At 38.1% G+C, this 72,089-nt stretch overlaps 2 protein-coding genes across 2 annotated transcripts in view; both read left to right on the top strand.

Moving 5' to 3' along the window:
* MYT1L (myelin transcription factor 1 like) overlaps nt 1-25,027 on the top strand; it is a 309,828-nt gene extending 284,801 nt beyond the window's left edge. The window contains exons 19-22 of the mRNA XM_044660933.1: nt 1,172-1,263; nt 14,900-15,003; nt 24,383-24,526; nt 24,865-25,027. Coding sequence (XP_044516868.1) covers nt 1,172-1,263; nt 14,900-15,003; nt 24,383-24,526; nt 24,865-25,005 — 481 coding nt within the window. The 3' untranslated portion in view covers nt 25,006-25,027. The remainder of the gene's footprint in view (nt 1-1,171; nt 1,264-14,899; nt 15,004-24,382; nt 24,527-24,864) is intronic.
* An 18,587-nt stretch (nt 25,028-43,614) lies between these two features.
* LOC123233465 (ribonuclease H1-like) lies at nt 43,615-54,380 on the top strand. The gene is made up of 6 exons (XM_044659562.1): nt 43,615-43,714; nt 46,510-46,600; nt 47,378-47,432; nt 49,773-49,857; nt 53,108-53,232; nt 54,128-54,380. The coding sequence occupies exons 1-6, from the start codon at nt 43,615-43,617 to the stop codon at nt 54,200-54,202; spliced, it is 531 nt and encodes a 176-aa protein (XP_044515497.1). The 3' UTR covers nt 54,203-54,380.
* Nucleotides 54,381-72,089: the final 17,709 nt, after the last annotated feature.

Raw genomic sequence — 72,089 nt, 5'->3', positions numbered from 1 at the left:
GGAATATTAATATCTAATGGTTGAGGAAATACATATTACCAAAAAACTGCTCCAAATTCATAAAAAGTCTCCCCAAAATTGTTTTCAGGAGCAGCATTTGCATACAAGGACTTCCATGAGGATCATAAAGAGAAAGAGGAGCTAGAGGCAAGAACTAAGAACCCTCCAAATAGGTCAACATATATTTTGTATTTCATTTATAAATAATATTTGAGCTGTTATTTGGAGGTCCTCCAAATTATGTCAATAGATACACAAGAGGAAGGAGAGGTTTGCCAGGGTCCTCTTAGGAGCTAGAATATAAAATTAGAAGGTTAAAAAGTTAAAGAAATTTTAAAAAGTTTATGTTTAGAAAGTTAAAGAAAAAATACTCCAGGAAAATTGAAAGAGAGAACATTTTTTATTTGGGAGAATCAGAGTCACTTATAGATACAATCCTGTTTGTTTTTTGTTTTTTTTAAAACCTTTACATTCTTTCTTAGAATCAACTAAGGCAGAAGAACAGTGTCTGAGGTCAGATTTGAACCTAGAACCTCCCGTCTCTAGGCCTGGCTCTCAATCCACTGAGCCACCTCCTTCCCCACTATACAATCCTGTTTTGAAGAATTAATTGATGCATCTGAAGAGCTGTGTTATTTCTGAGCCTACTTAAAATAGAAAAGTGATCGCTGATAAAGGAGGGAGAAAAACTAACACAGACACAGAACTAGAAAATCATGAAAATCTAAATCTAAGAGCATTTACTGTCAGAACAGAGAATCCACTTCAATTCTAATGGGATTATATTATATATCCAGAGTTAGAAGAGATTTCAGGCCATCTAGTCCAATGCCTTCATTTGATAGATGAGGGAAATGAGACAGAGAGCCTTGCCTAAGTAGTAACAGAATTAGGATTTGCTGCTGTCATAGAGCCCAGAGCCTTTGCTCTTCCCACTGTACCATTAAACGCAGGCTAGCCTGAGTGCAAAGGCTTGGGGATCATCTAGCTCACGGCCCTCACTGTTACCTGTAAGCCGTAGACACCGAAATGAGTAAGAAATTGGTCACGGAGGATTTCACAACACAACACGGGACCCAAGGAATAGCTCTCGTTGGTGTATGACATTGTGCTTTGATGGATATCCTAGTACCTGTGATTAATAGGCTCTCTCTGTTCTTGTTGCCTACAGTCTATCAGGATGCCCACGAGCCACATCAGCCATGAAGAAAGCAAAGTTGTCAGGAGAACAAATGCTAACGATAAAGCAGCGGGCCAGTAATGGTAAATGCTCAGGCGTTATGTTTTTCATTGCATCCATGAGTCAAGGGAGGGGGATGTAGTGGGGGAAGCAAAACCTGAACAGTTATACGGAATGGGCTTGGGTTTGGGGATAAGAAATTTACATACACTAATTGCACACCAGGTGCTATTCTAAGCACTTTATAGATATAATGTCTTTTTTTTTTTTTTTAAACCCTTGGACTTCGGTGTATTGTCTCATAGGTGGAAGATTGGTAAGGGTAGATATAATGTCTTGATCTTCACAACAGGTAACCATTATTGTCCCCATTTTGCAGATGACAACGACTGAGGCAAACAGAGGTTAAATCATTGGCCTGGGGCACACAGTTAGTTAAGTGTCTGAGATTGGATCTAGTCTTGGTTTTGCTCTTTGCTTTGAAATGATATGATGGCTAAGAATCCTTTGCAAGCTGGCTTCTATTCTGAAAAACCCTATAGTACCAAAACAAAAAAAAAAAAAACAAAAATCTGTGGTCCCAAGAACTTTGCCCATCCACCAACCTGATATTGTTGAAGGGAGAAAGCAATAAATATTACCTTTCCAGTAATAAGAATACAGTGTGGGAAATGTGTTGGATTTGGAGCTAGAAGATCCAGATGAAAATTTCATTTCTTCCACTTAAGAGAGATCCTGGACAAGTCTCTTTACTTCCTTGAGTTTTGTGGCAAAAAATTATTGATCAGAAATACCAATAAAGAAAACAAAGGGGGTCAGCTAGGTGGCTCAATGGATTGAGAGCCAGACCTAGAGACAGGAGGTCCTAGGTTCAAATCTGGCCTCAGACACTTCCTAGCTGTGTGACCCTGGGCAAGTCATTTAACCCCCATTGCCTAGCCCTTAACACTCTTCTGCCTTAGAACCAATACACAGTATTGATTCTAAAACAGAAGGTAAGGGTTTAAAAAAATAAAAACAAACCAAAAAAAAAAAAAAAAGGAAAAAGTCTCCAGGCCAAAAAGAAATAGGTTTATTGAGAGGACCGGTCTCACAACAATGCTGGACTCTGGTCAAGACCAAAGATCCCAAGCCTTAGGAGATGGTCTGTTTTATACCCAGAAGGCTGGTGACAGTTTATATTCTCAGAACCAAGCATCATCCCTGGTGCTCGTGTCTAAGCACCAAGAACTCCTTTGAATCAGCAAAATACTAAGCAAAAATAATAAAAAGCAGAAGTGATGTTTGATGTATTTGATACAGAATAGGGTTGAGGTCATCTTAAGGCTATGGTTTCAGGCTTAAGGTCAAGATGCTTAAATATGGCAAGCCAGGTAAATACATAATAATAAAGGCTAAAGAGAAAGAATGATTCATGCTCAGAGAACAAGGTTATAAGTTTAAGGCTGTATTCACTGGATAAAATACTACTAAAATTATAAGGGGTTGAATAATATTAATTGACTTATGCTAACATTGTTTAACTAAGCTAAAAAATAGTCATTATGAAGCTAATCATAGAGGCGGGTTGGGGATTTTTCATTCACTGTTTCAGGAGAAATGATATTTAACAAGGTTAGATACTGAGGACACCTTGAGTTGATTCTGTTGAACAAAGTTCATTAGATTAAATTACCTTTCCTGATCCACCAGCTAAGCATCAAAAGTACTCATCCACCTTCTGGTCACTGTTTTGCATTCAAGCAATGAGGGGGTGACACCAACAGTCCCAGGAGCCTACGTGTCAAGGAAGCTCCCAGTATCTTTTAAGGAGAAAAAAATAGCGTAGCTTTCATGAGGGGAAAGTTTAGGAGTCTATTCAAACTATACTGTCCGGTCTAACCCTCTCATTTTGCAGAAGAGAAAACTGAGACCCAAGAAAGATTAGGACTTGCCCAAGGTTAGACAGGTAACAGAAGTCAGATTTCAAAGCGGGTCCTCTAACTTCAAGTTGTTGACTTTCCTTTCCAAGAGTAGATTATATCATCTCACCCAGCCTTCCCCTTCTCAAAAATCCCCAATGGTCCATAATTGCCTCTAGGCTGCTGAGCATTTAAAGCTCTCTACCATCTGGCTGCCAGGTATCTTTCTAAGCTTGATTCTTCTCCCTTTCCTTCATGTGCTTTAACCCTGGAGTACAAGTGCTTCTTTACATACCACATGCCATCCCCTGCAGCTGCAAAATCTTCCTCACTTCTGCCTCTTAGGATGCCTCTTTTCCTTTCAGGCACAGCTACAGTGCCACTTCCTGCTACATAAGGTTTTTCAGATCTGTCTGGGTGCCTTTTCTCCTGAAATCACTTGTCATGTAGTTTGTATATGGCTTTGTGTTTTCTTCTATGTGTACATGTGTGGGAAACACACAGGCGCGCACGCACACACACACACACACACACACACACACACACACACACACACCGGGTACAATATCTAGGCTCTATAAGGATAGGAAGCATTTCATTTTTATGCCAACAGACACTTAGCTCATCACAGTGCCTTGTACTTAGCAAGTACTTAATGTATTATTTGTTGAATTTCATTATTTTTGGAATGACAATGACAATGTTCAAAGGAGAGCAACCTGGAAAGTGAGGGACTTGAGACTGTAGGAGAATAGCTAAAGGAATTGGAATGTGTAGGTTTGTTTCCTGGAAATGGAATTAAATTAGCCACATTATGGAGAGTAAAACTGGAACCAGTAGATGGAAGGTTTCATCATTATCTGTGGCTGCAGATTTAATTTTAGTGTAACAAAAAACAAAAACTTTGGGACAGTGTTGTAGAGGAGATTCATGGAGGGAATATGGGCCCAAGAGAGAAGGGAATAAAGCAACCAGAAGGTCTGTGAACCACAGCAAAGGTGATGTTGGTGAAGTTCATCATGCATCCCCAGATATAGAGCTATACCTACACATGTATGCACACACACTTATGCAGAGATCCACACACTCTCTGAAAAAACAACAGATACAGCTCTACAGGTATGCTCATGAGGAAGCAGCCCCCTTTCCCTCAAATCCCCCACCCATGGCACACATCCCTAACTGCCTCTGCTTGAAACTTTGAGTGATGTAGTTCTAGCAGAGTCAGCAGATAATGACAGGAAGAGCCCTAGGCTGAGAGTCAAGAGACTTGGTTCAAATTTCTTTCCCTTCTCACTTGAAGGCTTCCAAACAAGAGTTCTTCAAAAGTGGAATGAGTGGGCTTTCTATAGCCGAACATAGTGAGTGTCATATCACTGGAGGTATTCAAGCAGAGGCTTGAATGATGGAGATATGGTAGAGGGCATTCTGTTCAGTAAGGTGAAGATTAGCCTAGATGCCCTCAGAAGACCCTTTCCAACTTGAGATTAGACTCATTTTACCCTCCTGTAAAACACATTGAACCCCATGATCCCTAAGGCCTCTGATAATCTCCAAGGGTTCCCCAGGAACCTCTACTAAGACAGTAGACAAAGCCAAGATATTTGAAAATGCTGGTGACTTTAAGTGCTTTAAGTCTTTTTTTTTTAATATTTTATTTTTTAGAAAAATTTTCCATGGTTACATGATTCATGTTTTTACTTTCCCCTTCACCCCCCATTCGCCCCCTCCATAGCTGACAGGTAAGTGCTTTAAATCTTGTGGTGAGGGAGGTACATTCCCCTCAAGGATATAAAGAGGTTTGTGTCTTCCCCTAGGCATCCCACCCACTCTCATTTTGGAACACTTCTGGGTGACTAATGCACCATAATTTTTTAAAAAGCCCACCTCCCCTTCTTGCTGAGGTGCGGGGGGAAGGTATGTGCATGGCCACTCAGGCACATGTGTACATTCACAAATAGGTACACACACATACACTTTGGTCCAGCCACCAGACTAACTCTAGCAGTGAGCCATGGGGCTGGTCCAAACGTCCTTGGTAGACATTTAGTTAGAGGTCAGCGAGGGTGAAAGGAGAGAAGGTCAAAGAGGACTCCAAAGTTTTAAGACTTGATCATTGGAAAAATGTTGTTCCTATGGACAGAAATTATAAGCTGTAAAAGAGGATGTTTTGAGGGGATAAGCTGATGAGCATTTTGAGGGGGTAAACCAAGGCTTTGCGCCAAAACACTAAAATTTGGAGCATGCAAAATTTAACATATCCTCTTCTTCAGCAGCATAGAAAAGCCTAATTAATAACTAAAAGTTTTGCCCCTAAATAACTAGAATAACTAGATAAAATAGGAAGCGAATAGATCTTGTTACTAATAGCCATCTCTGAGCTCTGTCCCTCTTATTTTCATATCGATGGGTTTCATATTTGCCATGCATAAATTTTATGCTACTTGCTCCAAGCACCTGCATAGCTAGCTATGTCTTGGATGCCAGAGGGACCTCCATGAGACAATTGGATTGCTCACATCTCTTTACTATTTACGTTTTCAAAAGTTTTATACTTTTAAGTTTTCTTCACAACAAATACATAACTTAGGTAGCATAATAATTATTATACATATTTTACAGATGAAAAATGTATAAAGGATAAATTACTTGATCAGGGGCACGAGATTATTATCAGGTCTTGGAGCTCATGTATTCTGTCTCTAAGACCAGTGTTCTTTCTATTGGACCATATCACCTCTGTTATTGACAACATGAAATAAAGGTCTTTAGATGTTTAAAGGAGCATAGAGATCATTTAGTTGGAAAATCACAGCATCTCATATTAGGAAGGGGCATTAGAAAACTTCTATTTTGGCTATACCTAAATGAAAATCCATTCTACGGTGTGAACAACAAATGGGCTCCAATAGTTCTTCAACTTACTTTTGGATAGCTGTAATTTTGGAGAGGTGGAAAGGACATCTCTATGACTTGTCCATGATTTTTCAGCAACAACTGACAGTGGCTGAGTAACCCTGGATTTCATTTCACAGAATCATTGGATCATTGATCTAGAGTTGTCAAAGATCCTAGAGGCCAGGTAGTCAAGCCCTCTCATTTGACATATTAGGAAACAGAGGTCTAGAGGAAGTATGTAATTTGCTTAAGGTCACTTAATTGGTAAGAAGATTTGGGATTTATTACCTAAATCAATCAGTCAAAAACTAATAAACATTTATTAAGCACCTTGTTCTTGTTCTACTCTTTGTGACCCCATTTGGGGTTTTCTTGGCAGAGATACTTAAATGATTTGCCATTCCCTCCATCAACTCATTTTACAGATGAAGAAACTGAGGCAAACAGGGTTAAGTGACTAGCCCAGAGGCATATGGCTAGTGAGTATTTTAGGCCAGATTTGAACTCAGGAAATTAAAGTCTTCCTGACTCCAGGCCTGATACTTCATTGGACCACCTAGATGTTCCTAGTAAGCCAAGCACTGAATTTTTTTTTTTACCCTTAACTTCAGTCTTGGAATCATTCTAATCGACTACTTATTGTTTCTATGCTCTTTTTTTTTTTTTGTACAGCTACTTGTCAGGGTTTGTGGGACATCATTCCCCACTCCAAATAATACAGGGCTAACACAGATTTAAGGACAAAGAAGGCCATTTAGAAACATCATTTTCCTTGGTCCCCATCTTGTATCCTGGGATAGGAGTAAAGGTCAGTCTTCTGGAACTACTTCCTGCAGAATAGGGGCACAGGATCAAGGAGAACCACAGAGTCCTTGGAACAATCTGCATATTGGTTCCAAGAGAGAAAAGTAGTAAGGGCTAGGCAACAGGAGTTAAATGACTTAACCAGGATCACACAGCCAGGAAAAAATCCGAGGTCAAATTTGAACCTGGGACTTCCTATCTCTTGGAATAGCTCTCAATCCACTAAGCTACCTAGCTGCCCCCAGCCAAGAACTGTTTAAACCACTGAAGATCTAATTTACTTGGGCCTGGCAAAGTTTGAAACAAGGTAAAGTTATCCTAGTATCATATCAATGGCAACTACTCTCTCTGTTATGATCTCCCCATTTCTCTTGGGTATTCACTCTTATTAGCCATTTTTGTTTTGTCCTTTATAATCCAAGTATCATTCTCTATGGCAGAGAAGATGGAAATAATGTCAGATTGGAGCAGATCTGCTTTCTCTATCATCCAGTATGAGCCTTTTATCCATACAATCAAATAGTACTATCCCTTCCATGATCTTTTTTTAAGAAATTATAAAATAATTATAAAATTATAAATTTATAAAATGAAATTTAAAAAACTATAAAATAAAGAGAAATTCTTAAATTTAAAAAGTACTTTTTTTGTTGTCATTAGCTTTTCTTGAGCCTCCTCTGAAACTTTGGACACTCTTGCAGGAATAACAAAGAGATTTCCTATAGGTGGCTGGATAACTGATTTCTTCAACAGGATTATTTAGTCAATCCACACCATTCTTGTGATCCATTTCCCAATCTCCTCATCTATTTCTCATTCTGTCCAAACGAACTATGATTTCAATTTCTATTTCTATTGATCTTCATCTAAATTCTTTGCACCATGTTTCCCTCCTCTGGAGGGAAATTCATCACATTATTATGATTCTTCATATATCTTCACATTCTTTTGCCTACCCTGTTCCATTCAAATAAAGTATACCCTCCAAAAAGGATATTTAGATGTATGAGTCATCCCACCAAGTCTTAAGCGCCTTAATTCACAGTTTTCAGAACTAATACTAAGAGAGATGAAATGATTTATCTAAGCTCACACAGTGGGTAGCATTGGTAGCACAGAACTTAGAATCCCTCTGATTTGTATACTTCAGTATTTTTTCCCTGTCAGTCCTGGCTTATAGGGGTTAGACCAGAGGCAAATGAGACTCAAGAGTGGAGTTATGCAATAAGGTTTTATTAGAGGAAAGGAGGGGGCAAAGGAGAATAGGAGGCTGGTAGCAGTAGTAGAGGCAGTGGGGTGGGGGGAATAGCCTGTGGATGGCTAGGGGTCTCCACCTGGATGGAGAAGGGGGCAATCTTTTATAGGGTGGTTGTCTGGAAAGAGGTAAGCTGTGTTGCCTCTAATTGGTCAAAGTTGGAGTACTTGGGTTGAGTTGATTGCATGGCCCTAAGGGGGTTAGGAACCTAGGTGTCTAGGGGTGGAAGTTCTCAGATCAGGCGTGATGGTCAGTTATGTAGGAGGTCATTTGCCTAGGCCTGATAGCAAAGTCCTGATGTTCTGCCAGGTGCTGCTTCTGTGGCAGTTCCTGTCCCAGGCTTGGGCAGGTGCTGGGGGAAAGGGAGGAAGGAGGGTCTTTGGTCCCATAGTCTATTATTCCCTACACATTTTTATTCCCTAATATTTGTTGGCTTGGATAGTTAATGCTATTGGATACAATATCCACACGAACATGATGTTTTTTAAAATGCTTGTTAGGATTTTTTTAGTGAAAATTTGAAATAAATACTTTAATAAGTCTTTGAAACTTTGCCCACATTTGTGAAATATAGCCTATCCATGTAACTTTAAAAGTTTTCCTAAAGATATAACCATTAACATAAAATGACATCTGATCCAAATGTATAATTATGGATATAATATTAATATTTAAACATATTTCAGTACTGATATAAATCTGTGATTTCCCTGAAATTAATATATCTTCTGGCCACTGCTTCTCATACTATGTGACTTACATCCATGTCGTTCCATAAATGTTTCATAAGTTTTCTACCAAAGGTACTGGAGTCCTCATTCTTTGATGTCAGTACAATTAAAATTAGTTCATTTCAAACTGTGAATATATATCAGGAAATTGGGAAGTTTTGCCTAGAGAAAAAGAGTCTTACAAGAGCCCCGATAACTGTCCTCATATGTTTGAAGGATAATACCAAATAGGGTTTAGTCTTCTTGACTTGGCCCAACAGGGTAAACTGAGCAATGAGTGGAAGTTTCAAAGAGGTATATATAGGATTAATGTAAAAAACAAAATAAATCAAAAAACAACTTCCTAAGAATTAAAAAGATCTCCAAAAGAATGCCTTTTAGAGTTTGTGATTTTCTTCTATTAAAAGCTGTCTGATCACTTATTAGATATATTTGTAGAGGGGACTGGTGAAACCATGAGTGGTCAGATATGTCACATAGAGAGAATAAGGATGTAGAAAAGATAATATGATGTACTCATAATGAGGTTAAGGTTATTGGATCTCACCCGAAGAATGGATTGATGATTCAAATTAACTTCATTTTGAGGAAACAAGTTTTATTGAAAAAGTAACAGAGTAACTAGTCTAGTGAATAAGTAAGGTAGGATAAAGATGTGGTAAAGTAAAGGTAGAGTGAGAGATTAGAAAGGCAAGGGTAAAAAGTGGGCAGGAGTTCTCAGGATTGCCTTTCATCTTGCTTAGCTACTAAGGAAAAGGGCATTCATTTGTCTGTGTGGCTTTACCCATGGTTCACCATTTGTCACCTGAGGAAAGCAAATCACAATGTAAATGAGATCCCAAGGCAAGTTTAGGGCAAGTTTTGCTCTTTTCTGCACAGACACTAAGGCAGGCAATGAGTGTGGAAATTGAGCCCTGTTTGAGTGTGTGTGTTTCCTGTGTGACTAGGAAACAGCTCCAACCGAGGACCCTAGGTTATGTCTAAAGACTGATGTGGGGAGTGTTCTTATAATTGTGAATCTAAGCAACTCATTTGTCTTACATGAAAGGTGGCCCCATTCTAATCAACTAGTATTGTTTCCATGTTCTTTTGTGTACAGTATTTGGCAGGATGTGTGGGACCTTTCAGCCCACATTATTCCCTACTCCAAATAACACAGGACACAAAACTGAGATAGGGGCACGCGTCAGGGGACAGGATGAGGGAAGAGCTTAGGGGCTTGTGTTCTTGGTGGGGCAGGGGTCATCAATGGCATCCAGAGGTTGGAGGTATATTTGTTGCTTAGGAGCCATCATCTGGAACTGGAACCTGGGAAAGCTGAGAGGCAACAAATTTAACAAAGCAATTAAACAGGCAAGGGCCAAAAAGCAAAAGAAGCAACAGTGAAAGCAAAGCGGGTATGAAGGTACACCACCAAGTGCCCAAAGGGAGGAAGCACTTAATGAAGTTCCAAAGGGATATTGAGTTACCTTTGTATGTTCCTAAGGTTCTTTCCTTATTTTCTTCTACTTCCAAGCTTCTATACATGTTACTAAATTTATAAATCAAAGGAAACTCAAGTTTAGAGCTTGTAGTGCTTGTTTTCACCTGTAATATTGTCAAAAATATACAGTGATTTATTTTGTATTTTTATCAATTATATGCAATAACAAATTTCCACATAAGTTTTCCAGAGTTATATGATCCAAATTGTCTCCCTCTCTCTTTCCCTCTCCCCTCCCTGAGCTGGCAATTCATGCAAAACATTTCCATGTTGTTCATTTTTTTAAGTGAATAATATTATAAAAGCAAAACATATACCTAAATAAACAAGTGAAAAATCACATACTTTCACCTATATTCTTACTCCAAATGTTTATTCTCTGGAGATGTGGATAGCATTATTTTTCATAAATGTCTCTCGGAATTTGTTCTGGATCATTTCATTGCTTATAGTAGCTAAGTCTATCACATTTGATCATTCCATAATATTGCTGTTACTATGTACAGTGTTTTCCTGGTTCTGCTTATTTCATTGTGCATCAGTTCATTGTAGGTCTTTCCTGTTTTTTCTGAAATCACCCTGTTCATCATTCCTTACAGCACAATAGTATTCCATCACCATCATATACCACAATTTGTTCAGCCATTCCCCAACTGATGGACATCCCTTTATTTTCCAAATCTTTGCCAACACAAAAAGAGCAGCTTTAAATATTTTTGTACAAGCAGGCCCTTTCCAATTTTTAAAAAATCTTGAGATACCGACCTAGTAGTGGTATGACTGTATCAGTGGGTATGCATTATCATGATTTAAAAAAATATATTTTTCCCAAATTACATGTAAAAATAACTTTTAACATTCGACTTTAAAAAATTTTTTTAATTCAGAGAGGGGGAGAGGGAAGCGGGGGGAGCGGGGAAAGGATCATGAATCATGTAACCATGGAAAAATATTCTAAATAAAAATTTAAAAAGATATATTTTTTAATCCTAAATTCTCTGCCTCCTCCCCTATTCCCTCACTAAGGAAAGCAGTCTGATAATAGATTTTACATGTAAAGCACTGATTTTTGTTGTGGGGGGATAGAGGTGAACCCTCTGGGTTCAGGAAGGGTACCTTTTGCAAGAATGCAAGACTACAAAACTTAGCTTAAAAATAAAAAGAGAAATTTAATTTGCAAAGTAATGTTGAATCTGGCCAGGAGGGAAGCATAGATGGAAGCCTGTCTCCTAGGTGGAACAGCATGGGTGGAAAGCTGTCCCTTAGGAGAACAGCATGGATGGAAAAGCTGTCCCCCAGAGGGCATCAATTTGGGGTTTTTTATACTCTTTACATCAGTGAAGAAATGACTCTAGATTGGTAACCCCTGAAGCAAGGAGTGGGGGAGGTTTGCCTGAAGGCTTGGAGGTGGTTCCTTGATTTGGAGGACAGATGAATTAGGTGTGTCTCAAATCAATGTGACCATCCAAGGAGGTTAATCCTCCAGGTCAGATGTTTTGGGTTGGGAGTCATGAGGGTGTTAGGGAACAAAGGAATTTCCCTGTTTACAGTTTGCCCAGTTTTGGGGGTACAATGCCCATGCCAGATTTTAACAATATAACACTGTCTAATTTTGAACTGAAAATAGCACCAATTGGTCCAATAGTTGTTCTTCTGACTATTGTTCATCTAGCAAAAATGTAAAATATTCTTTATGTATTATCAAAACATTGATGATGTAAGAACTCATGAGCCACCCAGGCAGCCAGAATAATAATGGTTCTTTCTTGTATAGCATTTTAAAGTTTGCGAAATTCTTTATATACAATGTACATGGAATATTTTGCCAAGTACGTTTGGTACATTTACAAACATACGTTATGCCCGTGGTCAGTGATGGGCAAACTACAGCTGCGGCCCCCTGAAATGTTCTATCCACCCACACCACATTATTCCTAATGCTATAGGGGTGCAAATGGTGAACCCCTGGGTTTGGGAAGGAAACCTTTCTCAAGAATGAGAGGACTCCAAACTTAGCTTAAAAGTAAAAAGAAAGATTTATTACTAAAATAGGATCCTTGGCCAGCAAGACAGCATGAGTGGAGCAGCCATGGGAGGCCGCCCCCGAGTGCCCCAGTTCTGGCCTTTTTGTCTCCTTTCCAGTAGTGTGGATGTGACTCCTTGCACTCAGGCATTCAGTGAGTGCAGGGTCCCTCTGAGACAGTGTGCATCTGATGTGTATCTCTTTTGTCTATCTCAACTTAAAGGAAGTCCAAGGATAATGGTCTTTGCCTGTGGAATCACAAGGGCAGGAAGGAGGAAGGGAATTTCCCTATTCACAGCCTGCCTGAGTTAAGGGGTTCAGGGTCCCTGCCATCTCTGCACAATGCCCATGTCACTAATCTGATGAATACAATGAGTAGGATACAATACAATGAAATTTCTAAAGAGTTGCCTTAGAAACAGACTGATAGATGAGCATTTCCTTTCCTTTGGCCCCCTCTTTAAAAAGTTTGCCCATCACTGGTATAGATCACTGTAGTGTGTCAGGCACTGGATTCAAAGTCAAGAAAGCCTGGGTTCAAATCCTTTCACAGACACTAAATATAACTGTGTGACCCCTCCCAGACCCAGGTTATTTCACCTCTCTGCTTCAGTTTATCTGTAGTTTAAAAAATATGAGAATGTTGGATTCAATGATCTTTAAGTTCTCTTCAAGCTCCAAATCTATAGTCTTATGTGCCAATAACCCTCACAACAACCCTGTGATATAGGGGCTATTTTATATTTGGCATATAAAAGATGAGGAAACTGAGTTTTTAAGTTAATAACCCAAACCCAGGGTCACAAAGCAACTTGGTAGTGTCAACTGTAATTCTGGAACTACAAGTTTGCCCCTGTCCCTGGGGAAAGTGCCTTTAGGAGAAGTCCCAAACTAACTTTGTCTTAGACTGAACAATGGATTATAGTTGATACAGAGCCAAAACTCTGGTACTCAAAGTCAAAAATGGGGTGAACTGTTCAGTTTAGAGGATAATTAGGTATCTGGAATATAAAGTAGATGTTTATCAGGAGCAAACTGGGAGATGCCTATCTGTGCTCATTAAGAATGGTGGGGGGAGAGGCCAGAGGGGATCTTCCTCTTAGCTCAAATTCACCCTCCCTAGCACTGCAGGAATGTAAGGGAAAATGAGTCTTTTATGTTGTTGAAATTAAGTACTTAACTTTAACAATGTCTTCTTTGCCTGGGATACAATCTGGGGTTTTGGGGTATCTAGGGGAAGTCTGTACCCTCACATCAAAAATAAAAAAAAAAGAGATTTATTAATTTGGAGGTAATGTCGAATAGCCAGGAGGTAGTGTGCAGGTGGAGCACTGCCTCCCAAAGGAGATGGGGTCTGGGTTTTTATTATCCCTTTGACAATAGCGGTTACAGAATAAGAAAGGGGATGGGGTGAATCAGGAATGAGGTAATTCATTGGGTTGAGGGGTACAAGGGATGATGTGTGGAATTCAAAGGAAGATTAGATTGGGTCTGACCCAATACTTCTTAGGGTGGAACTGGGAGGTGCCTATCTATGTTAATTGAAGATCTAGGGCATCTTCCCTTTCATTTTACAGGAGAGGTAACTGAGGCCCTAGAGCAGTGATTCCCAAAGTGGGTGCTACCGCCCCCTGGTGGGTGCTACAGTGATCCAGGGGAGAGGTGATGCCCACAGGTGCATTTATCTTTCCTATTAATTGCTATTAAAATTAAAAAAAAAATAATTTCCAGGGGGCTAAATAATATTTTTTCCGGAAAGGGGGCGGAAGGCCAAAAATGTTTGGGAACCATTGCCCTAGAGCTTTCTCACTTTTTGTTCTGAGATGCTGCCATTTCTTCCACACTGTCCCATAGCAAGAAATAACAAGAATCTTCCTATTTAAGCTGGTTTTTTTTTAATTTTTTTTTAATTTTTAAAAAAAAAAAATTTTAAACCCTTAACTTCTGTGTATTGACTTATAGGTGGAAGAGTGGTAAGGGTAGGCAATGGGGGCCAAGTGACTTGCCCAGGGTCACACAGCTGGAAAGTGTCTGAGGCCAGATCTGAACCTAGGACCTCCCCTCTTTAGGCCTGGCTCTCAATCCACTGAGCTACCCAGCTGCCCTTTAAGCTGTTTTAAATTAAATATTGTTGTTCTCCAAAATACATGTGTATGTTGCATTGGTTAATTTTGATATTTGTAATTAGAGTATCATAGATTTAGAGCTATAAGTAATCATAATGAAAATCAAATCCAGCACCTTAATTTTATAGGTGTGTAATAATTAAAGTAGATTGCCAAGCCATAGATGAATTCTGCCTAATCTGGAAAAAACAAAAAGCCTCAAGTCTTTGATTTATTTTTCTTTGAATTCATTTATCTTATCTTTCAGTGCATTGCATTTCCTATGACTCCCCAACTGAATTCATTTTTGTATTTGGAAAAGTTTTCGCGAGAAGAAATAGAAGTGGTAAAGCAAAAGGTTCAAGAATTCACAAGGGCTTCCTATCATATTTTTATGTATAACTCATGGAAATACATTTTAATCATGAAAAAAGTGGGGAAATCTAACAGTTTGAAACTCCTGTAATCCAGATAATGGAATAAAATATTTATTCCTCTTTTGTTTTTTCATCATCACAGGTATAGAAAATGATGAAGAAATCAAACAGTTAGATGAAGAAATCAAGGAGCTAAATGAATCCAATTCCCAGATGGAAGCTGACATGATTAAGCTCAGAACTCAGGTAACAGTTTTTCGAAGCCCTAAATTTCAGTCACACCTCTCCATTCTCACTCAGACCACAAGAATCATTGAGTTGTGGCGAGATAAATGTTTATTATTGCTTTTGTCAACCTGGAAAAACACCAAAAGCAGTTACAAAAGACCATATCTTTAATTAGGACAAGGGAGACACGGCCACCACACAGTCAAACACAGACAGACAGACACAGACACAGACAGACACACACACACACCACCACCACCACCACCACACAGGGCCAATATAGCTGGGGTAAAAAAAAACCAAAAATGGGAATTTCAGTTGAAGTAAAGAACTTTGGGTTCTATTTTTACCTGAGAGAATACAACCAAAGATAAACTACTGCCTCTTTATGTAGAGGCTTGGGAAAGAGATTGTAGCCCAAGGCACTTATGAGAGTGCTACATACAATAAGAGAAACTAAGAAAAGGAAAGGCTTGGCTATCACTACCATTCCTATCCAGGGTGCTCAATGGGAGCTTGATGGCCTGTTGTTCAGTCTGGGACAAAGGATCTGTCTGAGAGTTTCTTGAAAGCAGGTTTCCATGGGAAGAAGGTAAATTTGGAGTTTTATAAAGCAAGGTTGTCACTTAAAAAAAGTTAATTCCTCATCTTTTTCAATTTAAAATTTTTTATTGAGATTCATCTTGCTTTGAAGTTTTTTTGTAACAAAGTTTGATGCAGTCTAAAAGACTTCATTTTTTTCCCCAAAGAAACCTCATTTGTGAAGTCATTGCCAGAAAATTCCCTCTTTTATTTTAACTATTATCATATTAACCTGTTTTAGGGTATTGTTATCCATCTAACCCTTTGTTAGACTATCAACCATTACCATCTCAGGGTGACAAGCTTGCTGTAATCTGCTTGCTATCAGCGTTTGACCAGAATGGTAGTATTTTAATTGATCTAAAACTCTCAAAAGATTGCCCAGAATTCCTCATAGTGTACCATGCTTTGGCATTGAAAGGGGGTACTGAGAGAAGTTTGGGGCTGGATTTGATAGTCTGCCATAACATATAATTGTTGGCAAAGAAGCCCACTTCATTTTGGTAACTCAGGAAAGGCACAGTAAAATTTATACTACTAGTTATTCCCCAAATTCCAACTTCTGACCCATTGGTCTCACCCAAAGAGGACATACTTTCCCATACTAGATGGCACTGTAGAATTTACTTAGATGATGATTCAGATGGATGTAAATAGAACCAATGAAACATTAATGCCCTCTAAAGAGTTAGCTAAAAGACTCTTATCCTTCTATATGCATTAGGCATAGTTGTCCTACTGATTGGTCTTTCCTAGGGGCTTCCTAGTGACAATTTAACTTCTGAAACCCCATTTGATTTTTGTTCCTGACCACCACCCTTCAAGAAACTCCCAGATGGACCCTTGTCCCAGGCTAAACAATAAACCCTCAAATGCCTTTTTAGTCACCCAAGCAGAACTCAGCTAGGGACAACCAAAGCCTTAATTACTTGTTGAGTATTTTTAGCCTCTTGGCTATTGCATGGAAGCTTCTCAAAGCCACCATAGACTGGTTAGTGCTTCATTCCCAAACTGGTGACTGAGCCTATGACCTTCTCCCTCTCTTCAAAAACCTATATAAGCACAGGGGAAACTCCCAGTAATTTTATTCCTGTCCCTCTTTCCAGAGACAGGATCATCCCAGAGCATTTGGCTTTTGCATGGTGTCTGGGATCATTTCTTTCTCTTGTCCTGATTAGAAGACCTGTTCTTAAAGCTACTCTGATGGTTATAAGTTATTATTCAGGTTGACACCAGAGTGCATAATAAGTAAATAAAAATCTGTTGCTCAAAGCTCTGGGGCTTTGAGTAAGGTACAAGGGAATAAATAGGAGGGCAGCCATTGCACCTACCTGCTACAACCATTCCCAAGAACTGGCCTGTGAGCTCTGAACTCCTTTCCAGAGAGAAGGAAGTTCTGAAGTGAGTTGGGAATTTTCTTGAACAATTCTTTGCACTTTGGGTTGGATTGCTAAGGCCCTTCAGTTTGGCCAATCATCAGACATAGCAACCCAGATGGCTTTCTGTTCGTTTCAAACTATTTCTGCCCAAAAGATATCTGCTTGTAGCACCCCTGTAATTTTCCACAACACCCTATTAGATAATCAGTGTTCTGTCGACGTGGAATCTAGAGACCCCAAACTTGTGGCCTAGTGAGATCTGATGAACCCCACATTTTAGGAATAGCTTGTAGGTTGGAGACCCCCAAAGCTTGTAATCTGTTCCCTGTTCCCGTTAGAATCCACCCTGAAGGAAATCCCAGACTAGCAGTTGCAGACTGAATAATGGACCCTAGGGTAAAAGCTAAGTGATTCTTTTGCCTTAGAAGCTTCTCCCCTTGTACCACATCCCCCTTTCCAGATCTAACTCAGGACCTTCAGCTTAGGAGACTGATGTGCTGCTTACAGCACTAAACAGTCACTTAGCTTTTACACATTTCATTGTTTTGTAATAGTTTATAGAATCACATAATCACAAAAAAAGAATCACTTTAGAGGTGACCTAGTTTGATCAATACTTGGTCAAAAATCGAACCAGTCGCCATATAACTTTGGCTTGAAGACCACCACCCTCTGCAACAAAGCGAAACCCTCTCATGGCTACCCTTTCCACATATAGATATCTATAATTGTCAGGCTTGCTGTGTGCTTACAACTTTGTAATTTTCACTCATGGCTCCTAGTTTTGTGCTCTTACGGCCAAACTGAACAAACAAACAAATTGCTCTTGTACAAAATGGTCCTTCAGATACTTGAAGGCAGATGCTATTACACATATAACACACATACTTCTTCCCCCCAAACTCTTAAATATTCTGTTAGTAGATTGATTTCAGCAAGAATGAATTTTAAGTCTAACTGATGTTTGAATACTATTTCTTTACAAGGTATTTGCTATTTCAAGAGATTCTATGAATTACAAAAAAAAATCATAAGAGCTAGTCATACATGATAAATCTCCCTGCATGCCTATTATTAGAATTTAAAAATAAATTCTATCTTCAGTGTTTGTCTTCCACCATTTTATTTTGTATTTTTTGACATCTGAGGGAAATACTTGTTTGGGATGAGCACTTATTTCCATCTGATCTCAGAAATGAATTTTAAGGGTTAATGTTTATACTTATTGACTTGTCTTGTGAATGATCTGATCCAAATAGGCTATTCAAATGAACCTGGAATAGGGCTTTCTTTCATAGATCCTTCATTTAATTTTGGGAAGAAAAGCAACATTTTCAAAGTAAGACAGTAATACAGAGCTAGGACCCAAAGTAAAACATTATAAACAGTTAAGCCCCATCACAAATTATACTTAGCGCAGGCCAGGGAAGAAACACAAGCCCTCATATAACCATAATTTTTTTAAAGACAGTTTAGACATAGTGATTCAAGGTCAGATGGCATCACATACACACAGGTAGGAGATTTTTCAGGCTTTCTCTATTTCACCTGATGTTCTCATGGGGATACCAATGGTATTCTGCCATTCTTTGTCATCTCAGTGCTCAGCAGGGTCCCTGGTACTTAATAAATGCTAGTTGGCTAACTGTGGTCAAACATCTTGGATCTGTGCACAAACCTCATCAATCAGGAAATATCCTGGGTTCATTGTTTTCCAAGATCCACATTCCTTTTTCTTACATAACTGTTTTTGTCAGGTTTCCCAGTCAGTAATTAAAATGTGCCTAATTGATGCCTTCCATTTTTCATCTTCTATTCTAGGTTTATAGAGTCATAATGTTTATTCTGGCTCCTGCCCTTAATTCTCTATTCTCTGACTTTGGGGCTACTGGTCAGTTAGTTATTGGACATTAATTCTAGAAGGGGTTGGATGTGTGATCAAGGGGTTCAGCTTACCAGCTCTACTACTTCCCCTTTTGAAGGGATTTCAAAATCCTGATCTTAAATAATTATTAGATAACCTCAGCGATCCCTCTTCAGCTCAAAATCTATGATACTTTATTAATCTGTGATGTTCTTCTTAAGGGTTTTATCAATTTCATCTCAAAACCAACTGTTATAAAACTGCAGATTGGTTTTTGTCCACTAATGATTTCTGAAAATTCATATTAAGGCGCCCAGTGGATTGAGATTTAGGCCCAGAGATGGGAAGTCCTGGGTTCAATTCTGGCCTCAGACACTTTGTAGCTGTGTGACCCTGGGCAAGTCACTTAACCCCCATTGCCTAGCCCTTACCACTCTTCTGCCTTAGAATCAATATGGAGTATTGATTCTAAGACAGATGGTAAGAGTTTTTTTTTTTTAATTCATATTAGTATGGGAGAGAGAAAGGGATAAGGTTTTAGGATTATGATTTGAAGGAAGCCAAAGATCAAGAACTAGATACACAGCTAGGTGAATTACAGAAACATTACATTCTGAGTTTTCAAACATTTAATCTGGATTATCATTTTGTGCTTCATGGGCCATTTTGCCATAGAAGACTGGGATATTTATAAATCATGAAAAGCAGAATTTCTGTCATTTATAAGCTCTTATATCATAGCTAGTAACTCCCAGTGGGTTTTTGTGCTAGGTATACATTTCTCTTTTACTAGTGGAGCCAACAAAGGGAACTCTGAAAACTGCCATTATATTATGAGTTATACCTAATAATAGTAACGGGTAGCCATTACATAGTCTGTTAAAGTTTCTAAATCAATTTAAGTGTCATCTCATTTGATCTTCACATCTTGTAAGGTAGATGCTATTATTAGACCAATTCTACAGTTGAGGAAACTGAGGCAGACAAAGCTTAAATGACTCTTCCAGGGCCATACAACTAGTAAGGATTTTAACTAAACAGGATTTTAACTCAGATCTTCATGACTTTAAGTTCTTTGATCGATATATCCACTATACCACCTACATGATCCTCAACTATAGACTCAAAGAATGTAGTATACAACTATAGCTAACAGCAATAAGAAGGCAGATCTGAGGAAAATTACAAGCAAATGCCTTGGAGTTGTGCCTGTTATGCCACTGAAATAATCAGTTTGGATCTGTGTCTTTTAAAAAATTGATCTTATTTACAACTAATTGATTTTGTCCTCTAAATGATAATTTTTTTGTCTCTGAACCTAATTCAGAAATTTAGATGGTCCATATAATGAGTTAAGTATAGAAATTCAGTTCAGTTGTAAATCATGGTTCTATTAGTGTGTCAAGGAAAACTGTTGCCCTTGAAGGATGCAGGTGTACAGCAGGGAGTGTGGTCTAATATCTTATACCACCAACTTATCTTTCAAGGATGTCTGGTTTCTTATCCTCAGAAGTCTGGTTTCTTATCTCTGTCTTTGCAGAGCTGTACTTGAACAACAAAACATTTCTTAGTCACAAGAGGGAAGGGGGGGAGGCCTGCTGGTAGCCCTCAGTTTCTGTCTAAACATATTTTCTTCCACTTAGGACACTGCCTTCCTATTTTCTGTGTCCCCCCCCCCCAAAAAAAGAAATATCTCCTTCATTCAGGGTCTTAGCTTTGCTAGGGAAGCTGAGATTCTATTTATTGTTAAATTCATGTTTTACATTCATTCATGACCATGACCTTGTTACACCACTAAGAAAGATGTGGGAGATTTTTGCAAGAATGGAATCCTCAAACAGATTTCTTCAAAATAGAATCAAGGTAAAAAAATAAAACTAGTTCCCAAAGATTTTGTTGTTTTTTTTTTAATGGAAAAGCATAGTAGTTAAGGTGGGAGGGAAGCAAGTTTTCAACTGAATGTTCAGTAACTCTTGGTAAAGTTCTCTCAACAACCTGTTTTTCATAACATCCAACTCACCCTCATGTTGGAGATGTAACGTGATCTGTGAGCCAAGTGCTGGACTGGGCTTCAAGAAGATCCAGTTCTAATCCTGGTTAGAGGCAGTTTATTAGCTGTGTGACACCCAGCAAGTCACCACCTCTCTGGGAGTTCCAGTTTCCTCATTTGTTAAATGGGCATGATTACATCCCTACCTCAAAAACCTAGTTGTAAGGTGTTTACATATACATCTATAAAATGTTGCCTGGTGGCAACCAATCAATAAATATCTGGCAACCTAAGTATGTGCTGAAGTTATTTACTGAACTCAGTCCCAAAAGGAGTTTATAATTCTATTCTATGGGAGAAGCAAGTAACAAAGAATAATTATTCCTCAGAATAATAACAGAATTGGCATTAGACAAAAGGCCAGTGTCAGGGTCAAGAAGACTTCCTTCAAGACCTTCCTCATAACAAACACTTAGCCTAGAGTCTGGCACATAGTACAGCCTTTTAAAGAGGTTATTCCCCCTCCCTTCCCCCAGTTACCTAATCACTCAGGGCCCCCAGACAACTCTCTGAGACTATAAAGCACAGGTAAGGTGCTGTTCAGCATTGGTGATGGGAGTCCCTGCTTTAGTCTCCACAGGTCCTAACCAAAGGAGATCAGTAACAATACATATATTTAATGCTTTAAGGTTTTAAGAGGTTCTCCCAAAATAAATCCCTATCCTAGATAAGGCAAACAAAATCACTACCCCCATTTTTCAAGATAAGAAAACTGAGATTTAGGGAAATTAGATGAATTGCTTAAGCTCAGTTAGAGTTGAACCTGGAATGTGAGCTCAGGTCTCCTGATCCCAGCTCCAGTGTTTTTTCTGATGAAGCGCAGGATAGAATGTAATTAAACTTGCATATTTTGGACTACATTATTAAGAGATCAGGACAAGGAAAGATCCAATCAAGGATGACTTCTGAAAGGAAGGGGTACACAAATAATATTTGGAAGGATTGGTAGGATTTGAACATGTAGAAAGAATCTGATAAATATAAATGATTCATATATTTGATTGTGTAAATTAGAATCATAATATCTCATTGATATCTGGTATTGATGGTACCAATTTATGCAAAAGAGTTGACTTTTAAATGATCTCCATTCAACAAATGAATTGGGAAGTTTCCAAACTTTAATGGAAGAAGGAACAGAGAGATATGAGCTGCATGGAAAGGTTTTTTTGGTTTGGTAGATTAGAAGATATATTTGTATTTTTTTTCTTTTTTCTTAACTTCTGTGTATTGGCTCCTTGGTGGAAGAGTGGTAAGGGTGGGAGATGGGGGTCAAGTGACTTGCCCAGGGTCACACAGCTGGGAAGTGTCTGAGGCTGGATTTGAACCTAGGACCTCTCATCTCTAGGCCTGGCTTTCAATCTACTGAGCTACCCAGCTGCCCCGATATATTTGTATTTTACTAAGTCACGATAAAGATGATAGTAAATTTTAGCAAATAGCCGGTGGCATTTAGGACCAAATTACAAACAGATAACATACTGTTATTGATGGTGTTTTTTCAAATTGAGACTAACATGCAACAGACTGAATTTAAGAAAACACAGATTTTGAAAAATAGGGACAGAAAGCAATTTGTGGTTCTAACCAGGCCAGTATCTTCACATAGGATTTTGGAGATCAGGGTTGGAGGGGGTACAGAAGTAGAATGAGATACAAGAAAAACCTAAAATGGAAGCTCCAATATAGTGGAAAAGAAGAAGGAGAGTAGAGGAACAGAAAGAGGATTCAAGGGGAAAAATAGTGAAATGAAAGTAGAAAAGTGTTAGATACATGAAAAGGGCAAATGGCGAGTAGCAAATATATTCTATAATGACTGAAAGTTGACATATCTTACATTTAGAAACTCTAGGACTTAAGACCCAGAAAGAGTCTTAGGAGCCATACAGTCTAACACTCTTATTTTAGAGATGTAGAAACTGAGGCTTAAAGACATTAAGTGATTTTCTCAAGATCACACACAATCCACTCAATCACTATTACTCTCCATTCTTTTCTGTCTTTCCATGTTTCACTATTTTATCTGCTCTTCTAGCAGACAGGGACCAATAAAAAGAACAATGAATCTGAAATCAGAGCTTCTGGCTTCATATCCTAAGTCTTAAAATGTATTATTTGTGTGACCTTGAAAAAAGTAATTTCACTTCTCTAGAACTCATCTATAAATGAAGAGGTTATACTAAATGTTGTCAAAAGACCTTTACAGCCTTAAATCTAGTTTTCTAAGATCCTATTAAATCAATGCTTATGTCCAGGGCATGGCATAGGATGCCTCAGACAACTGTGATCATGTTTGGTAGGGGAACTATCATATAATAGCTGGAAGTTCTAAGTCTATTGCTTAACATTTATAGAGTATTGGGCCAATGCATCACCAAAATGGAAGTGTTTCTTTCAAGAGGACTTAGAGTGTCTGAGGGTAGATTGAGGTCATTATGAACTAGGCACAAACAGCAGGCTGGTGTTAGAATTATCACAATCTATCGCTCTAAGATTTTTTAAGGGCACAGTAAGTCCAACAGAATTGAATTGGCAATTTTAGGATTCCTTTGTAAATTTAAATTCAAGATCCAGAAGTGCAAATATTATATAACAGCTAGTCGGTCAAACATTTAGACAGTTTGCTAACTGATTCTGTTAAACCCATGCCTAGCATGCAACATACTTTAAAAAAAAGAAAAGGTTACCAATATAAAACTTAAATGGCAAATCCATTGTTCGTTCCCACTGTGTGGAATATAAATTTGAGCAAAGAACTACCTACTTACAAAACAAACTGCAGTCAGGAAACAAGCGTGGAAGGGCCAAGTTTTAATTCCTTTCATGAAAGGTGGTACTACTGGCTTTTTGTCTCAGGAATACAAATCAGTTAAGTTGGAGCAATTGATATTTTAAGAGTTCCTAATCCCCAAATCCCTTCCCCCACCTTTCCTGTTACAACTTTAGATTTGAAGTTTGTAGTAAATTTTTTAGGTTCAAGGTACAAGGAAGTAAGATAAAACATACAAGAGAAGCATTCCTCTGACATCCTCCAACATCCTAAGAGATAAGGAAGTAACCAAATTGTAAATTGCCCTTGAATTGGGACCTTTTATCCATCATTCACCCCCTCCTGGAGTCTTCTCTGAGTTGTTAGATAAATAACCACAGAAAGGTCTTTGTGATTTTTAACAGTATTGCCAACCTGATTAATTGAGACAGGCCAAACTCTTCATCTGAGAAATCCACATAATTTGTTTTACTAGCTAGCAATAAAAATTTGATCAACCCCACCCCCAGCAATTTACCTAGTCCTAGTGAAACAATTCTTCATAAAAGACAAGCCAATGAAGACAAATGATAGAACTGTTCTCTAATTGCCACAAACCCTTAAAATGATACCTCTTTATGATTTAATGCAATGAAGTTCCTCCCCCACTCCCCCACTTCCATCCAATATCACTGTTTTCACCCACTTCAAAGAGTGCTTGCGTCCTTTCAACTTGCCTTATATTACATGTTACACAAATTTGTGCATTTTAGATTACCACAATGGAGAGCAACTTGAAGACGATAGAAGAGGAGAACAAAGTAATTGAACAGCAAAATGAGTCTCTTCTTCATGAACTGGCTAATTTAAGCCAGTCTTTAATTCATAGTCTAGCTAATATCCAGCTGCCACATATGGTAAGTGATTGAGAGCAAAAGTTAAGGAATTTGGCGGTCGTCCTCAGTTCACACCATACAGTAGATGTCTCTTTTTTTGTGTGTTTATGGTTCCTCAACCCGTTGGATGGTGGTGGTTACAACCCTGAAACTATAACAATAAATGTAATCACCCCCCCCAAAAAAAAAAGACATGGTGGGTCTGTTCCAATGTATCCTGTAAAATTAAGTATGCTCTAAATAGGCATTTTAAATATTATAAAATGGTGGCGATAAGCTATTATAGTATTTTATGCTTATATGAATATACTGTTAAGAATATAAAAGTTGTATATGAACTGCTATTTAATATCTCGTAGGATCCAATCAATGAACAAAATTTTGATGCTTACGTGACTACTTTGACGGACATGTATACAAATCAAGATCGTTATCAGAGTCCAGAAAATAAAGCCCTACTGGAAAATATAAAGCAGGCTGTGAGAGGAATTCAGGTCTGAACAGCTGCTGTAGTGATGAAAATCTTGCTTAAAAAAAAAAAAAAAAAAAAAAAAAAGGATGCCTCTTGTTTTTTGCTGCTGTAACTTACCAGAAAGTGTTATATATTTATTTCTGTTGGAAACAGTGTTATGCTTACAAGACTTCATGATGATTTTATGTCTTGCTTTAAAGATAGTAACTGCAGACTAGTTTTTTGAATACATTCACATTTTGTACGTTTTCATATAAGCTGACATAGTGTGATATGCCATGTAATGTTTATAGCTGCTAATGTATGCACATTTTTGGGGTATATATATTTCTGAAGAGGTAAGCTGATCAAAATAAATAGAGTGTAAATTCTTTTTAATGCTTTAGTGATTAAATGTTTTAGTATTTTGAACTGAAATGGACGAAAACAGCTTTGAATGACAATGTTGCGGCCCTGCAGCCACTTTTTAAACACTATCATTTTTCCTCATGTTGGAGGATTTTATGGAATTTAAGAAATACATTTTGTGTGTGTATTGTTTCATAGCAAGAATTGGTTGCAAAAATGCTTTATTTTTGAACAATGCTTGAAAATATTATGTGATCTTTGTTTTCAGAGGATGGTGTGTGGTGGGGGCAATAAAATGAGGTTTTTTGGATTCCAAGGAAATGGCATGGATTAGATGTAAGATACAAGAAATGGGTGGTTTATTGTAAGACAACATCAAGCCATGGAAACTTGACAGAAGATTCAAAGCAGCTTAAACAGCACTTTTAAATTAACTTTTAAGCATTACATGGTATGAATATGGAAACTTCCATTAAGACAGGAACTTTTCAGAGGGGGACAACCTGAAGATTTCTTTTTATTTGCAAAAAAAAAAAAATAATAAACAAAAAACAAAAAGCAAACTTCTGGAGCCACACTCTCTTATCTCCCCTGCAGCAGCATTCAGTACCCCTCTGAACTGTCGGTAATTTGCTATGTTGTTCATCTTTCAAAATTTGCGTGTTATCAATTTGAGCTACAAGACAATAATTTGAAAATTGCTCTCTCCTTTCCCTTTTTTTCTTTTGCCTCTTTCCTTTCTGAATGAACATAAATCCTTAGTGACAACTCGAATTACTGGACTGAATTCATGGCCAGTTTGGGTAGGAATGCAGTTCAGTAAGAATTATGGGGTGGTTGTTTCCTTCCCTTCTTCCCCCTTTGGCTTTGAATAAGCACTCGCTATCCCATTCTTAAGACTTTTTAAATGATGCTTCATGTTCTACCTTTGGTTGGTGAACAGTTGTTCCTACAGCATTCACAATGCTTTGTTTGTTCTATTATTATTCTAACCTAAGAAGGAATGCAATCAGATTTTTAATGTAATTAAATATACTTGGGCACTTTTTTTTGCTTTCCACTGGATCATTGTAAGACTTATTTGTACCTTCCAGACTTTATTCTTTCCTTCCCAATGACTGCACTATATGTATGCATAAGACCACTTTTTCTTATATTTGGCGGGTTATTATTTTTTTTCCTTTTAGAGGAGTAATTCTAATGATGTGTTGTGTTTTCAGATGTTGAACTGATTTATGTTTGCTAGCATATCTTTTCCTTCCATGTCTTGATGTTATGCAGAAAGTACAAAAGTACTTTAAAAAATTTTGTTATTGAAAAAAAAAAAAGATGGGTTTTGTAAAAAAAAAAAATATTTTTAGCAGAACAGGACTTACAGGGTCATTGTCCCCACAATGTGCCAGTTGACTATTTGCACTTACCTTGTCCTATATATCCATACGGAGGTGTGCAATTTCTCGTGTCATTAGCCTTGTGACACTGGATCTGAACAAATTATAGTGGAGGCCACGGCGGCCCATCCAGTAATATTGCTAAGGGAGGCTACAGGGATCTCACAACAAATATTCTGATACAATACTCAACCTCGGTATATATATATATGTATAAATATATGTATATCCCAGCGGCACTTTATACTGTTCACTGTACAAAAGCTTACAGTTTTCCACAAGGACTTTAATAACTAGCTGGGAAAAGATTATGTAATTACTTTGGGGCTCTGCAGTATCTTCTCTGTACAGCGCCCTCTTTCTGTTGTGCTTCTTAGTTGTAGCTGCCATGCTCAGAATTGCCTTTTTGAGAGCTGAAGCAAGGTGCTTGTCGTTCACCTTATGCCATATATATTGTACTTTGGCCCTAGCCTCCTTTTAGGGCTTTCATTGTTCATAATGGCATATGCATTTCTCCACTGCATTGTGTCTGCCGCTTCTTTGCCAATATAGTAATGCTTTCGGTAGAGTAATAGATAGTATCAGTTTTGGATTCTTATTGTTATCACCTATGTACAATGGAAAGGGATTTTAAGCACAAATCTGCTGCTCATCTGATGTTGGTACATAATATCAAATCAAAAGTTATCTGTGACTATTATATAGGGATCACAAAAAAAAAAGTGTCACATATTAGAATGCTGACCTTTCATATGGAATTATTGTGAGTCATCAGAGTTTATTTATTATAACTTATTGTTCATATTCATTTCTAAGTTAATTTAAGTAATCATTTATTAAGACAGAATTTTGTATAAACTATTTATTGTGCTCTCTGTGGAACTGAAGTTTGATTTATTTTTGTACTACACGGCATGGATTTGTTGACATTTTAATTTTGCTATAAATGTGTGGAATCACAAGTTGCTGTGATACTTCATTTTTAAATTGTGAACTTTGTACAAATTTTGTCATGCTGGATGTTAACACATCTTACTCTAAATAAAAAAAGAAACAAAAACAAAAACGTGTTGCCACCTCTATGCCATGGTGGCTCTTTCCATGGTCACTGGCATCTCTTTTCTGCCCATCATGAAAGTCAAGGGGAATGGAATACCTACTCAGCTGCAGGGGCTCAGGGTTGCCCCCAGTCTTTCTCTGATACTTCATCTTGGGGGAGGGGAAATTGAAAGTGGGAGGAAGGAATCTTAGAGTAAGTAATCTGGCAGGTGCCACCCAGCTGGAAAGACTTCAGATACAAGCTGGTGATGGTCAGAATGGCTGGAGTCGGAAATCCATCCTAGCAGAGTTAGGAACTCATGCTCATGCTAGCTTCGGCATGATGCCTTTCTCAGTCCCAACTATGAACACCATGGCCTGAAGGTTGGGACTAGTGATATGCTTTTGGGCGGGTGAGGGAGCGAGAAAGGGTAACCCGTCATTGAAATCAAGAGATCCTTTTTTTTTCGACTTAAGCTTTCCAGTAAGTTCCCACTATAAATCACCTTGTTGGGGATATACTGTCCAAAACAAACAAGCTGATCTCTTCTCTCAGGAGTTTATGTAGGATCTTTGAAACATAATCTGGTCTAATAATCATAATTTGCATCTACATGGTACTGTTTAGTTTCAAAAGGTACTTTATTAGCTTATTTAAATCTACCAAAGATATACACTGAAGTGCAGAGAAGGGTTTTCTAGGTTATGTGTTTGAGTATATTTTATTGTTAACTCAAAATCTCAAACAGGACAACATACTTTCCTAGTAAGAGCTACATCACTCCATCACTGTGGGAAAGACACTAATAATGAGAATTTCTGCCAAACTAAAAGAACTTCAGGTCATTTGCTTTAGGGAGTATTGGCAAGAAAAAACAATAGACTAGTTATGTAAGGCTTGGGAAAGAGGATGTAACCAGAGGCTAGGATACCTGGGAGGGGACTAGATACAATTAGAGAAATGGAGAAGACAAAAAAGATGCTTAAGATTTTAATATATCTGTTAAATCTATCTAGGGTGATCAATGGATGCTGGAGGGTTTATTGTTTATTTGGTGATAAGGGTCAGTCCAGGGGTTTCTTGAAGACAGGTTATCAAGGACAAGAGTCAATTTGGAGTTTCTTATATAAAACAAGGTTCTCAACACCATTTTGTTAAGTATATTCTATATTACTTCAAGGCCTTCTGCTAGGTCACTAAAAAATATAGAGATCTCCCTCCTCCTCAGGAAAAAAAAAAAAGGCAAACCAGTCTCTGACCTCAGTTTTCATTTTATTGGGGAACAGATGATTTACAAATAGATAAGTAAATGCAAAGTTAAGCAATGATCCCAAAAAGAAAAGGGCACTATGAGCATGAATTGTGAAATAAAGCCATGTACAGTGGAGTCTTTCCCACAGATAATATAAGTGATGGTTACCAGGGAACCTCTTTTTTTTTTTCTTTAAAGCCTTAACTTCTGTGTATTGGCTCCTTGGTGGAAAAGTGGTAAGGGTGGGAGATGGGGGTCAAGTGACTTGCCCAGGGTCACACAGCTGGGAAGTGTCTGAGGCCAGATTTGAACCTAGACCTCCCGTCTCTAGGCCTGATTCTCAATCCACTGAGCTACTCAGCTGACCCCACCAGGGAACCTCTTGCAAAATTAGAGCTTATTAAGTTTGCTTTTGTGATTGCATTTTTTTTTTTGCAGGGGGGTTAAATGAATCATAGTTGCAGTTAAAAGCAATATCTATATGTCAAACCAATTCACTTTTTTTTATTTTTCAATTACATGTAGAAACCATTTTTGACAATTGTTTTCAGACCTCTTTTGATTCAGATTCTCTCTTCCCCTCTCCACTCCCACAGAAAATAAGTCTGATGTTGGTTATACCAATGTTTTCATGCAATACATATTTCCATATTCCCTATGCCATGACAGGAGATACATATCACCCATACAATAAAAAAATCATGAAGGAAATAAAGTGAAGAATGGCTTGCTTTTATTTGCAATCAGATTCTAATAGTTCCTTCTTTGGTTATATATAGCATTTGTTATCATGAGTCCCTTGGGGTTACCTTGGGACCTTGTTTTGCAGATAATAGTTTAGTCCTTCACAATTAATCATTGATCATTGAACAATATTTGTTACACTATGCATTATTCTCTCAGTTCTGCTCATTTCACTTTGCATCAATTCATATAAGTCCAGGTTTTTCTGAACTCATCTTATTTGTAATTTTTTAGGGAGCAATAGTATTTCTTCTTTTCCACTGTATACGGCATTTTGTTCATCCATTCCCTAGTTGATGGACAACACATACCTTAGTTTACTATTCTTTGCCACTACAAAAAGAGCTGCTAAAATTATTTTTGAACAAGCGGGTCCTTTTCCCCTATCTTTGACCTCTGGGATACAGACCCTAGGTCAAAGATTATACATAGTTTTATGGCCCTTTGGGCATGCTTCCATATTGCTCTCCAGAATGATTGGATCAATTCACAACTCCACCAATAGTGTATTAGTGTCCTAATTTTCCCACATCCCCTCCAACATTTATCTTTTTCCTTTTTGGTCATATTAGCTAATCTGAGAGGTATGAGGTGATAGATAACTCAGTTGTTTTAACTTAAATTTCTCTAGTCAATAGTGCTTTGGAGCATTTTTTTTTCATATGACTAAAAATAGTTCTAGTTTATTCATCTAGGAACTACCTGTTTATATCTTTTGATGATTTATCAGTTGGGGAATGCTTTGTTTGTATTCTTACAAATTTGAGACCATTCTAACCAGTTCACTTTAGTTAAAGGATAGTATATGGCCAACAGCCATCTGGTATAATTGTCTTGGCTAGCATTTTCAAGTGTTATTTACTTTGGCTGCACTTTTTGGAATAGTAAACATTCCTCCACCCACTTCCTCCTTAGAGTTTGGGTCATGCACACTAACATTTTAAGAACAAAAACCTAGCACAGACATATCAATGCAAGCTATGCTGCTAGTAGTTCAAGGAAGCAAATCTTTCTAAAGGGGGTCTCTGGTAAGTACAATCCCCTAACAAAGTGTAGACTGATTTTCCTGGCTTTGTGTGATTTTTCCTTTGGAATTCTTGTATCATAAAGTGAATTATACTAGGACACTCCCCAAGTTCCAGTGCACAATAATTGACTTAGCTTGCTGGATTCTGAGGAAATGAGCTAAGAAAGGGAGGAAAATACTGGAGAGCTCCCTGATAGCAGTCCATGGAAATGTGGGTGCTGGTGGCTTGACTAATAGATTTGTATGGACCAGCTAGGGATGGGAGGGGAGGAGGTGCCCCCAAAACACCACAGGTACTAACAGAAAAAGACCTAAGACTAGAATGAGATATGTAGACTATTGCCTCCCCATTAATGAAAGGAGTAAAAGAGGAAAACTGTCTCTCTACTTGACATTTTAGGATGGGTTTTACAAGGGAAAGAGGGCATCTAATTCCAAAAGTGAAGGTCCCAGCTCTTGAAGACTCTAAGGATTGGAAACCTTGGAATGGTTTAGACAGCCAGAGTAAGTGGAGGTGGATGAGAAAATGATTTGTGTAGATGTTATCTCCCTGGTTAGACTGAATTTCTTGAAGGCAGGGATTACTTTAATTTTGTCATTATATTTCCGAGTAGCATAGTATCAGGAATAGAATAGTTGCTTACTAAATGTATGTTGCTTGAAGGAAGAGGAAGAAAAGAAAATTATATTGAAGTGGGATACTTCATAAAGCCAGTCAAAGTTCAGTTATTGGAACTGGTATTTATTTATCAATCAATTGATTAATAAATGTGTTTACTGGCCAGGGCAGACTTTCCTAATGAAAGCTGAAGTTACCGACAGTTTTTATAGGGTTACATATATGTAAAATGTAAAGCAAGCTTATACAGTGTTGAAAATGATCCTGCTTTAAATCATACCATTAATGAGATCTAGTCTTACTGACTGGGACAGAATGACCAGAGCAAGCAAGCCTTATCCTACAGAAGCCAGATGTGCCATTAGCATGGGCGTGTAGGACATTCCATTATGTATCTTGTCCTTGTTAGTAAGGGGTCATCCTCTGGGGTACATTAACCATATGTTGCTTCGGATCCTGGTCTGAGCAGACTGACTTTCCCCTGAGAAAGCACATTCCTGATGTGTGCTTTCTACAAGGAAAAGCAGGTTTTTCTTATTAATACCTTAACCAATGGATCAGGGACTTGGTTTTATTTCACTTCAAAACTATCCTGGAAGAACTGTGAAATTGTAGAAGATGGAAGCAATCTTAAAGATGTTTTTGTTATTTGCCACCAAACAAAACCTAACTGATATTCTTAAAGTATTTAAGTTTACGGTTTGCAGAACATTTTACATGCATTATCTATTGAAGAGTGATTGTCAAAAACTATGTCAGAAGTGTTACAGGTATTGCTTTCTTCATGTTTTTGGGAGGAAGGGGTGCTAAGATTTTGCCCAAGGTCAACCCTCACCCCTATCTCCACCCCCACCATTTTCCTGATTTCGGGTCCAGCATTCTTTCTCCTATACCACACCGCTGCTCCTGTCACTATTGGATCATACTTAGTGAATGTTTATTAACTAATAAATAGCTATTAATTACTGATTGAATCATAGATTTAGAGCTGGATGGGTTCTTAAAGACTTACCTAGCCCACTGAGGGCCAAAGATTTGCCCTGGGCCATTGTAAAGAATACAGTAGCTTCCTCAAGACCCAGGGAAGTCCTGAAGGAGAAACTAAGTCACCCCTGTCAGCGTAAAGCCACAGATTGGGCAGAGGCTAGGGAAAGTGGTAATGGGGCTGCAGCCTCTGGCTGGCTAAGTTTAAACCCTCAGGACTTCTCTCCATTCTAGCTACCTTTTTCCTCTAAGGTCTTTCCTAGGCTACAGACATGGCTTCTGACCAGTTCCCCTGCCTTAATGGGGAGGTGGGGGGAGGTGAGAAGGTGGGGAGCAGAACACATTGAACTCTCACCTCTGTCTCCACCTTACCTTTCTGTCTCTGCCATAAACACAGGGCTTGCGGGAGGTTTCCTCTGAGATTTTGTTTCTAGAAATAGCATCAAAGGGAAACTGGTGGGAGAGAATTCCATTCTAATACCTCCCCCACATTTTTTTGCTCAGCTATTAAAGCTGCCCAGTAGCTAGCTAGCCAGGTGAAAATAGAAAGAATGTCAGCCCTAGGAAATGAGCTTATTCAAAACTGCCACCCCAGCCATTATTACCTCCCGTCTCTCCCTGAGTCTGCTGGCCAAGAGGTGGTAGCTAAAAAAAGAGGAAGTTCCTCCTCCCCCCGGGAGATTTAAACTGTTCTCTGCGTGGAGACGTAATTTCAGGATAAGGATCCTACCATCTCCCCAGAATCCAGACGATGAACCTGTTTAGTGAAGACACCATGAAGATGTCTGAAAAGCCTTCACTGTACCATGAAGACCAAATTTTGAACTTTGGGGTGCAGTTGCTATGGGGAGTTGAAATTGAGTTGTATATATTGTTTTAATTGTACACTGTTAAACCAATAGGGGACTGCCCCCAAATTGGTTTTTTGTCAATGCGGCCAGTTTATCCATTTGTTCATCTATTTCTTTTATTCCCCAAATTCCTAAATTTTAGAAGTTGTCTATTTTTACAGGTCCAGTGAAGAAAAAGGGCTAACCTTTTTTTTGCCGGACCTCAGGGGGAATTGTAACAGTGAAATTTGGGAGATGCCATCTTTAAGTATATATATGTATTTTCTATGGACATGTGGAAATTATCAAACTACATTTCCCGTGGTCTATAGGGAGCCATGCCTCTATATGATTTTTTGGGGTCCTGAGCGGCGTGGTGGCATAGGATGGTTAAGGTAGGAGAAAGAAAATGAGAACAACTAGACTAGTGGTTAGCCCATGCTGTCCCCAATTCTGCGGGCATGGAAGTTTATTATATACTGATTTCAAGCAAAAGGAGTCACAGTTGGTAAGGGGCAATAAATCACGCATAATCCATTGAAGTCTAAAGAATACAGATGTAAAGACAAATGGTCAAATTCCAAACCCCAATTCAGCAGGGGATAAAATCCCAGGGAGATGCTCATCAATTGAAATCTGCATTCAGACTAAAGAATCCGGTTTTAATCTGAATATGGGATTTTATCTAAGTAGCATTTGTTAGGATTCAGGCTTCTCAATTATCAAGGAAAGAAGTCATCCACTCAGTAGAAGCTGGTCTGCCACTTCAAAGCTCTCCAATAAGAATTGTAAAAAAGGTGGGGATCAAAGACTGAGTCAAAAGAGGAGCCTCAGATTTTTATCTTAGATGGCCCATTCTGTCTGTCCTGACATGCAGTGCAGAAAATCATACACACAGTTTTACTTGTCGATGATTTTGTAATGGGATCCAGATAAAATATCTGTTACAGACTCTGTTTCTCTAAATGACTCCTAATAGCCTCTTGGAGGGGTCAAGTTGATTTTGGATTAACCTACCTGCTGGTACCAGAGCTTTTCAGGGCTCAGGTGACCAGGACCAAACACAAAGACTGCCTCAGCCTGGATTGGTCATGTAGGGAATCCAGATAACAGGCCCTAAATTTGATCCTATTTCTCCAATGACTTTAATACATCGAATGGCTTCCCACAGTGGTCCAACGGGTTTCCGGTTCTGGTTCTTTGGGTGTGGGGACGCCTACGTCTCCACGCAGAGAACAGTTTAAATCACCGGGGGGGGGGAGGGGGGAGGAGGAACTTCCTCTTTTTTTAGCTACCACCTCTTGGCCAGCAGACTCAGGAAGAGAAGGGAGGTAATAATCGCTGGGGTGGCAGTTTTGAATTCTTATAAGCGAGTGGTCTAATGACTTTATCTATCAGCATGGCTTTAATTAAAATACTAATTTATATATTTATATCAGCATTTATTATTTTTTATCTTTATAGGGGATTTTCACAGGGTCATCCAGATTTCCAATATAGAGTCACCTGCTAATTAAAAAAAATGTAATTAAATTTTTAAAATTGCAAACAATTTTTCTTATTTTGATAACATTACTTAAAAAAAAAAATCTTGCCTTCCGTGTTGGTTCCAAGGCAGGAGAGGAGTAAGGTCTAGGCAATGATGGTTAAGTGACTTGTCCAGAATCATACAGGTAAGGAGTGTCTGAGGTCAGATTTGAATACATCTCCAGGCCTCTCTCAATCTGCTGAGCCACCTAGTTGCCCCCTTCACCTGCTAATTTTTTTTTAACATTTATTAATATTCATTTTTAACATGGTTACATGATTCATGCTCCTCCTTTCCCCTTCAACCCCCCCCCACACCCCCCCCCACCCATGGCCGATGCGCATTTCCACTAGTTTTGTCATGTGTCCTTGAACAAGACCAATTTCCCAATTGTTGGTAGTTGCATTGGTGTGGTAGTTGCGAGTCCACACCCTCAATCATGTCCACCCCGACCCATGCGTTCAAGCAGTTGTTTTTATTATATGTTTCCTCTCCTGCAGTCCTTCCTCTGAATGTGGGTAGCATCTTTACCATAACTCCCTCAGAATTGTCCTGGGTCATTGTATTGCTGCTGGTACAGAGGTCCATTACATTCGATTTTACCACAGAATGTCAGTCTCTGTGTATAGAGTTCTTCTGGCTCTGCTCCTTTCACTCTGCATCAGTTCCTGGAGGTCTCTCCAGTTCGCCTGGAACTCCTCCAGTTTATTATTCCTTTTAGCACAATAGTATTCCATCACCCACATATACCACAGTTTGTTCAGCCATTCCCCAATTGAAGGACATACCCTCCTTTTCCAATTTGTTGCCACCACAAAAAGCGCAGCTATGAATATTTTCGTACAAGTCTGTTTATCTATGATCTCTTTGGGGTACAAACCCAGTAATGGTATGGCTGGATCAAAGGGCAGGCATTCTTTTATAGCCCTTTGAGCATGGTTCCAAATTGCCAGCCAGAATGGCTGGATCAGTTCACAGCTCCACCAGCAATGCATTAGTGTCCCAATTTTGCCACACATCCCCTCCAGCATTCATTACTCTCCCCTTCTTTCATTTTAGCCAATCTGCTAGGTGTGAGGTGATACCTCAGAGTTGTTTTGATTTGCATTTCTCTAATTATTAGAGATTTGGAACACTTTCTCATGTGCTTATTGATACTTTTGATTTCTTTACCTGAAAATTGCCTATTCATGTCTCTTGCCCATTTATCAATTGGGGAATGGCTTGGTGTTTTATACAATTGCTTTAACTCCTTGTATATTTGAGTGATTAGACCCCTGTCAGAGTTTTTCGTTATAAAGATTTTTTCCCAATTTGTTGTTTCCCTTCTGATTTTGACTACATTGTTTTTGTTTGTACAAAAACTTTTTAGTTTAATATAATCAAAACCATTTAATTTACATTTTGTAATTTTCTCTAACTCTTGCTTGGTTTTAAAGTCTTTCCTTTCCCAGAGATCTGACAAGTATACTATTCTGTGTTCACTTAACATGTTTATAGTTTCCCTCTTTCACCTGCTAATTTTTACTCAGTCTCTCTAGCTTGTTATAATGTGGCAGACAGAGAATGCCATGCTGGAATTTCAAGAATTCAAGGGTCATCTCCACATCATAATGAGACACCACAGTAGGTTTTTATGGGCAGATTTTGGGGGGTGGAAATATGTTTTAGAGGCATTGGGCAGTTTACTGGCTTTACTGATATGATCAGCACAACCTAAATTTATCTGAGGCAGGACTTGAACCTAGATCCTCCTAATTCCACTACCTTTTCTTTCTAGTATTTTCATTATATTATTCCCCTGCTCAAAAAAATGTTAGTGGCTCCCCACTGTCCAAATTCCTTAATCTAGCACTGAAGATCCTCTACAATGTGACTTCAACTTATTTTTCCACCCTCATTTCCCAACACTCTTGTCAAATGTCAGAATAAGAGACCCCTACAAGAGTCTGGGATAATTAAAGGGGGCTGTGATAGAGGGCAGAGGTTTAGTCCAAATAAAACTCCAAAGTTCCTTATAATTCTCACAAAAGTGTGGTGAAATTTTATCACACCAATACAGAACTCCAAGCTAAATAATAGGTTTATTGAGAGGAGGCCTCCCTCACAATAAAGCCGGACCCTGGTCCCAACAGAAGCAGAGACCCTGCTCAAGCCTTAGAAGAGAGAAGTCTTATGACATAGTGACAGTGACACAAAAAAATAAAAAGATGCTCAGATCTTCCACAGAGGTGTTCTTCATTAGTGACACAAGTGCTATTTAAGCTAGTGAATGCAAAAGATCACTTTGGGTGGTAGCTGAAATCTGTTACTATTGCTGACCTTTTAAAGGCCTTTGCACTCTTGGTGTCTTTTACTGACAATATTAGGAGTGGGCAGTTTGTAGAAACCACAGTGGCCTTCCTCCTGGGCGATGGTTTTAAGCTCCTACCCAATAGGATGTGGTGGGCTTGTTAGTAACTTTTGGTTATAGGCTTAAGGTCAAAAGATGTAAACGAGATTTGAGACCACCCAAAACTGTAACTTTCTTAGCTAATCCCTATAATTTTATAAAACAAACTATCACTTTGACTATTAACTCAAAAGGAATGATTCTGTCATTAAAATAATCATAAAGGTTAGTACTATTATAATCATAAAAGGGGGAAGGGGGCTTCATACTCACGAAAGATCTCAGCTTTTGGAAACGATACAGCTTATTGGTATTCTCTATGGTGTCAACGAGGAATCTAGGAGCCCCCAAACTTGTATCCTAGGAAGAATTGATGAACCCCTGTTTAGTTGGCCCTAAGGTAAAGGTTCCAGGTTTGACCTTGTGAGTGATGGTTCTTCCCTGGGGAAAGTCCCACTTTACCAGTCTCAGACTAACAATGGGACTTCAAGGAATCTAGGTGGGGATGGCTAATCCCATCAGATGTTCTGTATCTCTTATGACCCAATGGTTTCTCCCCTTGGCCAGGGTCCTTTATCTAGGTGACTTGCCCTTGGCTGAGTCTTTCCCTTTTGTGTCTATTGTAAGGCATCAGACTTTCACTATATTCCTGTCTGTCTGGAACTCCTCATTTTCCTTTGTTAATATTGTAAGGTCAATCAACTATCCCTCTTGTCCTTAGTCCCCATGTTCCCCAGAAAAGGTATTTAAGCTCCCCAACTTCAATGGCTCCTCAGAGTTATCTATCGCCTGGGCACTCCCAGGGGTCAGAGCATTTGGAGTGCAATCCTGGCACTCTGCATAAGTGTGTATTGGGTAGTGCTCAGCTCTGAGTAGAGGCCTACTCAGCCCTCTTACCTCTGTCCTTGATTAAAGAGCGGCTTTCCTGACTACTTAATATTTCTGTGTTTTTTTTCCAAGTCAACAGTGGATCTGAGCACGGTCCCCGAAATGAACTTTTGTAATTTTCCAAATGCAAGATATTCAATAAACATTTATTAAATGACTACGATGTCAGGGATGTAAACAGAAAGGCAAAAAGATTCCATGCTCTCAAGGAGCTCACAGTCTTATAAGGGAGACAACACATGGATAGGAGCTATAAAGCCTGGGGTAAAGGGAGAAATGAGACTGGTGTTGGGGACCTCATGAAGTCCTATAGCCAGGCAGGAAATCGCAAGGTGTCTTCCTTGAGTTCCTACCTGAAAAAGAAGATCTGAGAAAAGCTCTCTGATGTCCATCTTACCTTCTTCAGGGGAAGAAGGGGCAAGGGAGGGTAAAGGAGTTTACAAGTACCCCAGCCTCTTCTTTATTATAGCTATATCTATCCAGAGACAGACATAAATCCATAGACTGCAGCCACCTCGATTATGCACAAGGGCACAGAAAATACGAGAGAGGTAGGTGTAGGATGGAAAAGGTGGGATCCTCAATTTTGAGACGATAGACTGCCTGTGTGCCCCAGGGGTGTGTACCTGCAGTCATGTTATAAGAAACATAATAAATCAATCACCTGGTAATTACTGTTTGTGTATGTAGTGGTGATGGTGGTGGTGGTGGTGGTGGCACCAATCTTTCCCACTTCTAGTGGAGAGATGGTGTATATTAATGCGTGTGCAGTGTTAACTGGGAACAAACACAGAACTATTAAGTAGTCAGAAAAATCATTCTTTAATGAAGGAAAAGGAGTTTTTAGCTCTAAAATTTAGGCCTCGTGGCAGAGCTGTGCGCTACAAAGCCCATGCAGAGAAACCAGACTATGGCAGCTCATCAAACTCCTGGGAGTGACACCGCGCTAGATGACAGCTCCCAGGAACAAAAGAATTTGGGGGACCTACATACCATTTGGGGGATCTCTAGGGAGTGGGAAAGATAATTGATTGACATTACCATAGCTACACGGAAATGGGAGTGTTCAAACTATACTGTGTTGACGTGGAATCTAGAGACCCCAAACTTGTGGCCTAGTGAGATCTGCTGAACCCTAAGTTTTAGAAATAGCTTGTAGGTTGGAGACCCCCAAAGCTTGTACTTATTCCCTATTCCATGTTCCCAGGTCCCGTGAGAATCCACCCTAAAAGGAATCCCAGACTAGCAGTTGCAGACTGAATAATGGACCCTAGGGTAAAAGCTAAGTGATTCTTTTGCCTTAGAAGCTTCTCCCTTTGTACCAAATCCCCCTTTCTGATCAAACTCAGGACCTTCAGCTTACAAGAGTTATGCACAGCTTCATTGCTGCAAGAGAAAACTTAAAAAGAGATCCATAAACACATTCTTTAACTGAACTTGATCAACTCCCAATATACTTACTCACCATAAAGATTATTCATATCCACGCTTCTAACCTTACTCTTGACATCCCATATTATTGATTCTATTCGTGTTCATTGTACACCCGTTATAAAATTATTTAAATTACATGCTCAATCAGAAAAATTGCCTTACTCTACCAAAAATATAATTTAAAAGCAACCCTACAAACTATAGAAATATAAAAGCAAAAAATAAATCCACATCACAGATTAATCAGGGTTTGTAAATCTGAAAGTAGCCTTTCCTCCGTACAGTGACCAAAAATTAAAATATCATCTAATACCAAGAAAAAGTCTAATTAAATATTCTATGACAACAATCTCAAAATCATATGAAAAACTACATGACAATTTCAACTTCAAAATAATTTTTAAAAGTCTCAAATTAAAATTAACTCCAAAAATTCTCTCAAGATTGAAAATGCTTCTAACTTTCCCTAATTTTAAAACATCTCACACACCCCACTTTGGGGAGGTTGAGATGCTAGGGATTTAAAAACTGTTTTCATTCACCTTTAATTACTTAACTATAATGCCCAAACAGCTTAAACCTTTACTCCTATTACTTTGTATGAAAAAATAATGTTGCAACTGAGTCCGCTAATGTAAAGTCTGCAAATAAAAATTCTTGTGAAAATAATTCTCTTGCTTAGGCAGTTAACATGAGATCTCCTTAACCAAATTAGTTTTGGGTATACTTTTCAATTTCCCAAGTATCATTGGCAATAAAGGTTCATTCACCATTGAACTTAAACCTAGTCTGTAGGTGATTTCAGTAGCATTCCTAGGAGCAAAAGTTTCCTTATCTCATTGTTTCCTGCCTATAGTCTTCAAGATGTGTAAACTTTACTGGTACTGGGGAGAAAGTCAGTGTTCTATCTGAACCTTGTTTATTAAAAATACTGCTTAGGATCTACTATTTATAAGTGTACTGCTTCCCCCCTTTTTGACACTGGTGTTTTGTCAGGTTTTCCTTATGACCTAAATTCTTCCTCCTTTTAGGAAAAGGGACCTCTTAATCTGCTAACCTCATTTGCAATGGCTAAAATTTCTATTTGCCTTCACCATTCCCATATTCTAGGCCTTGCCTTTCTAAAGCTCCTTCTTCATATGATTACTAGAATTTTGCTAGAACAGGAGAAAAGTGGGAAGTAACTTGAAAGGAGGGAGAAAAGCTCCTATAACTTGGAATATTAATGCCACGCATAAGTTGGTAATGATCGGTAGTCACCTGTAGAACTTGGCTGAGCCATTTCTCAGCCCTTCCATTCCTTTTGTGACTGCATCCATAACCAATTTTCCTCCATAGCATTTCTTTTCCCAATTATCTTTCCATACAATTCGCCCTTAGATGGCAATTCTCTCTAACCATGTTCAGGGTTTAAACTACACTATCTTTGGCTATTAGCAATTATTTCTAGGCTCCATCCTCTCTTTTCCTCAATTCTGATAATATTTTGAGACCATCTAGCACTCTGGAATCTGTACGCAGAGTTTTCAAGTCCGATAGACATTACCTTTAATCCTCTTAACAACAAAAAATGCTATTATTCTAAACTTTTACCTGCTTTAGCTGAATTTGGGGAATAGCTCTCCTCTCTAGGTTCTCTACTTTGAGAGTCTTTGCTCAGGCTAAGTATAATTCTCAGAGTAAATGCTAAATATCCTTTTGTCTTGGGTAGTCTTCCCCATTGTATCAAAGACCCTTTCCCAGGAAGACACAATAGGAAAAGCTTCTAAGGCAAAAGAATCACTCAGTTTTTATCTTAGGGTCCATTATTCAGTCTGCAACTGCTAGTCTGGGATTCCCTTCAGGGTGGATTCTCACGGAAACAGGGAATATGCACAAGCCTTGGGGGTCTCCAACCTACAAGCTCACTAGGCCACAAGTTTGGGGTCTCTTAGATTCCACATCAACAACTGACAGGATACAATCACGCTTGAGAAAGGAATCATAGCTAGAGGCTTTGGGAAGAGAAAGGGGCTATTTACCGGGAAGGGACACTAAAAAAGATGGTACCTGCCCAGGTGTTGGGTCTCCTTGGGAAAGGGTCTCTGATACAAAGGGGAAAACTTAACTAAGACAAAAAGAGTATTTAGCATTCCCTTAGCCCCATTTAACTGGGATCATCATTTACCTTAGTCTGAAACTGCTAGTTTGAGATTCCCTTCTGGGTGGATTTTCTTGGGAACAAGGACAACTTGGGGTCTCCAATTTACAAGTTAATCCTAAAACTTGGGGTTCATCAGATCTTACTAGGCTACAAGTTTGGGGTTACTAGATTCCACGTCAACAGCAGCTAGGCTCAGAGTCAGGAGAACCTGGGTTTAAATCCTCTCTTTGGCAAATGTGAGCTATATGAGCCAGGGCAAATCTAAGCCTATAAAGTTGCAGAGATGTTGATATTCAGGATTGGGGGGAGTTTCCTCAATTCCCTACCCTAATGAAATCATAGATTAGTACAAAATTCCCAAAACAACAAAAGCAACTTGGTTTTGCTCTATTCATTTCTGATTTATGGTCCTTATAGATGGGCTTTGTGCTTCCTGGAAATATTGACAAAGACTTGCAAACCCTGGAAAAAATAATCAAAGAGAAAAACAGATTCCACAGCAGTTGCCTTTATTTCATGAGAGAAAATTGAGGCACATGTCAGAACCCAGGCAAAGTTGAGTTCATCAGGGAGAAAGGCTAAACTCGGGTTCCATATAGTGTTCACTCATGGGATATTGGAAAGGGGGCTGTCCTGGGGGAGTAGTCTGGAGGAGCTATGATTCATAGAACAGGAGATACTTAAGTCTATTTGGAATGTTATTTTCATAGTCGGGATTGTTTATTAGGGCACAGGACATAGTACTGATAAGAGCAAGAAATAGCTTTGAAACCATGTGCAACATTTAGAGGCTTCTTCAGGAGAAAGGTGGCATTAACTCCTTGCAGGATTTATGCTCAAGATAGGCACCTCTCAGTGGGGCAACTGATAACAACAGGTCATTTGGTACCAGGGCATTTAGAGATGGGGAAACTGTATCCTGATCAGACATCCCCACATCGTTATTGCCACTTTCACAGAAATAGTGAGAAGAGATGCCATTGGGTTATTTGTTTAGGGGGAGCAGGAAATGACTGGCATATAGATTTTGCTTCTCTGAAGTTAGGTCACCAGAGCCATTTTAATCAGAGAAGACAAAATTTCCCTATCCACACAATGTCATGGGGGGAAATGACTCTTGTTAGCAAAGGAGACTGATTTCAGATCCACAGGATCTTACCTTTTCATCTATTTCTTATTCCTCCTATTTATTAAAGTAACATCTTGCATCTGTGTGCCTGCTGTATTCTCCAATATGTGGTCAATTCTTTAAGGACAGGAACTGTTTAGGTTTTTTTCTTTTTGTTCAAAACAAATTTCTAGCACTTTTAAAAGGGAATTCTTAAACCTTTTCTCTAATTTAACTGGGGTCCTGGAGGTCCTTTTATCATAGAGATGTGTAAAGATATTCCAGCCCACAGTGAAAAGAAGTAGAAGCCAGAGAAACAGGAAGTGAGGTAGGAAGAGGCTATAAAAGGCCAGTGTGAGCCCTGAGAAGGGCATTTTTGACCATTTTGGGCTGGGAGGTAGTTGGTCCTTGGGGCTTGGTTGCTGGTGGTGGGGGTTGGTGATTATTTGGTGGTTGGGAGAAAGAGATAATATATTGATAGATATAATATATTGATTCTGCCTGGTGAGCTGAGCTGAAGGGTGATCAGCTGGACTTTCTCTAATGGCAGTTGTAGGCAGTTATAGACAGTTATAGGCAGTTATAGGCAGTTATAGGCAGCTATTGGCAGCTATTGGCACCTATAGGCAGTTATAAAACCAAGAGTAAAAGAAGACTGGCCTGAGGGGAAAACAAATTCCCTCAAGCCACCCAATTTATTTAGAGTTGGACTAAGGTTTTACAAAAAAAACTTTTTTTCAAAGATTAAAAACTGGGGGGTGGGAGTAGGGGAGGAGGGGTGGAGTCTGGGTTGTAGTTTGGAGTCCCACCCACTATCTTCCTCAGCTTTTTAAAACTGCTTGGCTTTCAGCTGGGGAGTTCATATACTCTGAAGGTCAGGATCTCTTTTTCTTTCCAAACCTTTGGAGAAATGAGTTGGAATCGTTATCAGCAGGACTCTGGGAGATCTAGCCATGGCTGGCAGAGTAGAGGCTCTGGAGGTTGGAATGAGCATCTGCACCAAGGATCGGGTAAGCCCCCAAAAGAATTGAGGAGGGGTGTCCCGGGACAACTAGAGTAGGGTCCCCCAAAAGAGGTTGAGGCAGAAGCCTAGTCTTATCTGTCTCCCCTGTCTTTCTCACAAGGCTTTTTTCCCAGTCATGTCTGTAAAGATTTGAAGCTTGAATGAGTCTTAACAGGCCACATTTAATCTTATCCCTAGCCCCATTTTACATAACAATCAGAAAAATCAGAAAATTGACTCACTGAATTGTAAAAAGGTTAAATGACAGCCCAACAGTTGGGTTAGGGAGTTAATTCCTTTGAATCTAAACCCATTGCAGTTACATTCTGCCTTAGCTTGTTTATATTCTGGGTAAGGGGCACTAGGCTCACATTTAATGTTAGGAAACTTTAGTAGGGAGTCTGCCATGACCCTTCTTAAAATCCATAAAGGATGCTTCCACATGTGCCTTCAAGTTAAAGTTATCTTCCCCCACCCCCATTAACAATTTGGTGGTGATGATCTCTAGAGGAGCCCGCAGGATACAGTCTATAGATAGGCTACTCAACCTTGAGTTTGTGATATGGGCTCATGTCCTTCCACTGCCTTTAGATGACCTGTACAGCCTGTTTGTAATTCTCTTATTGTTGGGCCTCCTTTTCTGCAAACTGAGATTATACTAGATGATCTAAGCTATTCCAGCTTCAGATCTAAAATTCTAGTCCACCTACTTCATTTTAACAGATTAGAAAACTGACCCAGAGAGGTTAATAACTTAGTTGCTCATAATCATTGGTATAGGGGCAGCTCAGTGGATTGAGAGCCAGGCCTAGAGTCTGGTGTCCTAGGTTCAAATCTAGTCTCAAGACACTTCCCAAGCTGTGTGACCCCCGTGGGCAAGTCACTTGACACCCCCCCCCACCACCACCTTTTAGCATTCTTCTGCTTTAGAACCAATACACAGTATTGAGTCTTAAGACAGAAGGTAAAGCTTAGAAAAAAAATCAGATAGAAATATTTAGGAAGTAGGAGAAATTGCAAACTCAAGTCTAGGGAAGTACAAACCAAAATAGCAAATTTTAGTATATTCTTTAAAAATACTCATTCTTCTAAGGACTAGAATGACTGACTCATTGACCAAGCTACTCCCTGCAGTATATTTGTATAAGGAATCCTTAATTTTATGTCTTACATTAAATATTCATGTTTGATTTAGAGGCAGGCCCAGGATATGGATTCTGGATCTGCTACTTTTAACAAATTTTGAGTGTCCTTGGGCAAGTGGTTTTCGTGTCTAGGACCCTGGGATCATCCCTCCGTAAAAAGGGGACTAGATGTTAGGGGATCATTCCAGCCCTCTAATCTCTTAATACAAAATTTGGAAGCTCCTGTAGGCACCTCATAGTAAGCCCCTAAGCATTTTAATTAAAAAAAAAAAAAAAAAAAGAACCTGCATGTTCTAATAATGGATAAAGGTGTAATGACTTAGATAAATATGTGTAGCCATATGTGTAATATACCTATATGTCATAAGTAATAGGATCTAGAACGAAATTTTAAAACTACATTGATTCATATACTGCCAGTGGATATTTCTCTAATGAAGACTGGCTTTCTGCCCTGTCTTCCTCTTGACACTCCTGAGCTTGCCCTCTTACTGGTCCAGGCAATTAAAGATTTTAAATTTGCAGATTCACTTTGTTAACTTGGACCGCATCCCCTGCCTTTGCTCTAAGCAATGAAAACTCGGATCTATACGAGAAAATAGGCGGCAGTTGCAGGTTTGCAAAGTGCCCAACCGAGGTAGTTTCTTTCATTACCGCCCCGTCAGACACTATTTTTTTCCCCTCCGTATACCCGTAACAATGACGAAACTTTGAAGCCCAAGAGCTTAGGTTACTTATCTGCTAGTGAGAGAGGCCGGCTTTGGATCTCGTCTTTCATCATTCCTGGGGCTCTGGCTTGGAGTTGTGAGGAGGCGGCTGCGGGTTACCCCCCCTCACGCGCCCTAATTGTGGTCATGGGGGAGGGGCGGCCGCGGGCCGGTTTGCGAGAACCCCCCACACCCCCCGCCGTGAAGCCCCATCTGTGAAGCCCGGTGCTTGTTGAGCACTTTTCCCATTGTCAGGTGTGTAGTGCCTTTTTCATGAGAAAACTAAAAACTCATACTTTGACTCTGAATTTTCATTTGGGAGGAGGTTATCGCCACCCCACCCACCTCCCCAGAGCTTAAATACACTGCAAAATGATTCCTTTAAAAATGTAAAGAGCCTCTCTGGGCTATTTAGGACCACCAGGATTTAATTTAGTCTATCCCCAAATAAGGACTTAGAGCATAAAATCACTTATTCTACAACGTTATCTTTGGGAGTGGCAGAAAGGGTGTAAAAATTTACTTCTGAGTTTTGTTCTTAAGTTTTTAAGACTTTCATAGTTTTATTAAGTCTAGCAAAAGGTGGGGAGGAGAGTCAGTGGTCACAGGTTCCCACTAACCTTCCATGAGTCAAATATTTAGGATTCAAGCTAAGGAATCAGGAAGCAATCCCCTGACTGGCTGGCACCTAATGAGGTTTCCATAAGACAGATTAAAATTTAGACCTCGGGAATTTTGGACATTTTTTTGCTCTTGATATTTAAATCCCTAGAAGGTTTCGGTTGGGAGCCTGACCTGGGCATCCTGAGTGGAGCATTAAAACTAGCCTAATCTCTAAGGAATAAAAATCTTGGTTACTTCTCATGCAAAGCTAGATTTCAAACAAAAAAAACTTAACTTTTCTTCCACAATCTCATTTAAGTAATACATTGCAGAAATATGTTTTACAGACCCTGTATATACCAAGGGTGCTTGCAAAAATAATGGAAGAGAAGGGGCCCGAGGAGGTATAGGTGTCTTCTGGCCAGAAGCCAATGATCTGTAAGTACACAAACATTTTTTAAACCTTTAGTTTCTGTTTTAGATTCAACACTATGGTTAGAAGGAGTGGTAAGGGGGCTAGGTAATGGCTGGGTTAAGTGACTTGCCCAGGGGGCGCTTATACATGCAGGAAGTATCTGTTTTTTTATTTTTTTAAACAGAAACACAAGGAGTATCAAATTTGAACTCCTGACCTCTCATCTCCAGGTCTGGCCCTATCCACTGAGCCACTTTTAATTGGCCCCTCCTACACAAGTCATGAAGCAAGCTCCAAAATTATCCTTTTTCAGTGCATTGTACTGAAAAAATGAAGGACAGTTGAATTAATTGGAAGACCAATAGCATTTCTTTTTTTTTTTTAAACCCTTACCTTCCATCTTAGAATCAATACTGTGTATTGGTTCTAAGGCAGAAGTAGCAGTAAGGGCTAAGCAATGGGAGTTAAATGACTTGCCCAGGGTCACACAGCTAGGAAGTGTCTGAGGTCAGATTTGAACTGAGGACCTCCCATCTCTAGGCCTGACTCTCAATCCAGAGTCACCCAGCTGTTCTATAGCATTTAGTTCTCATACCTAAGTAATTGACTCAAATACAAGAGAGCCAGCTATTAAAACAATACCTAGGGCCATTGGTATGCATTGTTTTACAGAGTGGGTGATTCCTAGTAGTAAAGCTTGAAATATGAAACCAATGTATTGGCTATTAAACAATATAGAATCCAAATTGTTCTAGTCCGCACTGTCTTGCTCTTTTGTGTTTTTTTATTTTTTTAAACAGAAACACAAGTAGTACATATTCTGGACGGCAGACAAACCAAACTGCTTCATTAGAAGTAAGTTACAGGTCTTGATCTTTTATTTTTAAAATTTCTTTTTTTAAGTGTTTTTCCATGGTTACATAATTCATGTTCTCTTCCTCCCCTCCTCGAGATTGACAAGCAATTTTATTGAGTATTATCACTCAATACTTCCATGTTCATTTTTGTAATAGAGTAATCTTAAAACCAAAATCCCAAATCTTAATAGGTCTTGATCTTTAGAAGAGAAAAATGATTCTGAAGTTTGTCATTTTAGGTTTTTATTTTCCCTTTGATAAGTTTCAAGTTATACAGTTTCTTCTATCTTGTATCTAAAAGGCAAAAACAACAGTGAGGTCTTAATATTAAAAATTGATTTCAAAATTCTTTTCTCTGTGAGGGTTAACAGCACTATGATTTGAGGTGCCAGTTTACTCCAAAATAACCTGCTTTAGCAGATTGTTATTGTATACAGTGTACTTGTCTTGGAAGTTTTGTCTGGGAATGTTCAATGTATAGCCAGCATTTCTGTATAGGATTGCAATTTGCTTTTTTATGCTCATGGTCTTTATTTTGATCCCCACAACAACTGTGGAAGATAAGTACTAATCACATTTTAAGGATGAGGAAAATTGAGGTTGAGATTCAGTGATTGCTCAAGGTCTCACAATTTTAGTGTCTTGAGGCAGGATTTTTGAATGACTTAAGGTCTTCTTAAGGTCATCATTCTATTCACTGTCACCTAGCTGCCATTTATTCATGAGTGTATTTGTCCTACTGGTTTTAAAGTTTTTAAGCCCTTAACCAGTCTTGGAAAATCAGTATTATTGGTTTCAAGGCAGAGAGGGAGTGGGGAGTAAGGGCTAGGTAATGGGAGTTAAAAGTGGCTTGGCTAGGATTACACAGGAAAAAGGTGTCTAGGGCAGATTTAAACTCGGGACTTCCCTCCCATCTCTAGACCTGACTCAATCCACTGAGCCACCTAGCTGTTGTCCCCATGCTTGTATTTTAAAGTATTCTATATCTAGGGAATTTGGAAAGGCACCAAGAATAGGAATAAATATTTGGAAAGTCTTGCTCCCTTCCCAGGGAAAAGGAAAAAACTTGCAAACATACAGCCTCCCATTGACAATGTCCTTCCAATTCTTATCCCAAGGAATAGGAAGAGAGAGCTTAAATTCACATCTCCTCATTACAAATTACCTTATATTGATTTGCTATATTCATGTTTCCTCTGATAGCATGTAAGTTTGTATTGAAATTGCCTTATTAAGGTTTCCCTACCACCCCACTACTAGTGTATAGCAAGTATATAGTTAATGTAGCATAACAATAATGGGAATTAAGATTATAAAGGATAACTAAAAGTACTGAGTCTGTTCCCTACTACTAAAACCCTATTCAAGTGGAGCCTCCAAACCATCTCCATTGCCACTTCCCTCTGACTTTTCCAGTTGTCTGCCTCTAACCACCACTAGAGTTGCTGAGAAACATCTGGTCTGTCATCTGCTCTGCCTCTTCTATGCCTTATTACCCACTTGCTGTCAGAATATTTTTTCCTTTGCACTATGTAAAGAACTAGCACATTCCTAGATCCCTTGGCAAATCCCATCATGTAAATAGCTGGGACCAGGGAACATCCTTCTTGGGTGATGCAGGTTGAGGTGAAACGCAGGGGAAGGACCAAAGGAATAATATCCTGTCCCTTCCAGAGCCAGGATTCTCTTCTTAGGGTTGGGTTGTGGTATTACTACACCTGGCATTGTGTCTAGTAAATAGGGGAGGCACTTTTTGCTTATTGATTTAATGACAACCTGGGAAGGGATTTTCTCCAACTCAAATCTCCAATTCTTTTAACAACCATAAACATTCTTGATTTCTTACTTGACTTCTACTCCACTGTTCTTTACTTCTTCACACTATTCCATGTTGCAATTTTAAAGGTGTATTATTAGGATTGGACTTGAATTACCTGCCCACTTGTAATTTCCACCTGTGGTCCTTCCTATTCATGATTATATTCACTTATTCACAACAGTCTTGTCATTGGTTGTACAAATTTTATCTCTTCTCATTTTAACAGATGGGGAAAGAGGAAGGAAGCTGATGGTTTCACAATTTAAGGTTTCAGAATTAGTGGGGTATGGATGGCATAAGACTCCTCATCTTAATAAAGGATAACCTCAACCATCTTGGAAGGGGTTTTCTGGGGATTAATTGTCCTAGAATCAGATTTAAGAGCTTAGAAAAGTTCTTGGACGTACCTAGTCTTAACTCGCTTGAGACGTATCTCAATATGCATTCCTAATTCCTTTTTACTTATAAATTAGAAGGGTGAAAATTGAAATTTCATACCTTTTACAATTATTTTTTAAGGCAGCTACCAAGGGGATTGAGCAAGCTAAGGCCCAAAACCTTCCAAGAGTCACTGTGTACTCGGATAATCAACTTGTCACCAAAGGTAAGCTTTGTACTACTTTGGGTATGCATACTATAGTATTTAAGTGAAGAAAAGAGAAATTCATCACTGTCCAAAATGCCTAGCAAAAAGGATAAAACTACAAGAAATACTAAAGTCTTAAGACAACCATCTAGTTTAAATCACATTTCTTTTGAAGGGCAAGAAGGTTGGGATGTCTGGAGACCTGGACCTATTTCTGCTACTGACCGAAAGCTGTTAGGCATTGAAGTCACCATCTATTTGGTGTCTCAATTTCCTTATCTGTTAAAATGAGGAATGGTAGAAGATAAGTTGAAGAGATTTGAATTTAAGATTCCTTATCTCTTTCTATGTTTCAGGGCATACCAACATAAATGAGGTTCTAGTTCAAAAAGAAAAGATAGCATATAACCCTGGTTTAGGAAGGATTTAAAAAATAAATTGTTATGGTCAGGGTTAGGAAGGAAGGATGGGTAGGGTACAGTGGCAATGAAAAAGAGCCAAGGAAGACCCAAGGAAAGATTAATGGTTAAATTTTAGATGCTAAAGGGAAGATAATAGACTTATGAGAAACTTAAGAGTGCATGGGAATGAGGCTTGCCAGGCTAGAATGAGAAGTTGTTTGAGTACTTTGAGATCTTGATAGATTTTAGAGTCTACAGACTTTGGTTCAAATATGTTCTTCCTACTCTTTTCTTAGGCAAGTTGCTTAACTCAAGTGAGTCTGAGGAATGGGTTGGACTCAACCTCTTTAAGACTTTTTCCAGCTTTTTAAATCTTGATTCTAGGGTCTTTCTCTGGAATAAGAATATTTTCTAAGGGTCCAACCTTCTTGAATATTAATGTGATTTTCTTATGGCTGATACTGGTTGATAGAACCCTGGAATGGACTGTCATTATAGAATAGTGAAATTGATCAAGTCACTTACCTGAGTCTTGATTTCCACTTGGTTACCTGTAGCACTCATATTGTGCCAGGGGAGGATAATAGAAAGGTGAAAAATAGGTTCACCTACACCTTCAATAAGCACATCTTTTAATAGCAGTTCTAAACTGCTGTGAAAAAATTGCTTTGCTAAAGTTTGACACTTCAATAAATGGTTCATCATTGTAAGTGTACTTTTTCATCTATGCAGCCCCTTCCAAAGCCTTATCCTATATAGTTATGTAGAGTGAGAATTAGTGGTATATTCTAAATGTATTAGTTAGCATAGCAATAGGAGCAATATTAGTAATTTAAGATCAGTATCCCTGGAAACCCCAGAAGTTGAGGCCTTTCAGGAGGAAAGAGGTTCAAAGATATCCTGTCTTTGTCATAAAGCCATAAAAGACCTTTTTGGCTGACATGGAACCAGGACCCCCACCACTCAACAAAATTTATGGAAAGACCTACCCGTAACATCTCCCCTTCCCTTGTGATTTCTTACTGAGCCTGACAATGCCTTTAATCAACATTTAAAGAGTCCTGAGAAACCAGGTTAAAAGATATAAAGACTCTAGAAGACCTGAAGGCCTAAGTTACAATGGAAAAATACAGTCAACTCTTTCCTTGGTAAAGAGACTTACATTGACAAAAAATGTTTCTTATTGAATATTTCTGTATATTCTGGAACTAATTTGAGAAATAGTCCACTTGTTCAGGAAGTGCTGGGAAACTTGGGGGAAGTAGGGAAAAAGGAGAGACAATATAAAATATAATACAGGTGGTGATGACTTAAAGAGCATTGTATCTTGTCATTGCCTTGGGTCACTGTCCTTGTACTACAAGCAATAAAAGCTGCATTCTATCTGGTCTACTCTGTCCATTTCAGTGAGTATGGGCATGCATCTTTACTCCCCAGATTCCCACTCCAAACATATCTTTATTTTGCAAAAAATTCTCACACACTTTATCTGTTGTTTTCCTCACTATTACATTTTTGGCATATGATCAACCACACAAAATTACTGGGAAAACATTTGTGATTATGGGCATTTGTCCCACCCTATGGAGGAGCTTACATCCTTAAATGTACTGAAATTTTCCCAAGTGTAATTCCATCAACCTACTGTTTGCCATCTATCACGTCCTCCATCTGTAGTTCTTGTCCGACTTAGAGGAACCAATAGGCTGGTTCTGTGACTTGGACATCTGAACTGCTTGTCATATGTTCTTAGCCCATTTATTTTCTCTTTTGTATTGTCATTCATGTAACCAGGGATGTCTAGGTAGCAATGTGTGGTACCAAGGGTAGGAATAATGAGTTTGGAAGGTGTTGGCTTTGACTTCTACCTCTGTCATTTAGTGCTTTGGGACATTTGAGATGTCATTTAGTACCTTGCATTCAGTTTCCCTTCTTTACAAAATGAAGGAACTAAGCAGTTGCATATTCTCACTACAACCCTGGAAACTGGGCCCTCTTTTGCCCAAGGAGCCCCAAAATAAATTACCTAATACCTATAACCAGTGATAGAGCAACTTAGTTTGATGCTGGGAACCCTTCTATAACCAAACCTTATAGCTATGCCCCTGCTGGGATAGGTTTCAAAAATTAAAGAGGATCCCCTCAGTATTAATAGTGTTAAAAGTAATATATAAGAGTTGTTGCTCTTGTAGGATGTTCTGAGGACTGAGTAGAATTCTGTATTCTAGTCCTAACCTTCTTTGTAGTTACCAGCTAGTTGCCCTTGCTGAAACTAGTGTTCTACATCATTAAAATGGAGAGTATAGTTCTACCTCTTCTACATGCAATGAATACTGGGTTTGAATTCCAAATAGTGTTTTCACTCCTTGATTTCTCCAAAGGCTTTGACTTTTGAAGAGTCTTTGCTCTTCAAAAATGTTTCAAAAAATATTTTTTATTGAATGTTCTTTGCTAGGTCTTAACATATTGGAAAAGCTTCTATCCTATATACTACATAATGATTTCTTTTGCCATTAGGAATTAGTCTTAAGTTTGTAAGGGACCAGGACCTGTATCAGGAAATACTTACCTGCTCTGGATTGACCCCCATCCACATATCCTTGATCCATAGATTGACTCTAGTCCTAAGAAAACCAAAGTTACCCATATAAGATAAACATTTATTATGATATAAGTTTGAAATGGAAAGGTTCAATGTAGAACATGAATACCTTTTATCTGTATGAAATGATAACCAAAGGGGATACTTTAGCAAATGAGGAATGGGGGAAATGCAATAATCTGTTATAAATAATGGCAATATATATAGTATTTTCCCTTGAAAAATTGGAAAAAAAATAAGGTAAGACATCTTTTTAATTACACAGGAATGAATGAATGGATTAACAAATGGAAAGAAAATGATTGGAAAACAAGTAGAAATACGGATGTTGTCCACAAAGACCACTTTGTTAGGTTGGATGAAATGACTCGGGACATGGATGTTGACTGGGTGAGGAGATTTTTTGTTGTAATTTCCTCTTCTAACACAAGCCAAGGTAACATCTAGAAATTGAAGCTCAAAGTGTAGTCTGTCTTTAAAGTTGCTTGAGGCTCAGGATAGTGAAAAGCTTTCAAGACAATGCATAAATTTGTCAGGAAATCATAGGATCTTGCAATTTGAAAATTTAGGAATGACCAGTTTAAGAATTTTACCCTAGCTATTTTAAAAAAATTAGGTTTTTTTTTTTTTAAAAACCTTGCCTTCAATCATAGAATCAATACTGTGTATTAATTCTAAGGCATAGGCAATGGGGGTTTAAGTGACTTGCTCCCAGGGTCACACAGCTAAAAAGTGTTGTATAATAACTAAATTTTAATTCTTACAGATCAGATTTGAAACTAGAATTTCCCTCACTTGTCTTCCTGGCTCAATCCACTGAGCCACTTAGCTGACCCCCCCAAAAAATCCAGTCAAAGATAATTTTTAACCTTACTTTTAAGTCAATATAACCTCATCTGTTGTAAAATGGATATTGTATACCCATTTCATCCTAAGACTGAGGTAGACCCTATACAATTCATAATTTTCTTCTTTTTACATGGTCTTTAATTTGGAAGTTTTAAAAATTGCGTAACAAAAGGGGGGGGGTAAAGGATATCCCAAAAGCATGACAAGTGTTTTAAAATCTCATTTGGCATTACAAAAGAGAACCTATGTATTAGTATAAAGTCATTCATGCCCTATTGGTAGATTGAGGTGAATTTGGATCATTTCTAAAATGTCTTGTGAGTGCTACCTCTGGTTTAAGCCTTCTAACTGATTAAGGTTTTTCCCTTACACAGGTATGGGAATAGTTGAAATTAAATTTCTTGATTAATTAAATTTCAACTTTTTTTTTTAACAGAAGTATGTTCCTGCTCGTTCAAAAGGAGGCAATGCTGAAGCTCACAAATTAGCTAGAGAAGCTTATAGAAAGTGAGAAGGCTCAGTATTTGTGGGTGTTGAATTTAACTGCAATATATAATCTCCAGATTTTCTTCCTTGTCTTGGAGCTGTTCCATGGTTAGCTTTGACCATTTTCTTCATATACTTAAAAGATTTTTCTCTGTGCTAGTTTGTTTCTTTTAAATAGTTGAAATAAAAGGAAGGCAACCAGACTATTGACTTTTTAGTGATCATTTACTAAATTCTTTTTATTTTAATTTAATTTTATTAATTTTTTAAAATTTAAACCCTTCCGTCTTGGAGTCAATACTGTGTATTGGCTCCAAGCCAGAAGAGTGGTATGGGCTAGGCAATGAGGATTAAGGGACTTGCCCAGGGTCACACAGCTGGGAAGTGTCTGAGGTCAGATTTGAACTTCAGACCTCCTGACTCTAGGCCTGGCTTTCAATCCACTGAGAGCCACCCAGCTGTCCCCCAGTAACTGGCCTTTATTTAGGAAAATTTTCCCTTTGCATTTATTGAGATTGTTAAACTCATAGCACCAGGTATACAGCAGGCACTTAACAAATACTTATTTTATTTTTTTTTTATAAACCCTTACCTTCTGTCTTAGAGTGGATACTGAGTATTGATCAGTTCCATGATAAAAGAGCAGTATGGGCTAGGCAATTGGAGTTAAGTGACTTGCCCAGGGTCACACAGTTGGGAAGTGTCTGAAGCCATATTAGAACCTAGGACCCTCCTGTCTCTAGGCCTGGCATTTATTCTTATAGTAAAAATAGTTTGTATAAACTACAGTGAATAAATTCAGTTTAGGATCAGCTATTGATTAGAAATTGTTACTGATCTGATTTTGTAGTAAGAAGTAGTTCCAACCATTAATGAATTCTGAAATTTAGGATTAATAGTAAGCTAACCACTTAGATATAAAAATATACATATAACTGGATATTTACCCTTTCTGAATTCTGTTTGGCTTCAAATTAACTGCATATTTATTTAAGAGATTTCTTACCTCACCAAGATTATATCCTTTTTTCAAGGGGCCTATCAAAACCTTCCCTTTCAAAATAGAATAACCAAATGTTGGACATACTCCTATCCAATCCCTATTCAATCCAAAGTTAGAATTGTCAGAAATATCACCTTAGACACCCTGGATCCCCATCTCCCCCTCCCCCCCCACATTAGGGTTAAGAACAAAATACTGCAAATCACTTAATCCTAGAATCCCTGTATACATCCACACCTCAATTTCTTATCCTTGATATAATGACCTCATTATGTGGAGGCTTTCCCTTTACATGTGATTCCCAAAGTGGGTGCCACCTAGTGGATGCTGCAGCAATCCAGTTGGGGCTGTGATGGCAATAGGTGCATTTGGGGGCAGTGATAATAATGTGACAGGGGCTGCTAAGTAATATTTTTTCTGGAAAGGGGGTGGTAGGCCAAAAAATTTTTGAGAACCACTGCTTTACACAATATATTCAGGGGAAAGTGAGCTCCCTAGCATAGGGTGCATTTAATCTAAAGTCCTAGTGATTTTCTTCTGAGGTATAGAGTAGCATTGTCTTCTGTTATAAAACTGATAAAATTTAAATGCGTTGACAATTCTTGTTATTCATCACCCTTCCCACAATTATTCCCTTCCCAAGAAGTCAGGTTGATAAAGGTTATAAATGTTATTCATGTTCCTGTTGTGAAAAAAAGGTACGTTTCTTACACTAAAAAAAATTGAATGGTATGTTTCAATTTGCATTCAGGTTCTTCTAGGTTGATAAGATATTCCTTTCTTTGTCATGAGTCCCTTGGAGTTGTCTTGAGTGTCCTTGCCTTGTTACCTTGAACAGCATTCACAGGCACCAGAGCTTTCTCCTGATTCTGCTAGATCCACTGTATCCCTTCATAAACATCTATCCAGGTTTTTTGTGATCTTTTTTGTCATGAATGTTTTGTACAGGTAGGGTCTTTTTCTCACCCTGTATTTAGTCTCTTGCACATACGTCCATTACAGATTTGATGTAGTTCCACATTGTGCTCAGAATAGTTGTATTAGTCCGGACTCCTACCAGTAGTGCACTAGTTTCCCAATTTTTCTGTGTCCCCTCCAATATTTATCCTTTTTTGTCATGTTTCACTTTTTGATAGGTATGATGTGACTCAGGATGATTTTAATTCTCATTTCTCTAGCAATTAAGAGCACTTTTTCATTTGAACAAGAGCTTTTAATTTCTCCCAGAATGCTTGTTTGCAACCTTTGACCATTTGCAAGTTTGGAAAAACTATATTCTGATAATTTTTATTCAGTTCTGTGTATGAGAAACCATTGTCATAGAGATTGTGCTATGTAGTTTTTTTTTCCAGCTACCCTTTTAACCTAGGTTGCATTGCCTTTGTGTAGAAACTTTCCAATTTAGTGTAGCATCAGCTATTTCTTTTAGATAAAGGGAAGTCAAATCCTCTGATAAAGACCAGTGTCTTGAGCTTTTTTATCTTAAGGAGAAGCTAGAAAAGACCTGGGTTGTGAAGGCAAAGCCTTATTCACACTCATAAGTAATCTCTTCTCAGGTGAGTATTTTTCTCTTGCAACTTGAATAAAGTCACAGTGGTAGTAAGTGGCAGAATTCAAACTTGAGTCTTATGAGTCCAGAGCCATATTCTTTACTGTCCCATACTTAATATTTGTCTATTCATTACATTTAACCTGGACAGTCAATGGCTATCTCCTTCTTTTCTACCTAATATCCCTAAAACCAATTCCTTTAAAAGACCCAACTCAAATGTCACCTTCCAGAAACCATCTCACAATCCCTCTGGCTGGTAAAAGTATAACAAAAGCATATTCTAATACATTTATCATAAGAAATTGTGATTTAGGGCTATAATACATTGGTAAACTAAATTCCAGTTGGGCAAAAATTTAAACATCTTTGTCTCAGCACCTGAGGCCATGCTTTGTACTCAATAGCAATTTAGTTTTTAATCCAAGTCTTGACCTCTAGCAAATAAGAACTTTATTCAATCAGGTTCTATCTTTGGGAAATCCTGACTTGTAACTGAAAACTTGTCGAAACAGTAACTTTCAAACAATGGTCCTAATTCTGTCATTGGGAATTAACTTACTGAAACAGAACCTGGTACAACTCAACCTTTATCCTTGGGCTGCAGCCCCAAAATTTATGGAAAGATGGCAATAAAAATGCTAATGAAGAGAGAAAACCTCAGCTGGGTGGGTGCCAGCCTGTCTGGCTGTTGCTCTGATATGATAATACATAGCTTTCATGGGTAATAGTTTCTTTAACTAGCAACCTATTATCTACTTATCCACTTGGCATTTTATGGGTGCTGAGCTGGAGGATTATGGGAGGAGAGGAAATAATTGTGAAAAGGCCAATAGGGGAGGCAAAAAAAAATTGTGATCTAAAAGGTATAGATAAATTATTTTTCCATGTAAGTCACTGCTAGACATTAAGGCTACCCTCATGGAACTCCTTATAGAAGGCAACATGTGAACTAAATTTATAAGCATGCTAAAATTACTTGTCTCCCAGGCATAGAAGAGAGCCAGTGAGTGCAAAGACTTTCAGACATGAGTTGAGGTGCTATGCTACTAAAAGACAAACTGAGGATGTTAGGAGAAATATCTCCCACTGACTTTTGGAGATAGACAATTGCTATCAATGCTTAAAACCTAAATTTTATTATATTTTAAGCTCAGTTTTAGGAGTTCTCAAAATGGGGCTCCTAAAGGTGTCTTGATTGGGGAAAATTAAATTGGATATTAGGAATAAATGGTTATCAAGACAATCATTATGCCTTCTTACATTTTGATCCATTTCCATACATAAATCCTAACAATTTCTGCTAGCTAACCTCATAATGAGGTATTCCCTCTCTTAAAGGAAGTCAATTCCATTACTAAAAAACTATAGTAGGTACTCATGTCAACAAGGATTTCCTATATGAGCATGACACTGCCATAAATCAGAACTCCAGACAACCTATGGGGAAACCAATGCCTAGTGCAAAACAATGCAATGACTCTCCAAGGCCTCTCAGAAGTTGAACTGGTTGAACTCTTAATAAAAAGAGTACACTTTCTGGGAAAATGTTAAAAATTTTATATATAATCAATTGCCAACTTGAATAAACCTGAATTCTCATAGGTTGAGTTTCTATAAAACAAGTTCCCAGTGTAATTCTTGGAAAGTTCATTAAATGGAGCCAAAATCTTACCTCCCTTAAGCTTCCAATTTTTCCTAAAATGTCTTAAGGTCAATTTGAAATACATAAGACCCAAGTTTAAGTCTTGCCCTGGTTTTTAATCAGTTACACAAGGCATTTAATTTCAATCTACCTCAATTTATTTGTAAAATAAAGATAACATCTCTCATAGGGTTATGAGAATAAAATATAACATATATGAAAATTTGGCAAATCGTATAAAGTTCTTTGAGTTCTTTTGGTTTTGTCCAATTCTATATGATCCTATTTGGAGTTTTCCTTCCTTGTATCCCTTTGTCCCTTCCTCCCTTATCTTCTAACTTAGAATTGATACTAAGCATCAGTTCCAAAGATGAAGGGCAGTAAGTTGCTAGGCAATTACGGTTAGGTGACTTGCCCAGGGTCATGCAGCTAGGAGGTTTCTTGAGACCAAATTTGAATTCAGGAAGGTAAGTCTAATTGACTTCAGGTCCAATATTCTATCCACTATGCCACCTACCTTCCCCCTATATTATCTATGAGTACTATATTAGGTATTACCATCCCATATTGCAACTGTTCAAATACTTGTTCAAGGCTTATATATTCCAAACTAAATATGCTCAGTTCCTTCAACTGATCCTTGTCATTTGTGTGTGTGTGTGTGTGTGTGTGTGTGTATAACTTTTTTTTGTCTTCTAGAATGATCACCAAATTATCAATGTCTTCCTACCATCTGATGTCCAAAACTAAACACACAACTCCTGATATAGGTTATTCAGAGATCAAGACAATTGTTCTCCCACTTCCCTTATTCTCATACCACATTTTTATTGGCATATGCCTAATATCTCAGTAGTTGGTGTTTAATTTTTTTTTTTTTGTGGCTATCATGTCACATTTATTCCTATCTAGAGCTTTACAATCTACAGAAATGTCAAGGGTTTTGCAACGTGAATTCCTATCTGGTCAGGCATCCTCCATTGTACAGGTGATTGTCTAAACCTGAGTTTCCTCTTTATAGTCCATCTTAACAGATGTGGTGCATTATTGTTATGAGACAACGAAATGTGGAAGAATATGTGGAAGAATAACATTAATATTTGGAGGACCTCACTTCATTTTCTGCCTCTGACCCAGATTAGCAAGCAAATAACTTCTTAATTCTCCAGAATGCCTCAAAAACTTAAATTGCTACCCTTTATCTATGATAGGATTTTCTAGGGTTTTCTACTTGGTTGAAAGCAAATTGACCTATAGTTCCAACTTGTTGAGATTTAAAAAAAATATTCTGCCTCAATGGTCTAATGAATTGGATATCCTTGCTTTTCTTCATCTCATTACCTTCAACCAAGTCCTTGATAAAAATTTTTAATTCATTGGCATATGTTTAACATAGATTTATTTTGTAGATCTGAAGAAAAGTAAGCTAAATGTACAAGAAATCTGTGATTTATGTACAATCTTCCTTTGTATATGGAAATGCCTATTTTATTTCGTTTTGTAAAATTTGGAATAAAGAATATAAAGTGATGTTTATTAGGTAATGTTAATGTAATGTTAATGTGTTATGAAGGGTTTGTCCTCTGGTCTCTTAGGGACTACTTTTCACAATCAACACACTTCAGACCTATAATCACATGGCCTCTACCACCTGAAATGCATCCACCTTCATTATTATTAATTGAAGAGCACATTGAACTTAAAAATTGAGTCATGACCACCTAGACCAGTTGTCACAGAAAGACCCAGGCCTAGAAAGGACCAATTTATAACAAGGTTTATGACAACAGTCAGGAAAGAAAGAGGCATTTATTCTCTGAGAAAGGCTCACAAGCCAGATCAGGGAGAACCTAGTCTCCGAGTTCAGTGGGAGGAGATTGTATCAGAGTAGTTAAGCCTAAAAATCACAAAAACACTTGAGAGCAGTTCTTGGAGCTTCAAGCTTTGTGAGTTCTTATATGAGATCAGGGTTTTGAGGTAGCATGTATTTTCTTTTCTTGGGGAAAAAAAAAAGTATGCACCTATTTCCATGGGTTCCTTTGGCAATTTTCTTGGCATGAGCTATAAGGGATTGTGGGAATGTCAATTAGAATAGTTCTGATTGGCTATGATTTCTCCTTCATCGAGGTCTGAGGTCTCTTCAGGGAATGGGAGCTCAAGTGTATTGCAATAGTGTATTCATTTATCATTTCACTTCCATAAACACAAAAACCTTTGATAAATGGAAATTTGGGAAGAAAGTAACCATAGTGGAGACACGGAGAGGGGGTGGAATGAAGGACACCAAGGAGTGTAGGGGAAGCTCTCAGAAACATTTGACTGGATAGAATTCCATTGGTGCTCAGGAGAATTTGTGATGGCAGAAAGCACTAAAAGGGGTGACCAGCAAGTGGCAGTGTTGGACAAGAAGCAGGAATTGTTCCAGGTGCCCCAGAGGCCATACCTCAAGAATACTATGAAAATACTTGGTTAGCACTCAGCTGAAAATGTTCTCCTTGTGGGTTATGAATACTATTCTCATTACTTTGGGACCATGGTTTCAAGAAAATTAAAAGAAAAGTGGTCTAGACCTCTTCTTTGAAGGGTCTATAAGAACAATCCAGATTTTCACATTGACTCATTTGCAAAAAGAAAACTGACAGAATGTTGAAGAATTAAATCAGGCACAGACTTTTAACTTAAAAAACTTCAATATATTTAGACATTTGATTTCTGGCTTTTTCTTCTATTTTGAAAACCTAAGATGTTTAGCGTTACTAGTTTTACAAGTATTTTTATTAGGATTTCAGGATTCTGCAAAGCCAAAACTAGCAGTAGGGCTTTGACCCTCTTGTTAATGGGAGGGCAAAGTGATGGGGGGTTCCTTTTCTTGGCCATGAAGTTGCTGCCTCCAAGGTCCTGGGATCAATACAGTTATCACCTAGAATGCATCCTTCTATCAGAGTGGTCTGCTACCATTGTGTCTCACGTCTTGAGCATCTGTACCATGTAAAACATTTGCGATCATCAAGGGGTCAGTAGGTGGGAGGAAGAGCAGGGAAGATTTAATGCATCCTGGCTACTTTGTTCAACTCTCTCTCCACATATGGTAGGTACACAGCAGAGTAAGGTCAGTACTAGCTTTTTTTGGTTCCTAGTCACTTTTGCCTTCCCTTTATAATGTACTCTCTACTGTTATTAATAAAATTCTCACCAGCTTTCTGTCAATTTTTAGATCTTCTGGTGTTCCCTGAAACCTAACTTCCTTGTTATGGTACCATTCATCTTGGTACCCTCTCCAAGGTTTGACATTTCTTCTCTCAAAACACAAATACAGGGGGCAGCTGGGTAGCTCAGTGGATTGAGTACCAGGCCTACAGATGGGAGGTCCTAGGTTCAAATCTAGCCTCAGACACTTCCCAGCTATGTGACCCTGGGCAAGTCACTTGACCCCCATTGCCTACCCTTACCACTCTTCTGCCTTGGAGCCAATACACAGTATTGACTCCAAGATGGAAGGTAAGGGTTTAAAAAAAAACACAAATACATTGTACACAGTAACAAAAAATAATGTATGATGATCAACTATGAATGACAACTATTATCAACAAAGACAATTCCAAGAGATTATTGACCAAAAAAAAAAAAAAGATATCTACCAACATAGAAAGAAAAGATGAAGTCTGCAAGCAAATTGAAATATTCCATTCTTCACTTTATTTCTTTCATGAATTTTCTCCTTTTGTCAACATGAAGAACATGGAAATATGTATTTTATGATATTATATTTATAACCTATATCATTACCTGCCTTCTTGGGGAGGGAAGTGGAATGGGGGGGAAGGAGAGGACATGGATTGCAAAATATCAGAAAATTAATATTAAGAAATTGTGTTGACATTTAATCTGGAAAAAATATGAAAAAACTCATACAGAGGAAAGAGGAGGAATTGGCATATTCACTGCCAGTTTCAGAGCTTTTCTCTGCCACCATCCATTAGCAGTCACTTTTCTACATATAGAGTTTATCCATGCTGTCTAAAGCTTTGTCAACATTTACAAACCTTCAGGTCATTCTCCCTTTTCTTTAATAAGTCCAATACCTGATTCACAGCCATTTGTGCTAGCATTTACTTTATACCTGACTTTTCTGTTTCTCATCATCCTCAACTTCCATGATTTCTGTGTCAAATTTACCTCTCCCATCACAGGAATGGATATTTATCCAACTCTATTTTTATTTTTTGTTAGTTAAATGTAATAACAAATTTCCACATAAGTTTTCTGAATTGTCTCATTCCTTCCTTTCCTCCCTGCTCCTGAAACTGGCAAGCAATTCAATCTGAGTTATACATATATGATCCTATAAAACATTTCCATATTGTTCTGAATGGATATTTCTACTACTACACTTTGATCAGGTAAAAATGAAGTGTCCTAGGTCCTGGAATTCTTGATTATGGTTCTGGAATTTTCAAATCTAAGCAAAGTCATCTAGCAAAATTTTTAATACTAAGCTTCATTGGTTATTTTTGATTTGATATTATGGTCATTTCTGGGTATTCAATTCCTGCCATATTCGTAACAAATCAGCTAATCAGTTAATCAAAGCCAATAAAAATATTGATCACATTTCTCATTATATGCAATATTCCAAACCTATAGTTTTCTTCCTTTTTCCCCAATCTACTGAAAGGAGGAATGTGTTTCCTCATCTCTTTCCCAGAGATAATTGATCAGCATCAGAAATAATCTAGTTTGAGGAGAAAATGAAGTCAATATGACTTTAAAAATTCTGAGATAAAGAAGAAATTATTTAGATATAGAAGTGAAAAGGACCAGTCAAGTTACTCATATCAATTACTAGGTGCTAGGCACTGTGGGTAATCAACGTTCAAGCAACTTCCACTGAAGGTTACTGGATGGATTAATCCGCAGAATAATAGTCTTCTGAGTTAAGTACTGGACTTCAGATTCTCTATAGAGCAGGAGATCAGAGGTGTCAGAGATGGATGTGAACTGGAGGGATTTGAATAGGGTTTCATGGAAAGAAGGGACTTCCCCTGAACTTGGAAAGATGCAAAGTATATGGAGAGATATAAAAAGTGGGGAGAGTGGCAGCTAAGTGGCTCAGTGGATAGAGAGCCAGGCTTGGAGATGAGATTCTGGGGGTTCACATTTGGCCTCAGATACTTTCTAGCTGTGTGACCCTGGGCAAGTCACTTAACTCCAATTGCCTAGCCCCCACTACTCTTCTCAGTATCAATTCTAAGACAGTAGATAAGGGTTAAAGAAAAAAAGTGAGGTGGACAAATCCCAGGCTAAGGGAATTGTGTGAAGCAAAGATGTGTGTAAAGGATTCTGAGGATATCTAATGATAAGGAACCTTTTAGAGATGGAGTGCAAGGCCTTGCCTCCACCTCACCACTCCAGACAGATTACAGTGCCTGCCCCTCCCAGAGACCATGCGCTATGCCCCTCCTCCACAGAGACGTTGTGTCATGCCCTGCCCCACCTTACCCCACACTGGGGAGAGTAGAAGTGTTCCCATTGGGCTGCTGGGTGGGTGAAGTGAGAGATGTCCTCAGCAAGTGTAGAGAGGGTTGAGGGGATTGGCCGTAGCACTTGGCTCCCCTCTAGCTTTGCTGCCTGTGAGCTGCACACTTTACCATTGGGCTGCTGAGCAGAGGGGCAGGTGATGTGAAAAAATGTCATCAGGCACAGTGAAGAGGGGGAGGGAAGCAGCTGTACCAGAGTCCCTCTGCCTTTCTAGTAACCAACTCTGAGTGGGGAGGGTGACTGTGTGCCCACAGAGAGCGTTCTGCATGCCATCTTTGGCACCTGTGCCATAGATTTGCCATCATTGATATAGAACATCTCTGAGAATAGAGGCTTGGGAATACTCTGCTTCTTGATTTAGGAAATGGAATTGGATAGGTAGAGTGAAATGGGGATATGATAAGCCTTGGAAGTCAAACAGATAAATTTAGATTTAAAGAGGATTTAGATTTAAGAGAAAACTAGTGAGAAAGAATTGTTTAAAAATAACTTCTGAATACAATGTAGAACATGCATCTTCAGAAATAATTTCTTTAGTTTTAGGCTTATCCAGTGGAATTTTAGTGACATTGGAACCTGCTCCCCTTCTCTGGTTAGAAATTTATTCCTTTGGATCAAGAATTGCCCTTTTCTCTCTGTCCTCTTTTATTTTTATTTTTATTTATCTTTCATTTATTTAGAATATTTTTCCATGGTTCCATGATTCATGATTTTTCCCATCACTCTTCTCTCTTCCCTCCTGGAACTGCAAGCAATTCCACTAGGTTATACATATAGCATTGTTCAAAACCTATTTCCATGTTATTCATATTTGTAATAGAGTGATCTTTTAACATCAAAACCCTTATCATAAATCCATCAGACCAAATGATTGATCATATGTTTTCTCCTCTGCATTTCTTTTTTCTACTCTCTTTTCTCTTAAAAAGCAACATGAAGCATGCAATTTTTCAAATGTTTATTTGGGTTTATATTTGGAGGTTTTTGTTTTATAAGATTACTCCCCAAAATGAATAATATGGAAATATGTTTTGCACAAAAATATATGTATAACCCAGATCAAATTGCCTTCCAGCACTGGGATGTGGGAGGGAAGGAGGGAGAGAAATATGTTCAATAATATAACTTAGGAGAACTTGTGTGGAAATTTGTTATTACATGTAATTGGTAAAATGTATATGTACATATATAGAAATAAAAAATAAAAAGCAATATGACATAAAGCATGTCATATAATTCACTAGCATGACACCTATGGATACTTTTCCAGTACTATTACATATAACTCCTTCTATGTGTTCCATGTATTTTGTGGTTCAGACAGAATGACCTTACTCTTCCTCACACATGGTGCTCCTCTTGCCTTCATACCTTTGCAAGGGTTATCCCCATGCCCAGAATGATCTCTTTGTTCCTGGCCACTGTCCAGAATCCCTGGTTTCCTTTAACACAACTCATCATCTTTTTTTTTTTGAAAATTTTAATTAATTAATGTATAATATTTTTCCATGCGTCATGATTCATGTTCTTTCTTTCCCCTCTTCCCATCCGCCTCCCATAGCCGACACACAATTCCGCTGGGCTTTACATGTGTCATTGATCAAGACTTATTTCAATATTATTAATATTTGCATTTGAGTGATTGCTTAGAGTCTACATCCCCAATCATATCCCCATCAACCCACGTGATCAAACAGTTGTTTTTCTTCTGCATTTCTACTCCCACTGTTCTTCCTCTGAATGTGGGTAGTGTTCTTTCTCATAAGTCCCTCAGAATTGTCCTGGATCATTGCATTGCTGCTAGTATAGAAGTCCATTACATTTGATTTTACCACAGTGTATCAGCCTCTGTGTACAATGTTCTTCTGGCTCTGCTCCTTTCATTCTGCATCAGTTCCTGGAGGTTGTTCCAGTTCACATGGAATTCCTCCAGTTCATTATTCCTTTCAGCACAATAGTACTCCTTCACCAACAGATACCTTTGCATGAGACCTTTCCTTGTTTGACTACTAGTTTCTTTCTTTTCTTCTTTTTAAAAATTTTCTTATTTCTTTTCCAGATTACATGTTGATACAATTTTCGATAGTAGTTTTTTGATATTTTGTAATACATGTTCTCTCCCTCCATCCAATCCCCTTTCCCAAGATGGCAGTTAATATAATATAGGTTATGCATGTGTTACACAATACACATTTCCATGATCATCATATTGTGAAAGAAGGCACATATTACTTACACTGGAGAAAAATTCATGGAGGAAATAAAGTGAAGAATGGTGCGTTTCAATCTGCATTAAGATTCTCAGTTCCTTTTTATGGCAGTGGAGAGCCTTTTTCATCACGAGTTCTTTGGAGCTGTCCTGGATCCTTGCATTACTGATAGTAGTCATCATTCACAGTTGATCTTATTGTTGTTACTGTGTACAAAATTCTTGTGGTTCTGCTCACTTCATTTTGCATTATTTCATATAGTAGTCTTTCCAGATTTTTTTTGTCATTTCTTATGGCACAACAGTATTCCATTACAGTCATTTACCACAACTTGTTCAGTCATTCCGCAGTTGATGAACATCCTCTCAGTTTCCAGTTCTTTGCCACCACAGAAATTGAATATTTTTATAGAAACAGGTTCTTTTCCCTTTTTATCCCTCTGGGATACAGACCTACTAGTGGTAAGGAAGTGTTTGCTACATTTTAACATTTCCTTGCATCTGCTTTGTTTGGGCTTTTAATAAACTCGTATACAGTTTGAGAATGTTGTTTTCTCCTAGCGTAGTGTGAACTCTCCAAGGAATGGGATTGTGTTGTTTTTGCCTTTGTATCTTTTGGGTCTAGCACAGAGCTTAGAACATAGAAGTCTCTTAATAAATGTTCATTGATTCATTGATTCACTATGACATTCCTGGTTCATGACTAACAGAAATAGTGATGTTGATTAATAACAATGTCTCCAAAGAGGGAAAAATTCTATGATTCTTTAATTTGCCCCATGACACCCATATGTCTTTGGATTAATTTGTGGGTGGTAAGATCAAGACAAAATGCTTAACTTCAAGCTCTATAGTTCAGTGCCATCTGAAGTGCTTAAGATGGAGTAATTCACATTTGTCTGAGGCTCAGGGAATGCTAAACTGATTTATATTATATTGCAATAAGAGGAATTATGTTGCATCTAGCCTAATTGCAGTTCCTTCACATCTGGCAGGCAGCAAAGCCCAGAGACAATCACCTAAAAAAACAAAAACAAATAAACACACAAAAAAGGAAATTAACATTGAAATTGAAAGTTAAGTGGATAAAAAGTAAACTGGGAAATTATTCTATAGAACATATGATACAGTTGCATAAATAGACCAAATGTAATTACCAGCAAAGAGATTTGGTTCTTTTTTTGAGCTCTTGGCACTCTTGGAGATTTGGTATAAGGAGCCACCTTTTAAATCAGTCACATCCCAGTCAAAAATAAATTTATGGAAAAACACAATAGTGTTAATGTCAGATATATAGCATTTTACTATTTGCAAAGACTCTTCATAACAATCCTACAAAAGAGATAGTGAAAGTATTAGGATTAAAGACTGGAGTTGTAATTTCCCTGATATAGGGACCAGGCTGGCACCTTTTATGCAACTTAGGTATAGTCTTAGAAATTTCCTAGAACACTCAGAGGTTAAGTGACTTGCCAGGGTCACAAAGCATGTATCAGGGCTCAATTTGAACCCAGATTTTCTTGAATCCGAGACTGGCTGTTTCAGTAGTTTCTCTAGAAAATATTATTATCCCAATCCTACAGAGAAGAAAACTGAGGGCCAGTCAGGGAAAGGGAATTACCCAAATTTGGTTTAGCTATTAACTGTAGGTCTCTTAGGGCTCCTGATTCAAACTACTGCCCTTTCTACAGAGTAGGATTCTGGGAACATTTTTTTAAAAATCCCAATAGTTCTTTCCCCTTGGAACAAAACCCCAAGGTTGCTATCCTCTCTCCTATAGTACCTACCATTCTCAATTGGTTCCATTCAATAAACATTTATTGAGTGAGCTCAAACTCTATCATAGAATACAGAATCTTTCCTGGTGACAGGTTCTAACTCCAAAGTCTATATTTTCAAGAGCATCAAAGATCTATTTATTACTTTTATTTCCTTATCCCAGTTTTGATTTAGAAAAGAACACATTTATGAACTTCAGCAGCAGTTCTAAAATTAAAGAATTAGTCATTCTAGAGAATTATTTTTATTTTTAAATTTTATTTTATTGTCATGCAAAACACACTTCCATATTGATCATTAAGCACATTTATGCATAACCAAAACCCCAAAATAAAACCATAAATACACTGACATGAAAGATGACTCCTACAGTTCTTTCTCTGGAGGTGGATAGCATTCCCTGTCATAAGTCTTTCAGGATTATTCAAGATCAGTGCAAGAGAATAATTGGTATAGAGGGAAAAAATGACATCCAGAGTGTGAAACTGACTTTCCTAGAAGCATACAGTTAGTTGTTTGAGGAGGGATTAAGAGAAAGGGAAGTGAAATCAGATAACCCTGTGCATTACTAGTTGGAAAGGCTGGTTTTCAGAGACTTGCTTAGTATAATATTAAATCCATTGCTTTCCATTTTTGGAATTGAAAGAGAAAAATTTAGTGTGGCTATATCCCTAGATTCCTTAATAGTTGGAGCAAAAAACTCTTAGAGGTAGTGTGTTATTCCAAGGAGAGCAATGAACTTGATAGCACAGGGTCCGGATTGGAATTATTGTTCTGTCAAGTCTTATGTGTGGCCCTGGCCAAGCAACTTTAGAACTTCAGACCTTAATTTCCTCTTCGATAAAGTGGAGGAGATGAGTGGAAGAGAATAATAAATACCAAAAAAAAAAAAAAAAAAAAGAAAAGAAAAAACTATTGATAAAACTTTAAAAAACAAACAAACCTAAAAGGGATCAAAAGGAAATTCAAGAAACAAAGATAGCTAGTATGGCGTTGGAGTTAGTGTTAAATTTGATATATATTTTCAAAAAACAATTTGTATGTAATTGGGATTTATAATATTCTATACAAATCTATTTGTTCTTTGAATATTTACCAAGTTTATATTATTAAAAATATTTAAAAAATTATAAGTAATGAGAAGGATTGGACTAATGTCTTAGATCTGCTTCCTGGTTCTGTGAATTCTATAATATTAATAATATAATCATAATAGATAATATCTATCTAGTGATTTAGATTTATTAAGCTCTTCGCACATATTATCACATTTGCTTCTCACACTACCTCTGGAAGGTCGGTGCTATCTCTATTTTACAGATGAAAAAACTGAGTCTGAGAGGGGTTAAGTGACTTACCCAGAGTCATACAGCTAGTAACTGTCTGAGATAGGATTTGAACTCAGATCTTTCTGGCTCCAAGTCTAGCACTTTATCCATTCTACCTCACAGAGGGACACAAATCCATCAAACTTGAAGAGAAGAAGATATAGGACCACTAAAAAGTAAACATCCAAAAGATGAGTAAAATATTTATCTACAAGGTAATGGTGAGAATAAATGCTAAAAGGTAAACTTTAGGGGGCAGGTAGATGGCTCAGTGGAAAAAAAGATAGGAAGTCCTGGGTTCAAATGTGACTTCAGATACTTCCTAGCTGTGTGTCCCTGGGCAAGTCACTTAATCCCCATTGCCTTGCCCTTACCACCTCTTCTGACTTAGACTCAAGTCTAAGACAGAAGGGAAGGATCTAAAAAAAAAAAAAAAAAAGTAAACCTCAGAATGTTATAGAAATATCAGTGGATATTGGAGATATGAGTTTTATAGAAGTATATACTTTCAAGTTTCTAATTCTAAGCTCTAAGGTCTTGCTCAAAGGAACAGGAAATAAACGCAGAAATGCACTCACTATGTTATTGATACAGAGCTAGTTTGCTAGCCATAGAAGAACAGTAAAATTCATAATAGTAATCGGTATTTTGGTCTTCTTGGCTGAAAAATTCTGAGAACTTCTGAGGATCCAGAGAAAGGTTCTCTGCCTTTATAAAGAGATAATCCTGCAGTTTATAAGCATTTATAAAGTCTCAACTATGTGCTAATGTAGTATATACTCTTCAAATTCCTATTTATACTTGCAGATTGCTTCTTGCCCCGACAGGGTAACTTCTCTTCTTAGGGCTGATCCTTAGGGTTTGGGAAATCCTTTTTTTTAATCTTTTAATTCTATTTTTAAATGTATTTTAGTTTTTTACTTCTTTTTTTTTTTACTATTCTTTAAAAATTTTGAGTTTCAAATTTTCTTCCTCTTTCCCAGCCCTCCCCCACCTACTGAAAAGGCAAACAATATATCATTTATACATGTGAAATCATGGAAAACATCCTTATAAGTCATGTTTTTTTAAAAGCTAAAAAAATAAAGAAAGTGAGAAAATTATACTTCAATTTGCTTTGGACTTCATCAGGTCTCTCTCTGGAGGTAGCTAACATTTTTCTATCATGAGTCCTTTGGAATTGTCATGGACCATTGTATTGATCAGAGCAGCCAAGTCTTTCACAGTTGATCATCATTACAACATTGCTTTTACTAGGAACGGTGATCTTCCAGTTCTCACTTCACTTCACTCACTTCATAAAGGTCTTGACATTTTTTTCTAAAACCATCCTCAGTCATGATTCCCCACAGCACAATAATGTCCCTTCCTATGCATATGCTACAACTTATTTAGCTATTCCCCAATTGACGAGCATCCCTTCAATTTCCAGTTCTTTGCCACCACAAAGAGAGCTGCTGTAAATATTTGTGTACATATAGATCCTTTTCCTTTTGCTTTGATCTCTTTGTTATACAGACCTAGTAGTGGTATTACTGGATCAGAGGATATGAACAGTTTTATAGCCCTTTGGGAATAGTTCTAAATTGTTCTCTAGAATACTTCAATAGGGGTTTGTTAATGTACATATTTTTAGTAGTAGCTTTCTAATGCAATAATTGAAGAATCCTCACAGAATAAATAGCTATTTAGACTTAGATATTTGAAATAGCTATGTTCTAAGCTGGTATAATAAGAACAGTTTATTATAGATAAAAACAAAATGAAACAAAACATATCCCCAAACCAAGGACATTTTCCTCTTCAGGCAAATGTAAAATCTGGGAGAAAGTGGGCTCAAAATTAGAGCACATGGTATGGCAATGGGGCAACACAGTTTCTGGAAGTACTTTTTTTTTAAACCCTTAATTTCTGTGTATTGGCTCGTAGGTGGAAGAGTGGTAAGGGTGGGCAGTGGAGGTCAAGTGACTGACTTGCCCAGGGTCACACAGCTGGGAAGTGTCTGAGGCCAGATTTGAACCTAGGACCTCCCGTCTCTAGACCTGACTGAGCTACCCAGCTGCCCCCTGGAAGTACTTTTCTATCTTTATGAAGTTTTCCTTAAATTTAGTATAGCTGTCTGCTAGACTTCTCATGAGATCTAAAGCTACTTAGTCTCAATTTCACTAGTTTGTGCTTGGCTCCAAATGTAGACATTTGCCACTAGTCACTACTATTCTTGGGACACTTCTAGGATGCCAATGAGAAATCTAAGTATTACAAATGTATAGAGTTCACAAGGTTGTCTTCCAGTCAACAGGAGGAGAAAGAAACTCCACTCCCTTTTGTCTAACACAAAGTGACTCCTTTTCCGGGGCTTGGTTAGAATTGTTTTCTATTTTGGACTTGCAGTTACTCCAATGCTAGGTTCTAAGTTGGTTTGTTTGTCTCCCTTTTTAGACTGTAAACTCTTGATAGTAGGTACTATTTTTTTTTGCCTTTCTTTGTGTCAATACTCAGCACAGTGCCAGGCATATAGTGACACTTAATAACTGTCTATTAACTGATGTTCTATATTATAGAAGACCAACAGAGTGTACATTAGTTTTATGCTATTGATTCAGGCAAGTTTCAGGACTGCTAATATTTAGCTATATATCTAGTCTGCAAGATAATGATCATTTTATCTTGATATCTGCCATCCTTCAAATGACTCTAGCCTAAGGGTATATTAGGTCCAGAGCAAAGATAATTTCTCTGATTTCTCTTAAGGAGTAGGGTAGCCCTAATCTTGGACAACTTAGCTCTTTCCCAAGAACTGTTGATTATACAAAAGACCATTGCAAAGAATGATAACAAGTAAACCTATTTTATCAAAGCAA

The sequence above is a fragment of the Gracilinanus agilis genome, chromosome 2, assembly GCF_016433145.1.
Source record: "Gracilinanus agilis isolate LMUSP501 chromosome 2, AgileGrace, whole genome shotgun sequence".
Classification (NCBI taxonomy): Eukaryota; Metazoa; Chordata; class Mammalia; order Didelphimorphia; family Didelphidae; genus Gracilinanus; species Gracilinanus agilis.
This window is presented reverse-complemented; position numbering and strand designations above follow the sequence as displayed.

Coding starts and splice junctions, on each gene's coding strand:
- LOC123233465 (XM_044659562.1), top strand. CDS start 43,615: ATGAGTTGGAATCGTTATCAGCAGGACTCTGGGAGATCTAGCCATGGC. Junction 47,433..49,772: donor ACCAAACTGCTTCATTAGAA/GTAAGTTACAGG, acceptor TTATTTTTTAAG/GCAGCTACCAAGGGGATTGA. Junction 49,858..53,107: donor TAATCAACTTGTCACCAAAG/GTAAGCTTTGTA, acceptor TTAATTACACAG/GAATGAATGAATGGATTAAC.